The sequence below is a fragment of the Urocitellus parryii genome, chromosome 11 (assembly GCF_045843805.1).
Source record: "Urocitellus parryii isolate mUroPar1 chromosome 11, mUroPar1.hap1, whole genome shotgun sequence".
NCBI lineage: Eukaryota > Metazoa > Chordata > Mammalia > Rodentia > Sciuridae > Urocitellus > Urocitellus parryii.
This window is the reverse complement of record NC_135541.1, coordinates 108,794,162-108,864,561: the sequence shown is the minus strand read 5'-3', so window position 1 is coordinate 108,864,561 and position 70,400 is coordinate 108,794,162. Positions and strand designations below refer to the sequence as shown.

At 50.0% G+C, this 70,400-nt stretch overlaps 1 protein-coding gene across 3 annotated transcripts; it reads left to right on the top strand.

Moving 5' to 3' along the window:
- Positions 1-23,828: 23,828 nt before the first annotated feature.
- On the top strand, positions 23,829-60,632 carry Igsf3 (immunoglobulin superfamily member 3). 3 transcript variants are annotated; one of them, XM_077791352.1, is made up of 10 exons: positions 23,829-23,856; positions 26,360-26,770; positions 31,662-32,051; positions 33,481-33,537; positions 35,938-36,339; positions 39,485-39,889; positions 50,187-50,597; positions 53,288-53,695; positions 58,035-58,526; positions 60,382-60,632. In XM_077791352.1, exons 1-10 carry the CDS (start codon positions 23,844-23,846, stop codon positions 60,630-60,632), a joined length of 3,240 nt encoding a protein of 1,079 aa, XP_077647478.1. In that variant the 5' UTR covers positions 23,829-23,843. The 3 variants fall into 3 exon arrangements, with proteins under 3 accessions (XP_077647478.1, XP_077647477.1, XP_026263074.2); XM_077791351.1 differs by having other exon boundaries at positions 33,478-33,537; XM_026407289.2 differs by lacking the exon at positions 33,481-33,537.
- Positions 60,633-70,400: the final 9,768 nt, after the last annotated feature.

The following is a 70,400-nucleotide window of genomic DNA, read 5'->3' as shown; positions in this document are numbered from 1 at the left end:
TGAAATGTTAGGATTTGGCAGATCTTGGAAACACAGGTATTTATCTTTTCTGTATGTTTTAAATACTTTTCTTATTTAAAAATTAGCTTACAAAATGGGTGATGGTCCTTTCCCTTCTGATGAGCTCGACATGGTCCCTGTTGCCTCTCGATGTCGCCGTCTTGACTGATGCTCAGAAACTTGACGTTTCTGGTTATCTAATCCTGAAAAAAAAAAAAAGATATTTACTTTATCATCTAGTGACAGGAGCTCATGGATCCCCCAGACTTAATGGATTCCTAGAGGCTCATGACTCTAGGTGATTTCCAGACACATATATTAATGGCTAGAAAAAGCAAAGTAGCAAAGCCCTAATGATTTGACTTGACAAGTTTAAAGGGCAACATGGCACTATCTTCTTTTTTCCCTTTTGGAGGAGGGGAGAACAGTGGAAAGGGAGAAGGCAGAGTGGGGATCGAGCTTTCTTTGCCTCTGGGTGGACCGTTCTAAGATGCAGCCTCCCTTCTGTCATCTGCAGTTGGTTCACACCTGTCACCACACCTGTGGTTTGCACAAAGTAGGGAGGATGGATGCAGAGGAGACTGGACTGGGCCGTGCAAAGGAACTGCAGGATTTAGAGGAGATGAGTAGCTGAATAGATGGCACAGGATGAAGGGCCCCCAAGACACATACCCTTTATGTCCCCACCTCTGGTGCTCCTCACCTGTTCACCGTCCCCTTTCCAGTAGACCCACACCAGCCCCCTCAGTGGGTGCCCCGTTGCCCTTTAGCAATGGGGTTTTGCATGTGCCCTGATCTCTCTGGTGGAATGGAAGGGGTGCCTTCCCCTTACCTGTCCCGGGCTGCCTGCCAGACTCTGGCTCACTTCCCAGACTCTGGTCAAGGTGATGTCCCGGTGAGCGCCCCCCACTGCCACCGGACTCCCTGGGCTGACTCCACCCTCCCGCTGCGGATAAGATCGGCAGGTTATGTGCTTCCATCCTTAACTCCACGCTGGTCTTCCTACCTAGGACTTCCGGTGGAATGATTCAGAATGCAGACTTGGTGCACGACCAAGGGCAGAGAGCCACCTGCCGCCGAGGCTGAGAGTGGTGCCTGCTTCCGATGGTCCCTGGGGGGCTTGAGTGTTGTCACATGGGTAAAGGCCTTAGTGGAGGGCTTGGCCAGACTCAGCTGTCATCTGCTGCACCTGTTGCCGACTACCCCATTTCTTCCTTCCTCTCCCCTGTCCCGGCTTTTCCTATTCACTTTCTTCTTCCCTTGTTCTTCCCGTTTCTTGTTCTCTCACCAACACAGAGTGGATGGCTGTCCGTGTAAGGGTGTGAATGACAATGGTGGACTTGGGGGCAATGGCACCGACCTGTCACACCACAGGGATGTGTTTGGAAGGGACCCCGGGAGAGTGAGGCTGGAGAAGTGGGCTGGGTCCAGAAGACAGAAGCCTTGGGTGCTGAGGGGAGGAGTTTGGACCCCACGTGATTGGTGTTGGGGAGTCACCAGGCCATGGTTCACATGCTGACAGACTTTGTGGGGAGACTTCCTAGCAGTGGCTTGTTAATTTCCAAATATGCTAACGACCTTGAAGATTGAAGAGCAGAACTTTTGGTTAGGTTGGTGAGAGTGGCAGTGAGCAGGACAGCTGCGGGTGAGAAAGGAGCAGGCTCACTGGCTAGAGGAGGGGACATAAGGGAGGTGTCATCTTGGCTCTGAGATTTCTAGCCATCCAGATTGCAGGAAACCACAGGAAGAGTAAGGGCCGCATGGGTAACGTTGTTATTTTTAATTTTTTTTTTATATGTATGGGATAGCTTAGGATTTGGCCTCCATTGGCACATTTATCGAGTATACCTACAGTGGATGCCAGCGGGAGGGTCTGCAACGTGATATGCTTATAGGCAGAACAAGAGCAGAAGGGAAATAATGTGCCTGAGCTTTGCCTGCAGAGTTTTCTGGTGGTGTTGGGGTGTTGCAGGATTCTGTCCTTGACCTTTCTTGAGTTTTCCTAGTGCGTTTAAGGAAAGTAGAGTTTATACTCATCTAAGTCATTTAAAATCGTCTGTGATTTTATGATTTTTAAAACAAGAAGGGACAGCAAGTGTGTGGTTTGGCAACTAACTTGTTAGGATAGGACAGGGGTAAATGCAAAGTTCTGAATCCAGTGCATGAAGAGTAGGAGGAGAGGCTATGGCAGGAAGGTGGTTTTAGTTGGTAGACATCAACCATGTGATGTGGCTTCCAAACAAAGCTGTCCTTCTGTCCAGGAGGAGGGTGGTCCGCTTGCCCTGTCCTGGTTAGCTCAAACGAGGGGAGCAGTGTGCATTTCTGGTCAGTACACAGGGATGGAGACACACTAGAGCCCTTTGTAAGAAATGGGGACAGGAATTAATGCATAGAACACAAGCTCCCTGAGGGTGCAGATTGTTCCCATGCATCTATCTGAAGCTTTATGGCCAGCTTCAGTGTCCATTTCCTAGTGTGTGCTCAGCTGCTGTCCATTGAATAAATAAATAAGATTGGGCTTGTCCTGTATCCAAGATTGCTGAGCCCAGTTTCAGTTCCAAGTCAAGGAGGACTTTCTAATCGAGCTTCGTCACATGGGCTGCCCTCTGCAGAGATGTGCACCTGCATGCAAGGTGTCCACAGGTCCAGGGGGGCGACGTGGTTTGTTGAGTGAGCCCCCAAGATTCCATGGTTCTCCAGATGATCAGGACTTTTTGGTTGGGGAGAGGAAGGGAGAGTGGGTACCAATCTGTGATCAGTGAGGGCAGCCAGGAGCGAGTAGATTTGTAGATGAATCGGCTGGCAAACTTACAAGCACACCCCCTGCCACCAAACAATGCTTTTTGTAATTTCTAGATAAAATGCCCTAATTTGAAACAGCATCGAATGGAATTTAAGTTAATGGTGTGAATTGCAGTCCCATCTGCTCGGCTCCATGGCCCAGTAGATCTGTGGAGCCATTTGTCACAATTTGTTTTAAAGCCTGGAAGAAAAATACTCCTGGATGCTGTCCAGAGCCTCTCGTGGAGATGCTGTCTTTGGAATGTGGAAGGAGTGGGCGGTGAGAAAGCTGGGGCTGGACAGAGGCGGGCATGTGCTGTGAGGCAGAAGATGGCTCCAGTCTGCCCTCCAGGGTGTGCCAGTGACTTTGGGTGAGTTCTGCAGCCATTTAGGGCTTGGGGCCCAGTGTCTAGAGAGAGGGTAGACACCCCACAGTCTCTCCAGGGTGGGGGTGGGCCAGGTGACTATTCATTCTTTCATTCATTCAAAAAATTAACTTTTTTTAAATTTTGGGGGTGCCAAAGCTTGAACCCAGAGATGCTTAACTGCTGAGCTACATCCCCAGCCCTTTTTTAGTTTTTATTTTGAGAAAGGATCTCACTAAGTTGATTAGGGTCTTGCTAAGTTGCTGAGGCTGGCCTCAAACCCGGGAGCCTGCTGTCTCAGCCTCCCAAGTTGCTGGGATTATAGGCGTGAGCCACATTGCCTGGCTCAGCTAACTTTTTTGAGCTCCTGTTATGTGCCACCCTTCATCCTAGGACCTGGGGATTTAGCAATGCTAATATTTTTTCCCAGGTTTAAGATCAAGAGTACTAAGAGCATCGCTGTCCATTTCATTGTTATTGGAGGGCAGCATTTCTTCAGGCTTAAGGACCATATATGCATGAAAACTGTCCTGAACTCAGGACAAGTTGTCACTAGCCTTCCTCTTGACATGCTTGGGGCCTCAGCAGGGTAAGAGGGCCATCTTGCAGGGCCAGGAAGCAAGCCATGAGGGTGAGGGCAGCTGAGCAGATGTGTACAAAGCACCTTTGGTCACCAGGGGAAGGGTGAAGCTGGTGGAGGATTCTTCCCAGGAAAGCTGATTGTGGAGTGGGACTCTCAGGGGGAAAGGAGGCTTGATGGATGAGGGCCTGGGGTGATGCGAGGCACCTGTGGAAGGAGCGTTAGGTTTTGGAGTGGAGGTACACTGGGAATGGGGCTGCAGGAGAATGTCCAGTTGTTTCAGCCCTAGGCATCTGTGGGGCGCCTCCTGTGTGAAGCAGAGGCACACACGCAGATGGGTTAAGACGAGGCTCTGGCTGAAGGTGCCCTGAGTCTCAGGAGGCAGGCAGGTCTGGAGATGAGTTTCAGGGGGGTGCAGGCACAGAAGGAGAGCATGACCACCTGCCCAAGGCAGTTAGGAAGGGTTCCTATCAGAGATGCTAGGTGTGGCGTGGAGCAGGGGCCTTTCCAGCCACAGGGCTTTGGAAGGCCCTTGTGAGTTTGCCTTCCTGTGGTGCACGGAGGCCAGAGACTCCAGAACCAGCTGTTCATTTGATTCTTGGGATGATGACAGCTATATTTCAATGCCTCCCCAAAGGAGGTGGTCACTGTAATGGAGGATGAGAATTTTTTTTTTTTTTTTTTTTTTTTTTTGTGCTTGAGCTGCCTTAAGTCTTTTCTGGAACATTGTGGGTGTGAAATAAAAAAAAAATAAAATAATCCTTGCAGTTGTGTGTGGGGAGTTGGGAAGGGTGGTGCATTGGGAGCTGCGGGGAGGCGATGATGCAGCCCTGGGTGCAGAGGCCTGGCGATGTGTGCAGGCTGGGCCGGTAGGAGGGTGTTTGGTATTGGGGGTCACCCCTTAGGTAATCTTCCGGTTTCCCCTCCAGGGCCAGATTCCCGAGAGCCGCCAGCTGGGGCTAACAGGTGTTGGGAATAAGCAGAAGATGAAGGGTAACTCTGTGAGTGAGGGTCAAATTAGGAAAGGAGGGAAGGGGAACAGACTCCCGTATTCCAGGAAGAGAAAGCCCAAGGCCCCCCACAGCAGGATCGTTGGGAGGGACAGGCAGTCTGGACAGACTCAGGGAATTTATGTAAATGGATATCTGGAATTGGTGGCTCACGGGCTTGGTCAAGCTTAGAGCCTTCAAACCAGTTAAGAGGACAGCGTTTCTTTAGGCTGAAGGACCCCATGCATGAAAACTGGCCTGAACTGGGCAACACACAGGGATGGACACACACTAGACACCCTTTGTCAGAAAGGATTCTGTCCTTGACCTTTTTTTGAGTTTTCCTAGTGAGTTTAAGGAAAGTAGAGTTCCTCCCCATCTAAGTGGCCGGGTATAGTGGCACACATCTGTGATCCTAGCCCCTGGGGAGGCTGAGGCAGGAGGATTGTAAGTTTAAAGTCAGCCTCAGCAATTTAGTGAGGCCCTCAGCAACTTAGAGAGACTCTGTCTCAAAGTTAAAAATATCAATGAAAAGGGCTGAGGATGGGTCTCAGGGGATAAGTACCCCTGGGTTCAATCCCTGGTACCGCTCCCCCCACCGAAAGGGATGAAGTAAAGTGAGTCAGTAAAGTTCTGCTGTTTAGAGGCACGTGTTCCAGTCGTCTATAGCTGTGTGTCCAACCGTCCTAACTCTTAGTAGGTTAAAACAGAAGCCATTAACCTCTTTCGTGCATCCCGTGAGTCGGGACTTCAGGAGGGACTTGGCTGGTGGCTCTGGCTCAGTGAGCAGCAGTCCGATGGTGGCCGGAGCGCAGGGAGCCGGAATATGGAGGGTGGGCATCTCGTTCTGTTCTCGGGGTCTGTCCTGAAGGCTGGCTTGGGCTTCCTCTTTGTGTGTGGCCTCAGAGCCGCGAAAGGGCTTGCAGGGTGACTCGGGGCTCCCAGGGAGTGTCCCAGAGAGATGGCCGTGGGGTTTTGATGTCCCAGGAGGGTCAGAGTCACTTGTCAAGCAGAGCAGGCTGGGAGGGGCCGTCGCCGCCAGCTTTTGGAAATCCACTTGTGCAGGTGGGACAGTGGCCGATGAGCTGCCTCTGTGGGTGACTGTGGGTGGGGGAGGGCAGTGGGCCACCCAAGCACCAGGCACGAGCCTGGAGAGCAGGCAGCAAATGACTGAGGATCGGTGCGCAGGGAGGGAGGAGGGAAACCAGGAGGTGCGCCGGGCGCCTCGCCAGCCTTGCCGTGGGTGCTCGCGGGCAGATGTGAGCGAGTGAGGACGGGAATGGGCTGGGTTTGGCCAGGACCATGTGTTCTTGTTTTCTAGCTGTCTTCACTCACTCGAACCCCCCGCCCCCGTTTCGTTCCCTGAGCTTTTTAGACAACATTTTATTAGGAAATTTAAAATTATCTTCGTCTTTTTTGCTGTCTCCGATCTTCCTTCAGCTCTTATTTTTGTTCTTGCGTTTTTGAGTAGGCAGGGCTCGCGCGTGTGTTCAGTGAGAAGGGAGAGCCGTGGAGACAGTGTGCATAAGTCTGTTCCTCACCCTGTCCCCCAGAGCCCACCACTGTTCTGGTTCGAGTGTGTCCTTCAGAATCTCTTCTCCACCAACTTTGCCTGGTTGGAGGGGACGGCATGTAGCAGGGCCGGTGTCCTGCTCCCTGGCCTCTGGTTTCAGCCTCTGTAGAGCCCTTCCAGGGCCCTGAGGAGGAGGCCTGCCCACTCAGCGCTGCCTCAGCCTGGACTCGGCTCCAGCCTTTTCTGAACCCATCATTTTCAGTTCTGCTTCTGAATCACGTCAGAGTCATTCATGTTGGTTCTTCATTTTGTTTTCTGTGGTTTCTGAGTGTTTCTTTTTAAACCTAAGATCATGATTCTGATTTTTGTATGTGCGTGTGTGTGTGTGTGTGTGTGTGTGTGTGTAAGTGTGTACGTGTGCATGTCTTTCTCTTGAATAGGGTATAATATAGAATTGCGGGGTCTAGATGTTCTTGATATTAGTATCACAGAATGACTCAGTGATGTAGCTGAAAGGGGCTTGTAAGAATTACCTTTTTCCCCTATCTTTTTACAAAAATTTAAAGAGTTTTTTTTTTTTTTTCCATATAGGGAATTTAGTCCTGGAGAAGAAATTAGGGCTATCTCACTTCTCCCCACCACAAATGCAAAACACTGGGAAAAAAAACCCAAACTTTCCCGAACTTTCTGGGGTGGATGGTGACCTGCAGTAACCTCCTAACACCTTTGGCTCCCTGAAGCAGGAGCTGAGAAGCACTTGACCCAGCAGTGATGGGATTTGAACCCACATCCCAAGTGCAAGGAGTGTGGGGCGGTAGTGCCATGCCCACGCCTGGGGCTGGCTCTCCAAGAGACCGATGCAGCCGAACTCCCAGTCCTCCCAGCTGCAGCCCCGTAGAAGCCGGAGGCTGTGTCTCTGCAGTGCGCAGCCTCATCGATCCATAGCGTTTGAGGCTATTTTTCTCTGTGAGTGTCCACAAAATTCATTACTTTACAAGGAGCCTGGGAGGGGAATAGCTGTGGTGGAGAAACTCTGCTCAGATCCCAGGGTCTCTTACTTCTGGGATTTTGCCTGAGCAAGTAAATCAAATGCTCAGTAAATACACTCACGTCGTCGCCCCCTAACCATGGGATTTGGAACTTTCCCGAAGCCGCATTCTGTCTCTTGCCTTATCTGTTCCTCATTGCAGCCTTTTGTTGTCCTGGAGCTGGCCAGCGTCTGTCCTGCTCACACTGGGGCCGGGCGCTGTGGGCTGCACACGTGTGGCCCGTTCATCCTGCCAGGCAAGGTCGGCTCTGGGTTCATAAGCACCATCTCTTTTTTCCTCCCTAGAATATGAATCCCTTTAATGTCCTTCCTGTGTTTGGGGAGATAGCAATACACAGCTGGAAAAGGATTGCGGGGAAGAGTTAAAACCGAGTCCTTCAGCACCCGCGTGCCCGTTTGCTGTCTGGCAGGGTTGCTTTCTTACCCGCCTCTGAGGGCGCCTCATTCCGTATGCTGGGCCATCATCCTGCAGTTATCTCAGAGGTGGTGTCTGAGTTGCAGTGTCGATCCTAGAGAACACGTCACCATGTGATGGCAGTCCGCCGCGGAGCCGTGCTGGCACCCCCTACCCCACACAGATTGGTATCTCACCTGGCTGGACGGAAAAAGGCCACTGATAAGTCTGGTTGTCAGCACTCAGTAGACGGGTGGACCTCTGGAATGGTCAGCCTTCTCCGGGTTCGATGACCATGTAGGTATTTTAAACGTGAAGCTCTAGCAAAGTGACAGCCTTCCCTGCTCTGCCACCAGAGCCCTCATGAATGGGATCATTTTCTTCTTCTTTTTTTTTTTTTTTTTTTTGGTGTGTGTGACGGTGGGGATTGAACTCAGGGCCTTGTGGATGCTAAGCACGTGCTTCACCCCCAGCCCAGGGGGATTATTTTCTAATAGGACATCTTGTTTGTCCTTCTTTTTTTTTTTCTCAGTAAGCTCAGCAGAGTCTCCCCGAGCCCTTCCTTGGTTGAGCTGTGTAAGTTTTTGTAGCATCTTGTTTTCCAGGAATGGGCTCTGCCCTCAGTGACTTTTGCTCCGTCTGAACCTTTGTGGTGAGCACAGCTCATTTGGGAGTTAACGGGGTCCGCAGCCGATGGAGACTTTGAGGAGGACCGGCTGCCAGGTCTTTTAAAGTGGCCCTCAATTAACCATCTTCTGGCATCTCGCTCCCATCGATCGATGGGTTATCACGGCCCGTGGAGGCAAATCCTGTCTGGATGCTTGCCATCTGTCAGCCATGGGGAGGTTGGTCTCTGCTCCCTTGGTCCTGCTGAGGGCAGGCTACAGGAGATGGGTTTTTAGGGGACATGACAGGGTGGTTTAGAGAGTCGGCTGGGCCTGGAGAGTAGGTTCTCTGTCCTGTGGGGACCCCACCTCCTCTCCCCAGCAGTTGTCCAAGGCCTGGGATTGGCTCTGGACTGCCCGCTGGGTGCCCCCTGTTCTCGTCTCTTGATCGCATTTCCTTGGCATGGGACCTGCCAGACTTCCCCCTCTGCCCATGTTATTTACTCTATTTGGGGGGGGGGTCCTCAGTGACTTTCACGTATGTCACTTCAGAAGTTTTCTGCTAGGACTCCTTTTGCCATCTCTCCTACTAGAACCGTCTCCCCGAGACACCATTCAGAATGTTTGCTTTCTTCTTTACGCTCTTCAGGGACTGTCCCCTGCCCAGGGGTGGAAGCCCAAGCTCTTCAGCATGGCACCTGAGCCTGGCCCTGGCCTGGCCACTTTCTGCTGCGTTGTCTTGGTCATCCCTTACCCCTCTGCGCCACCACCCACTGTCCTGAAGCTCCTGCACTTCTCTGGACCTCCAGCTCCCCGGGTCACTCTTCATGTCCTCAAGCTGCTCTGTGTTGACACCCTGCATTACACCTGAACCTCCATCCAGAAAGACCCACTCCTCCTGTTGAACACCTGGCCCAGGAGACCTCTCTTCTGTGGGTCTGACCCGTCCCCCATAGTTAGAAGGGACCCTTGGCTCCATTCTCCATGTCCTTCACAGCACCATTAATATGTCTGTCTCCCCCTCCTCCACTGTGAGGATGTGGGTCTTGTCACCTGGCCCTTTGACACTGTGACCATCAAAGAAAAGGCACCATAAATATTTGTGAATGAATACGTGAAAGGAGCCTGGAGTCAGAGATGGTGGGTGATGCTTGTTCTGCATCTCTCTCTGACAGTTTCTTGGGACCCTCAGTTTGCGCGAATCTGTGAAGAGGAGACAACGCACCTTTCTCACAAGATGGTGATAAAGTTCAAATGAGAAGACACCACCGGGTTTGGTGGCGCAAGCCTGTAATCCCAGTGACTCGGGAGACAGGAGGATGGCGAGTTCAAAGCCAGCCTCAGCATCTTAGCGAGGGTCTAAGCAACTTAATGAGACCCTGTCTGAAAATAAAATATAGAAAGAACTGGAGTGTGGCTCAGTGGTTAAGCACCCCTGGGTTCAATTGCTGGTACACAAGAGAGGGTGGGGGAGGGAGAGAGAAGACACCTGTGGAAGAGCTAGGATTGTGCAGACTTGGGCAGTGCCTGCGATAACAGGTACAGAGTCCTTTCTCCTTTCATGTCTAATTCAGGATAATACGTTTCCTTGTGTCTTTTGTCTTCTTTCGAAGACAGCTTCTTAAACATTGCCCCCAAATAAGAGGGTGTACCCGGGGAGCTTCTTACAGAATCTGAACGAGGTTGGCCACCAGGGGCAGAGGCTTTGAACCCTTGCTGCATTGTCAGGCCCTGCAGCAAAGGTTCAAAGCCCAAATCCTGAAATCTCAGTTCCTGCAGGGCCTGACGCTGGATGGGGATTTAGAAACAGCCCTGCACCGCGTGTCTCGTCCTTGGCCCCGTGTAAGTCAGCGTAAGCCTGGATGTTGATGCCTACACTTGTGCTTTCTCAGGATCCTCACACCATCTGTCATTCAGGTGCCTTCACTGTGCCCCAGAAAGATGGTTTTCATCAGGCCTGCGGTATTTGTTAATGCTGCATCGAGGCATCCGATTGGAAGAGGCAAGGGGAGAGTCGCAGTGGAAGGCTCAGAAGGGATCAACGTGGAATTGAAAGTTAAATAATTCAGAAAATAAGGAGTTTTTCGGGAAGTCACTAAACAGCTTAAAAAACTTAAGTAGATGGGGTCCAACCTGTTCGACCAGGCCCTAGGCAGTCAGCGTCTACATAGAGGGCAACTACAGAACCCTCAACCCCTCGCTCGCTGGCCTGCCGGGTTCACCTGCCAGCCTGGCCCTGGCCAGTTTTGCCATCACTTCCGCTCAACCCCTTCCCTATCTCTCATGGGCTCCCTCTCCCACCTGAGTCCCTTGGCCACCACTCCTGTCCTATTACACAGCCCGGGAGTCATCTGCACCAAAATTCTGATCTCTGACTCCTTTTGGGGGTTGTTAAGGCAGACGATCTGGGGAAGGACTGAGGATCGTTTGCCCTAATCATGAAGGCAGTCCATTCAGGGTGCAGGGTACTTAGAAAACTCAAAACAGAGGGGGAAGTCCCTTGAACCTCCACCAGCTTTTAACATCTTATTTATCCTTAAAAAAAAGGAAGTATCCCCCCCCCCCAAAACAAAAACCACAAATCTGTGGGCGGGTTATTTTTCTTTGCAAAATATTTTCAAACCCTTTATAGCCTTTTCCCCCTTATACTTGATAACATGCTACCAGCACTTTTAGGTGTTGATGAATATTAGCCTCTGTGATTCTTATGGTGTTATTGGTGCATTATAATTATACCTAATAATGGGATTCACTGTGACATATTCATACGTGCACATAATCTGATCCGTTTAATTCCCCAGGCCCTCCCTTTTCCTCCCCCTTATTCCCTTCCTCTATCAGTCTCCTTTTTAAATTTTTTTTTAAATTCATCCATTAGTTGTTTACCAAAGTGGAATATTTGTGCGTGGACCTGGCGTGATTGGTCAGTTTTATTCCCCAGCGCCTTCCTTAGCCTCCCCCTCCTCTGTCCCTCTTGGTCATTTTGTTCTTTTCTGTTGGTCTCTGTTTTCATGAAATCCCTTTCTTATTCCCCTTTCCCCCCCTCTCTCATTTCCACATGCGAGAGTCTTTCTCTGTGATATTTAGTGGCTACATAATACTCACTGCCTGGGGAAGTGCTGTAATTTACTTAATCCGTTCTTGCTCCATGGACCTCTTTCTGCTTTTGTGAACTCCCCCATGGTGTGGTGCTCCTTCTTGCCTGCACTTCTCCTGTGGGGGCTGCTGCAGGTTCATCCTGACCCCCAGGGTTCTGCTTCCTGTGTTTGTGATGCTGACTCACCTGTGCCCTGGTCAGGACCCACTACCTGTCCATTGTCATGCTTAAAGCACGGAACCTTGAATTAGAAAAGGTGCAACCCCATGGCTGCCCACAGGCCAGGGCAAAGGGCAAGAGCCCAGAGCACCAACAATGAAAGTCAAGGTCAAGGAGGAAGGAGTGGCCATGGGTCGCTGTCATAAGGGACAGGTACTGGGGGAAACCCCCAGAAGCAGTGTCAGTGCTCCCAGTTGAGTGTAGACAATGCTCTGTGAAGGTGCTCTCTGTATTTCCAAGGTCCCTGGCTGCCCACACTCACTGCAGGGGGAGGTGCTCTTATGCTGAGTGATGGAGTATAGACGCTCAAATGGGCCCAGCTGGCTACACCTGGCTAGGGTGAAATGCATATCATTAAAGGCCCTCAAATCTACAGTTTTGGAAAGCTGGTTAATAAAAAAAGTTCCTTGGCCATTGCAATTGCTGTCTGGGGAATTTGCACCTAGAGCCGTGTGAGTCCGGCATGGGCAATAAACATGTGTGGGCTGAATGTTTGGAGCCCAGGTCTGTGGCCAGGAGAATAAAGGGGATCCCTGGAGAGCAGAGGGACAAGGGGACTGTCCTGAGGAGCATGGCTGGAGTGACAAGGCTTTCCAGTTCTGGTCTTCTGAGACTTCACGGTGCCCTGAGCTATACCCTTGGGCTGCTTTGAAGTCCCATGTGCTTTTTGAACCCTCTTTGCCCTCTCTGCCTCCTCTACTCTGTGATTATCCAGTTGACATCCAAGAGGACATGCTGTGGGCTCATTGCTAGTGATTCTGCCATAAAGCGTCACCAGAGTTCTTCCAGGAGACCAAGGGGTGTCACTGAGAAGGCTCTGGCCGGCCGGTGGGGTCCCACTTGGTTTGGGGAGAAACACATATCATCAATGGCCCTCAGATCTACAATTGAGCATTGGTGGTGTGTACAGGGGTGCTTTCAGGGGTGGGTGCTGGAGGGCTGCTCCTGGAGCAGGCCCCTCTGAAGACCCCCAACTCAAGTCTACAGGTTCCTTGTCGGCTCAGCAGCCCTGTTTTCCATGTCCATGGGGTGGTGGGAGACGGAAGGAAGGGACATTGTGTTGAGGGATGTGCTGTGCTGACTCCTCGTGGCTTCAGGGAGCCATGGGCACATCTTCATATCCAGGTCTGTGCCCCACGCCACTTGAGAAGGTCCTCACGGCCCTCTGCCTTGTTTACCCCTTGCCCACGAATGCTGTCCCTGTCTGTCGTCACTGAGGTGCGTGACATCCTGATGCTGCTGAAAGAAACTCTACCGTGTTTTCAGAAAGGGCAGGCTTAGCAGTCCTCTTCCTGGGGCCCCAGGAGCGTCCAGGGATGCAGGGGTGGAGGGAGGGAGCACACAGAGATGCAGCTTGACAGGCGCAGAGGAGGAGTTACGCCAGGCCTCATGCCAGCAGGGCGGCAGCGGGGGCCAGTCTGGAGAAACTTAGGGCATCCTAGGTCCAGAGATGAAGCCTACAGCAGCTGTGAAGGGGAGCGAGCCACGGTCCCTGCTGTGAGGGGGCGTGAGCCAGTCCCTTCCTGGAACTCACTGTGAGCCTGAGGTTCTGCAGGCCACTGGGCTTGGCAGAGCAGGCCGGGCCCCAAGGCTGCCCTCCTCAAAGGAGGAGCCCGTTTCCGCTATCTTCGAAACCAGATGGAGAGGAAAAGTGGTCAGGGTAATTACAGGGAGACCATTTACAGGCAAGTAATCGGATCCCGTCTCTTAAGTTTTTTGTTTTTTTTTTTCTCCTCCAGAAAATAGAAGGCAGATACTGGCACTCGTCGTCGACTAGCAGGGCTTGGATTGGGTGCTGGTTGAGTCCAGGTAGAGACGAGGAAAAGGCCTACCCGGTGGCCATGGGCCTGTCCTGCTGCCTCTCTTTCCAGAGGCTTCTTCCATGCCACCCTTAGGAAGGCCAGGAGGCGGGATGCAGAAGATGAATAGAAGCGGAGGGCAGGACTCTGGGCAGGGTCCCCACCTTCTCTGGAGAGGAGTTGGGAGTCATGGCAAGAGGTGAGTGATAGGAGAGAGGGGGCAGAGTTAGAAGAGCAGGAGGTATATGGTCGGTGGGGACATCCTGATGCCACATGTTTTATGGGATGGAAGAGTCAGGGGCTTCCAAGTGATGACCCTTGTACTAGGACTCACTCTAAGCATATGGTGCATGGAGATATTTTTGTATCTCTTCCCCATGGTTTAAATGATTACGGAGAGAAAGGCTGGGAAAATTTCCCAGGACAAGGAAAGGACAAGAGGTCGAAGGTGGGTGTGCAAAGAGAGAAGAGTTCATTGATATAGGGAAAAAAAACAAAACAGAGAGAGGGTGAGAGAGAAAAGAAAGAAATAACCTAAATATTCACCAATGTGGTATAATCCTATGATAGAATACTCTATAGCTATCCAAAAGGAAAGAACTTGAATTTTATTTGATTTAAAAAAAAAAATTGAGGAGGAAAACCAAGAAGTGTTAAAACAGTATAAGGGATGATGATATTCATGTAAAAATGCTGGATGATACTATATGTTATCAATGGCTAAAAGTTATTATTATTTTTTTTAAATTCTGGGTTCAGGAGTGTAGCTCAGTGGTAGATGGCTTGCTTAGCATATATGCAAGGCCCTGAGTTCTACCTCTAGCACCAGAACAATTTCGGAGAGCTGTATCCCTAGGTTAGAGTGGTGGTATTCGAAGAAAACGAAGAGGAAGCAAGATGACCAGTGGTGGTAGTCCAAAGAGATCGAAGGCTTGTTAGAGTCTAATAGCTAAACATTTCTAAGTAAATATTTCTAACCTAAGTAAATGTTAGATTATGTAAAAATTTTCCGGAGTCATAGCTTAGCAATCCACTCAAGAGGCAGCTTCTGCATTTAGTAATGAGACCATTAGGCAACGGCAGAGCAGCAGCCCCGGGCTCACTAGCTGAATGCCTTGATCTAGGACAATCTGGCAGCCTGGTGACTCAGCAGTGTGGATGTCAGGGAGATGGAAGTCGGTGGGGGTGAAGTGAATCATTGGTAGTCACACCCGAGAAGTGGCATCAATAATTTAACATTGATCAATCATTGTCTTTACACCAGCTCTATTTTAGGCACCACTGGAGATTCAGATAAAAGAAAGAAGAAAGAGATGAATGAAGAGTATTTTTGCCCTTTGGACATCACACTGGCCAGGCCCCATCTTGTGTCCCTTGACTGTTCATTTGGTCTCCTGCTCCCATTCTTGCCGTCTCTCCACCATCCTCCAGCTCCACCAGAGACTCAGAGACCCGAACCTGAGCTGTCTCTGTGTGGACCTCTGGTAGCCTCTTTCGCAGCATCCCTGGCCCCAAAGGAGCTGCTTCACTTGATTGATGTGCCTCTCAGTGCCCTCTTCCTCCTGTGCTGATGCGCCCTCCAATCGCCTGGCAGACCCAGGCCAACCTCTGCTAATCCGGGGACGTTCTCCATGTTCACACATGGCCTGGGCTTCCCTGGCCTCACAGATCCACTACTTTCATGAAGGCTTTCGGACCTACTTTCTCCCTCTCAGAGGCTCAGCCTTGCCCTTTGCACCTGCCTCACTGTTGGCATATCCTGTCGTACAATAATAGTTATGCCTATTTGCGGGGGAGGAGGATTATCACCCCCGATTAAAACTCTACCTCATTCATCTCTGCCTTCCACTTTCATTCTAGGTATCCATTGAAAAATAGGTTCTGAAAAAAATCTCGATTGAAAATGTAGTGTATGGATCAGTTATTTTTGCTGTGTAACAAACCATTCCAAAACTCAGTAGCTTAAAACAATTATTTTGTTATGCTCCCAGAATCTGAGGGTCAGGGAGTTGGGTGGGGCCCAGGAGGTAAGACTGGAGCTTTAGCCGGGGAGATTGCAAGGCTGGGAGGTAGAGGGGTGTATACATATGTGGCTGGCAGGCACTGTTGGCAGTTGCTTGGAAGCTCTGCTGGGGCTCTGGACCATGGCTTCTTGAGGAACCTCAAGACCACGTGACTAGCCAAGTGGAAGTTGTGTTGCTGTTCATGGGCCAGCCTTGGAAGTCACACAGTCACAAGCCTGCCCAGATCCAAAGAAAAGGGAATTAAGTTTCACTACTAATTACTACTATTACTACTACTTCTTCTTTTCTTCCTCCTCCTCCTCCTCCTCCTCCTCCTCTCTCCCCTGCCTTCCCCCACCCCCCCACCCCGTTCTGGGGATGTAGTTCTGGACCTCATGAATGCTAGGCAAGTACCATACCATCAAGCTATATCCCTGGCCCCAAACTCTACTTCTTGATGGGAGTGTGGATGGGGACATTGCAGAAGAGACCATGGGACAGGAGATACTTTTATTTTCATGTTTGGAAACTGCAACCTATCATAATGTTTGAGTGAATCAGTTCCACATCTAGAGTTAATCTCAATCTCTCTCTCTCTCTCTCTCTCTCTCTCTCTCTCTCTCTCTCTCTCTTGGGGGGGGGGACCTAGGATTGAACCCAAGGATGCTTAACCACTGAGCCACATCCCCAGCCCTTTTTCTTAGGTGGTGCTGGGGATTGAACCCAGGGCTTTGTGCATGCAAGGCAAGCACTCTACCAACTGAGCTGTATCCCCAGCCTTCCCAACCCTTTTTAATATTTTATTTAGAGACAGGGCCTAATTGAGTTGCTAAGTGTCTTGCTAATCTGCTGAGGCTGGCTTTGCACTCATGATCCTCCTGCCTCAGTATCCCCAAGTTGCTGGGATTACAGGCGTGCACCACTGTGCCTGGCTGGAGCTAGTATCTTATACTACAACTGCTGCTGTTAAAGTTGGTGGCTTAACATTTGTTGAGCATACATTATATTCCAGGAATTAAGTTTTAAATTAGCAAGGGCTATGAAGATTACACTCTTTTACAGATGGAGAAACTGAGTCTCCGGGAGGTTATGTAACAGTTCAAGATCTCACAGCTATTGCCTGTGATGTGGGAAGTCAGCAAGGCCGGGGTGGGAGGATTTAGGAATTGGCTCCATCCTTCACGTTTGCTGTTGAGTTGTATAGAACTGCACTTACGATGTGGGAGTTGGTGGCTATTTCAAGGGACATTGGATTTGAGATGGGACACTGTGTCGCCCAAGCTAGTCTTGAACTCCTGGGCTCAAGGGATCCTCTTGCCTCAGCCTCCCAAGTAGCTGGGACCACAGGGGTACACCATTGCACCCAGCTCAAGGGACAGCTTTGATGAGAGTAAGAACCCAGAGGCAGGTCCCTGCGCCTGAGGTCTTGTGAAGCTGAGCCTCCAGTTGTCTTGGTTTTGTGGCTCCCCCTGTGCCCTCTGAACTTTGACTATACTGTCCCTAGAGGTGGTGACATTAACCTGGCCCTGGCCTTCTTTGTTAATGTGCTTTTCATAATGCAGGTCTATTTATAGCCCTGTTTTATTCACTCCCCAACTTCTTGCCTCAGGTTCAGTATCTGTGCAGGGAAGTCACTGAGAGTGTCTGTCTCATGGGGTCTCTGTCAGGGTTAAAATTAGTTAATGCACAGTTGACACATGCACAGAACTTGGAATAGTGCCAGATACCTGGCGGGGACTCCGTAAGTCCTGGCTCTGGTTCTTGGTAAGGCCCAAGCTTTATGTTTGTCTGTTCCCTAATCTGGAATGGGGTCGAACAGAGGATCTTTTAGCTTATGTTACTTCTTGTCCTCCCTTAGCTGAGGCTAAAAAACAGGAATCCTCAGATGTTGACTCTGGTGTTCTGGCTGACGCTGCTTTCCAGAGCTCCTCTCTTTGAAGCCTTTTAGTTATGTGAAGCACTTATTGGCCTGGTCTCCACCTCTCCAGCATGCTGCACGTAGCTGTTCCCAATTTTAACTTGAGGTTACAAGGTTCCCCATTGTGTCCTCTAAGACCAGGTGGGCAAGAAGAGGCAGTTGGCGTTCTATCACTTATCACTGATGCTCTCAGAGCATGTTCAGTACGAGCCGTGGACTACGAGAACCATTAGTCATGTTCTGTGTCATGGAGAAAGTTATTTAACCTTGAAGACCGTTTCCTCCTCTGGTAAATGTGGCTGTAATGAAATCGACCTCGTTCAGTTGCCGTGAGGATTCAATGAGATGATGTATGCAGAACAGTAAGGACGGTGTCTGGCTCACTGAAGTGTGGATCATTATAGCCATCTATCTTCATCGTAAGAGTACCATGTACTTGCTTATTTAAAAAATGGAGCCAGGCGCAGTGGTGCATGCCTGTAATCCCAAGGATTTCAGAGGCTGAGACAGGAGGATCACAAGTTCAAAGCCAGCCTCAGCAATTTAAAGCCACCCTAAGCAACTAAGTGAGACCCTTTCTCAAAATAAAGGGAGGGGTGCTGGGGATGTAGCTCAGTGGCTAAGCACCCCTGGGTTTAATCCCAGTACCAAAATAAATAAATTAATTAAAAAACAGAGAAATAAATATTAAAAAAATGGGACTGAGTGTGGTGCATACCTGTCATCCCAGCTGCTCAGGAGGCTAATCACATGTTTGAGGCCAGCCTCAGCAGCTTAGTGAGACCTTGTCTCCAAATAAAAAATAAAAAGGGCTGGGGATGTAACTCAATGATAAAGCACGTCTAAGTTTAGTCCTTAGTACCAAACATAAATAAGCAGGAAAATTGGGGGAAAATAGAAAATAGGAGACATTGATATTCCTGCAAAGGGTGAGGGGGAAATCACTCATATTCACATCTCTGTCGTTCAGCCCAATATATTGTTTCGTGTGATCATTTTCTAAGTATAGAGGTTTTTTTTTTCAATTTATTGCAAATGTAATGTTAACCCAAAGTTAACAGTAATGTTCTTTTTAATACTTTTATGTTTATAAAAGTTTTTTTTTCCTGTTTTTAGATTGATATCTCATGAGGTGAGATTTTAAAATATTCATTTGCTGACTTACACAGTATTATTTGATCTGTTGGGTTCCCTGTGAGAGTGCTACATTATCTATTACATTGTTTCCATATTACAGACAAAGAAATATACTAGTGGGACTGAGTCACATGCAGAATTTGGGACAAGGGGGTGGTGGATGAACTTTGGTGATAAGGTAGGCCTCCACTGGAAGAGTTAGACGTGAGATGGCGAGGTGAGTCCTTCTGATGCTTTGACGTGCTCCGGCATGCACCTTGATCCTATAAATTGGATCCTGTGCTTAGAGATGTAGGTCCCTGAGCCAAGAACGGGTTCAAAAAAAAAAAAAAAAAAAAAAGCATGAGAAGCACCATGTCCTCTCCCTGCTGAATCAAAATGCCCCTAGCCAGGATCATCTAGGACTTAGCCACAAAGCAAAAGTTGGAGCATCCTTGGGTAAGCAATATCTTGAGAAACTATTTAAGTGATAGCATGTGTTTGCCAGGGACTGTCAAACTCCATCTGAAAAGAACATGGCCTTGTGCACTCATCATGATTCTTAATCTTTTTGGGGGGTTGTAAATCCCTTTGGGGGGGTCTTTCCAAATTTGTGGACCCTTTTTCCAAAAGAACTCACATGCACATGCATCATTGTTTTTCACTTGTTGTAACTAATGAAAATGCTAAAGGTATATTTTGGTGCAAGTTGAATTACCCCCAAAGGCTTAAAGCCACAGTGAACATTTATTATCTCAGTCTTCGTGACTCAGGAATTCAGTAGCCTCTGAACTGGGCAGTTCTGAGCAGTCTCCCTGGAGGTTCTCTTGGCCCACTATCATCTGAAGGCTTGCCTGGTGCTGGAGAACCCACTCCCAGGTTTCTCAGTCTCACGTTGGCTAGGTTGGTGCTGGCTGTTGGCAAAAGCTCTCATGTGGTCCTCCCCATCAGGTAGCTTTGATGCCTCACTACATGGCATTTGGTTCTTCTTCAGAGTATGTGCTCTGAGAGAGCAAGGAGAAACCACAGTGTCGTCTTATCACCCATGAAGTCATGAGCCATCCATTCATCGTTCATTTCCTGTTGGATACACGGGAAGCCCCATCCAGTGCATAGGGCAGGGTTTGGGGGTGGAGGGTGATAGAGCTTCAGTACCTCTCCAGCTGGACCACTTTCCCAGCACCTCAGGGTGCTCACTAACCTATACATGAGGGTCTAGGGTTTCATCACTTGGGCATGATTGGTTAAATCATTGGCTTGGTGACTGGACTCCATCCCCAGCCCCACTTCTATCCCTGAGGTCTGGCGGCGGTGGTGGCGGTGGTGGTGGTGATGGGGTGAGGGGGAGGGGAGGTGTTGAAATTTCCAACCCTGTAAGCATGACCAGCTCCTCTCTGGAAACTCTCTAAGGGCCCACCTGGCGTTGCTTCATTAGCATACACTCTTGTATGGCCCAAATCAGCTCGTCATGAATATGGAGAGATGCCTATGATTCCGCCAGTCCCAAAGGGTCAAGGAGTTGAGGGCCAGGAACTGGGGCCAAAGACCAAACACCCCCCACCACACACACCACCACCACCATTGCATACATTTTACTGCCATAGTGAATACAGAAAAATATTTAGGCAGCAATCATACATCATTTTTATTTTTTATTAAAAAAGTCTTCCTAGATATAAAAGTAGTTCATGCTCATTGCGGAGGATTGGGGGAGGAAGTAAAAAATAAAGAAGAAAAAAACCCTTTGCCACCCTCTAACCCAGTATTTTCTCTCTAGTCCTCTTTATATAGTTATGTGTAACACTTTGATCTTTCTTTGTGCTTTACAAAAGTGATATTTGCTTATTGCAAAGGAACCCAAAGAGTACAGAATGTCTGAGGTTTAAGTTATTTTTTCAAAAAGCCTGGGAGGAGCCTTCTATTGTCGACTGGAGATGGAAGGGGCCCCGGGGCTGGAGGATGTAGGGCAGGGCCAGGGACTAGGGTCTGTGTGAGGGCGGCAGGGACCACCGCAGGGACAGTAGCAGAAGGGCATTGTGAGGGTGCAGTGTGGAAGGGGGACTAAACTCTCCAGAAGAAGGGAGTTAATTTTTATTTCTATGCTAAGACCCACTTCCTAGGTACAGCCCTGTTTTCTGGGATCAAAGGCCCTTCATGGGGTGGGAGGGAAATTAAGGAGACATTTAATAAATGGGTTCAGCTGAGCATGTGTGGTTGTAGTACGATCCCAGATTTATTGGTCAGATGGTTTATATATCTTTTCCGGCCTGGACAAGTTGTTTTGACCCTGCTGCCCTGGCTCATTCAACGGCCACTTAACACTATTTACCTTGTGCGCGGCGGGTGTGTGTGATCCGCTTACCCTGGTACGGTCTGTGGGTAGAATGCACTCTGGCTAAACTCCTGGTTGCAACATCATGGGCCGGGTCTGGTGGGTCTCAGCTGCTTTCTTTGGACAGGGAAAGACAAGAGGAGAATGGAACTTTGTTGAATGAACTCACCATGCAATCTCTAGAAGGAAGAAACTTAAAACCACTGAGAGCCTCAACTTAGGATAGGTTCATGTGAGCATCTGGCTGGCACCATCTCAAGAGAGACGTTTTAAAGCAACCTTTCTTGACCCTGGGGGAGCTTTAAGATATCCTGATGCCCAGGCTGTGATCCAAATCCGTCACGTTGGACAGGTAGAGCTCGCCCTGTGCCCTGTGATTCCCTTGTGGATCCAGGGTTGAGGAGTAGTCCTTAGAGGAAGGTGCCACCTGCTGCCTTCTTTGCAGCATGTGGGGCCTGATTCTTGCTGCTGTGTCACGGAAGGCTGAAATGATGGAGACCCAAGTGTTATGATTGTCGTGATGTTGTTTTCAAAGTGTCAGCGTTTCAGAATGACTACAAACATTGGATTCAACTGTCACAATGTGTATGTGGGTGGGTGTGTATTTAAAATTGTCATTAAGAGAGTACATAGAACCAATGTTATGTGCCAGATTTTAACGTTCTGAAAATTACGGATGAGTTCTCTTCTCCACGGTTTTAAATATAGTCATGAATGCCATCAGCCAGACTGTATCACAGTCGCACAGCACTTTGCTCCTGTATCTCCCTCCTCTTGCTCCACCCCTCTTTTCCATTTTTTTTTCCTACTTCTCCTGGAGCCAAGACGGGGTTCTGTGTAAGACGTGGGGAGAAACAGTTCTGTGTAAATTAGATTAGAAGCCACAGACCTTTCCTTGTATAGCCTGCGGTTTTGAGGTCTCTCCTCTTGCAGATGTCAGCTTGCTTTGAGGCACATCCAGCTGGGCTGGCCTGAGAGCTGCCTTCCTCTAGGCTTTGAGCATCCCCCCAGTCCTCCCACCACTTTTGATAGGTTTATGCTGGGGCAGCTGCCCTTTCCATTTGGGGATAGAAGGGGAACTGCCATGGGAGTGATCCATAGCTAGGAGTGAAGGTAGGCACTGAAGTGTTCTTGAGCAGTCGTTGGCCAGAGCCTGTCATCTGTGGATCCAGAGCCACAGAATGTCCAGTCAATTTGGGTCCTAGTAGCAGCTCTTTATTGAGAACTCATTGTGTGCCAGGCACACAGTGCTAGGGACTTTATTGACATAGCCAGTTCTGATCCACAGCTACTTCTATGAATAGAACTTGTGTGCTTTTTCTACCAAACTGCTATGCCTGGCTACTGCTGAGTGGGGTACAAAAGGGAATGCCTCCTCCCACCTTTCGAGTAGCTCAGATGCAGTGTGCTGTGTTGGTGTATTAGTCGGTTTTCCATTACTATAACAAAAAGCCTGAGGCCGAGCACTGTGTTTTGAAAAAGGTTTATTTAGCTCACAGTTTTAAAGGCTGCAACTCGAAGAGTATTGGCCCCATGAGTTCTGCCTCTGTGATATTGCTCCATTACAACATGGTGGATGGCATCATGGCAAAAGCCTGTGCAAGAGGTCACATGGCAAGACAGGAGCCCAGAGACAAGGGAGAGGTTGATCTTGCTTTTTTTTATAAGGACCCACTCTTGTGGAACCAGTATTCCCCCTTCTTGGGCATTATCTCACACTAGGCCCTGTCTCTTAACGGTTCCACCACCCCTCACATCACCACACCGAGGACCAAGCTTCTAGCACATGGACCCTGGCAGGGTGGCTGAGGGACGGGACCACAGTGAAACCATATTCCAATCTAGAGCAGTTGGCATGTAGTGAGAAGTTCAGTTCACCATATTTTATCTGTGTCCCTGTGAAGGGATGCCATGTGACAGAGAATACGCAGAAGGCAGGCAGAAGTGACCTTGGAGAGCCATATCTCCGCCAGGAGGCCGGGGTCCCGGGCAAGTGGGAGCTGAGCGCGGCGGGGCGGCCTGTGGCTGTCCTGTTGCACGTTTCGCTGGGCACTGTCTGCTTCCCCCACTTGGCCAGTTGGTGGGAATCTGGGCGGCAGGGATCGTATCAGCGTGTGCTCAGCTCCAGCTGGCAGCAGCGTGTAGGAGCTCCGCTCTGCTCCCATTTATGGAGGGAAAGGAAGGAAGGAATGCTCCTTGGGATGGTGGCGGGGAGTAGTTACGTTTGAAAATGTAGAGCGTAGCCCCCCAGAAAGGGCCTCTCCCCGGCCAGCCTTCTAATTAAGGAAGAAACGTTCCATTTCAGCGAGATGGTGTGAGAAGGTTGCTTTCGTTTGTTTTCATCTGAATTTGTGCCAAGGGTTCAACTTTTCCGGCTCGTTCTGTTTAAAACTTTGTAAACAGCCATTAATAATTAGATCTAAAACTGCTGCCTAAATGACAGAGGGACTAAATGAAATTCACAAGGGTCAGCCGCCGAATAAGTAACAGGACCACGTCCTTGCACGATCAAATTCCCATATATGCAAATTAGAGACAGTGCTTTAACCACAGAGTGTTTTAATTAATATTTATAAATCACACAGAGCCTCTGAAAGGGCCAGTAAGCTATTTATATTATCATCGTGTCACACAAATGACAAACCCTCTGGAGATGGCGGCCTGTGTTTGGTCTGAAAAGTAATCGAGTGCGTTGTGTGTGTGTCTGCCTCTCCTGTAGGTGTGGTGTCAGCACAGCGGCAGGTCACAGTCCAGGAAGGACCCTTGTACCGAACAGAGGGCTCCCACATCACCATCTGGTGCAACGTGAGTGGCTACCAGGGACCCTCCGAGCAGAACTTCCAGTGGTCCATTTACCTGCCGTCCGCCCCAGAGCGGGAGGTGCAGATCGTCAGCACCGTGGACTCTTCTTTCCCCTACGCCATCTATACCCAGCGTGTCCGAGGTGGAAAGATCTACGTGGAGAGAGTCCAGGGGCACTCGGCTTTATTGCACATCACAGATCTCCAGGCCCGGGACGCTGGGGAGTATGAATGCCACACGCCCAACACCGACGAGCGCTACTTTGGGAGTTACAGTGCCAAGATGAACCTAGTGGGTAAGGAGATGCTGTTTCCATGTGGCCAGCGTTAGGCCTGAGTCCCCATGTCTCATACCGCGTGTTTGACTCTATCAGGACTCCCCGAATATTTTAGAGGTCGACAAGTGGCATATGTGAACAGAATTTCTGTGCTCGCTTGTAAATAATAGAATGCTGGTGCTAAAACTTAAAAGAGAGTTCTTGCAAAGATTATGCACTTCAGAGGCTGACCAGACCTCCAGCTGATGAAAGGGATTATGAAAAAATACAAGGCAAGGACTTTATAGGTGATGATGATATAGAAATGAGATAGAAGATAGAGGATATTACATCAGCCAGAAGGGAGGTAAAACCCCTCTAGGGACAAAAGAGAAGCTTCCCTTGCCCCCTCCAAAAGACAGATGAGTAGAATAGTTTTAGGAGGAGGTTTTCATGGGCATGAGGGTAAACTGGAGGAGAGTGACCACCCAGATAACCCAGGGAGGCCCAGATGCTTATGGGTCCTGCTTCACAGGGGAGAAGGAGATGGGGAATGAGGTAATTTTGAGGGGTCATAAGTGATTTTAGGTGAATGAACTGGCCAGTGTTCAGACAATAGTTGGTAAATTATTCTCCCTGGGAAGTGAGTGGGCCAAGACGACGGACAGTAGCTTGTGACAGAATCTGCCCAGGTGTGGGTGCATTCTTCCGTCTTCCTCCCTGTGGATGTGAGTTTAGTTAATGAAAACCCAGGGCAGGGACCAAAGGTAATTGCTTTCTTCTTTGGCAGGTCTTGATGCAGATAAGGGAATACCAGAGTATAACCTCTTGCAGCAGATGCTGCTTTCCCAGGGCCTTTCACTGAAAATAACCAGCATGGGAGGTGGCCCTATTTGGAGGGGGAGTTCCCTGGACTCTTTCAACTGTCAGAAAGGATGGCCCCTTTGGACAGGCTCTGAGATGCCCAGGTGCTGCTGAGTTAGGAAGAGAAAGCGGCTGCAGGTCCTTGCTCAGCCCTCTGGCTGCCCGAGTGAGGAGTTGTGAACCAGCCGTCTCCCTCCATGTGTGTTGAGTGACGGGGATGGCCCTGGCCACGGTTTTGCAAAGCTAGATTGAAAGGTTAACAAGATCAAGGCTGTTATTTCTCTGCTCGGGTCTTTAAATCTCTGTTTTTTTTTTTTTATTATCACAATGAAGCAGGAGTGTTGATGGTTCTTTGATTAACAGCAACGCGGAGTTTTGCTTGTTTTTTTTTCCTTCCCCAAATAACAGGAGGACTTTAAGACCCAGTTCTGAGATATACAGGGAGAAGATGCCACCCTGGTTGCGACTGGGGTGCCCTCATCAGAGAGAGGGGGGGTATTGAATCTCCAGTAAGATGTAAGGATCAGGGTCAAATTCCCACCAAGGGAACGCAGGGCAGTCTCCTCACTTGCCTGAGTCCTTCCACACTATGGCTTCCTTCCAGTGTGGACCATTTGGGCTGAAAAATTATATGTGTGAAAAGTAGGGCCGGGCGTGTCGGCGCACACCTGTAATCCCAGGGGCTTGGGAAGCTCAGGCAGGAGGATCGATAGTTCAAAGCCAGCCCCAGCAAAATCGAGGCGCTAAGCAACTCGGTGAGACCCTGTCTCTTTATAAAATACTTGATAGGGCTGGGGATGGGGCTCAGTGGTTAAGTGTCCCAGAAATTGGGTTGGTGAGGATTTTCTCTGCAAAAATCAAAACAAAACCAAAGCTTTCCAAGGACAATGCGTTGTTGATTAAGTTGTGGAATAGAGAGGACAGTGAGTTGAGGAATAGGGAAAATGAGGCCAGCCTTTGCAATTACGCCAGGCCCTAGGCAATTTAGCAAGACCCTGTCTCAAAGTAAAAAGAGCAAGGGATGTGGCTCAGTGGTAAAACACTGCCAGGTTCAATCCCCAGTACTACTGAGTGGTTGGATAAAGGAAGGATATCAAAGCAATATGGAAATCAACAAGAAGTCTTAGCAGTCTTATCAGCTAGGTGTGGTGGTACACACCTGTAATCCCAGTGATTCAGGAGGCTGAGGCAGGAGGATTGCAAGTTCAAAGCCAGCCTCAGCAATTTCGTGAGGCCCTAAGCAACTTAGTAAGACTCCCTTTCAAAATAAAGTAAATAAAAGGGGGGATGCAGCTCAGTGGTTGAGTGCCCCTGGGTTCAATTCCTAGTAACTCCCCCCGCCAAAAAAAAAGCCTTATTAGACTTAAAAGAAAACTATTTTGACACATTATGTTTAGGAGAGTTAATTTATTACAGTTAATTAAACTGTTAAAGGTAAGTGTGATGTCCCCCTGCCCCCTGAGTGTGTTTCACAGTGAAACAGAAAACTCTTCCTGTGTATCGCCTTTCAGGGTTGTCTGTGGCCTTGGGACAACTGTCAGAGGCCGACTCTGTTGGGAACAGAGGAACAGTTGTGCCTGTGTACACAGAGCAGGGACCTTGCTTCCAGTGAGTCCCAGACGCTGTGGCTCGGTGTTGGCTCACTGTTGGCTCACTGTTGGGACGTTTTGTGTTGCAGTGATCCCAGACTCCCTGCAGACCACTGCCGTGCCCCAGACCCTGCACAAAGTGGAGCAGGATCCGCTGGAGCTCAGCTGCGAGGTGGCCACAGAGACGGTGCAACACAGCCACCTGTCTGTGACCTGGCTCCGGCAGAAGGGTGGCGAGAAGCCGGTGGAGGTCATTTCCCTGAGCCGGGACTTCATACTGCACTCCAGCAGCGAATACGCCCAGAGGCAGAGCCTGGGGGAGGTGCGGCTGGACAAGCTGGGGAGGACCACCTTCCGCCTCACCATCTTCCACCTGCAGCCTTCTGACCAGGGCGAGTTCTACTGCGAGGCCGCCGAGTGGATCCAGGATCCCGATGGGTCATGGTATGCCATGACCCGGAAGCGCTCCGAGGGAGCCGTGGTCAACGTCCAGCCCACTGGTCAGTTTCTCTGAGCCTCTTGTCCCTATTTGTCACCTGGTAGCGAGCGAGGGTGGTCAGACACTGGGAGGGTGCGGGGACATCTTTGCTTCTCATGTGAAGTTAGAGATGATCTTGCCTGCAGCCGGAAGACACAGGGACATAGGTCTCCTGAGACCTGGTTTTCCAGCAAGTCCCAGACAGGTACTGCCCAGGCTGAATCCTGCCTGTTGTCCTGGTTTCTTTACCTACACGCTATTGTACATTTTTTTAAAAAAAAATATGGAATTCATTTTAAAAAATTGAGAAATCTCACAGAAAGTGATTCTACCTCATGACTCTGGCTCCCATTCCTGTTGAGCCACGTTCGATGCCCCTTCTTCAGGTACCGATTCATAGAAGACCCTGTGATCATGAGCCTTTCATTGGAGAATCATGAACTATAGAAATGTTGGCCTGACGTTATGACTTTTTATATGAATCTTTCTTTAGTGGTGGTGTTTTACCATTCCCAAACGGCTCTGTCATTTGTTGTCACGATCCCTCAACAGTTCTGTCCGGTGATTAGGTAGGAGCATTTCCAGTCCATAGGTGAGGATGTGGAGTACAGATCACTTTAGGGAGGGACCCCAGGAAGAGGCCACGGGTGTGTTGATGAGGCCCAAGAGCACCGTGTCCCACCAGAGATGCGTTCTCAAGGAAGACCTGGGTAGGGCCCCTCAGGAAGTTGGGTGATGGGTTGAAGACTGTGGCAAAGTGATGGTGGCCTGGTGAGCTGTACTGATCTCCGGCTTCTCTTGGTGTCTACCACTCTAGGCTCCTGAGCCTGCTAAGCTCCAGGTCAGAGCCAACAGCTATTGCTATGCCTGTTCGGGGCTGGGAGCCAGGATCTCATATGGGCCACCAGCCCCTGGCTTTGGTTGGAGGATGATCGTTAAGTATCCTGAGAGTGACAGTGGCCTGTGAGCCTTTCCTGTTGTTGACCCTCACCGCTGGTGAGGACTTTGGTGGTCCTGGTGAGGGAGTGGAGATTTGGGTTATAGATGGGCTTCTCTCATCAAGACCTTCTCTTGACCTCTTTTCCCATTTGTTAGAGTCAGTTGTCTTGGTCCTGTGTGGTTCCTCTGACATTCAAGAGCAGTGCTTCAGACTCACCAAATTGGACCCTTTATGGGCTTCATCCCAGAATCTCGAACCAGGGGACCCTTGGGAGGGACCTGGGAAGCTGGGTTTCTGGTGCACTTCTCAGGTGATTCTTTGATTGTCTACAGTTTGTCAAGTACAGCTCTAGAGGGAATAGGGCAGAAGGGCTTCTCTGTACATTTATTTAGTGGGTTTGAAGACTTTTACCAAGGGGTTGGGTTCCTAGGCATGGAGCAGTTGATCCGCTCTGTAGGACCCAGGGCTTTTCGCCTCTTCTGGATCTTCTGAAGTTAAGAAGTCTACCAAAGGGGCTTTATTTCCTGTTTTGAATCTTAATGCTTTGAAATTAGGTTGCATCAGTTAATCTTCTTTATTTTAATCTTACCAATTTGGAATTAGGACTTTTAAAATTTGCCCTGCAAATGTATCTGAACTAAGCCAGCAAGGGGAAAATTAACAACACCAAAAGTCGATGACTTTGTGTTCCTGTTCAGGCTCAGTGGTTGCATGACTAACTTTGTCCTTTGCTTTGTTCACTTTAGTAAACATCAGTCAGTCTCTACAGCCCTGAAGTTGTGGTGCCAGGCCATAGGGGATGCAGAGATGAATAATACTTAGTCTCTGTACTTAGAGTACTTGCAGACCTGGGAACCAGTGGCCAAGGAGAAGGTGCTGAGTGCTCAATAGCATTTGCAGAATGCTCTGGAAACACAGTAAATGCAAAGATTTTTGCTGCTGTGATTTTTCCCTGGATGGAATATTGGTTAAGAAAAATCCAGTAAATTTGGTGACTTGATCTGTCTCAAAGCTTGAGGAGAAGACGGAAAGAGGAAGAATCTGAAGGCAAAGAATGATTTTTTTGGCAAGTGGAGAAAAGCCATGCATGACTAGATGTTGAGTCGTAGGTATGGGTGGTGGGAGAAGAAAGGAAAGGTAACCCAGGGCCCTAAATGCTGTGGTGTGGAACTTGGACTTGACTCTATGGACCAGGAGTTTCCAAGCCTGGTTCTTTCTTCTGGGAACTTTCAAGGGGAAGACACCAAGGAACCCCTGGGAGGTGCCTGAGAAGGTCTACCTAGTGTATGCACGTGTCCGTATGCATGTGTGTGCATCCTGGGGCTCCGGGGGAGGTGTGGGAGGGCCTGAGTCTTCTCCTGTTGCTTCAACCATGTTGGGCAGCCAAAAGATTTTATATGAAGAAAGGAGTTCCCCTTCCACTGCCTCCTCCTGATAAAATTTGAAAAGGGCTGGATAGAGATTAGTGACCGATTAGGGGACTGGAAGGAAGAACTCACGGGGCCCACCTGGAGGCTGCTCAGACAGGTTGGGTCTGAAGTCAAGAGACCTAGTAGGAAAGAGCTGTTACAGCTAGAGCAGCGGCAGTGGCCTGGAAGGGATGCCGTGACCAGAGGCAGAAGGATGGAGGACTTGATGGAGGGAGGAAGCCAGCCGGAGGGAGCCCTGCGGCTGGGCCTGGGGCTCCTGTGGTTCTGGGCACCGTGGGGAGGTAGGAGGAGGAAGCCAGGGTGACGAGACCTGCAGAGTCCTGCCTGAAAGTCGGTTGGGGTGATGCTGGCAGTTCTTTAGTCAAGGAGTCCATCCCTCAAACTCTCGGAGAGATGCTCAAAATGGAGAAGGAGGCCTGTGAGCGAGGAGGGCCCGGGGAAAGCCCATGTGGCCCCAGGAGGGAGAGGCTCAGGAGACCTGTAGAGGGGGTCCCTGGGGGGTCAAGGCTCGTTCCAGTGAGAGAGAAGACCAGAGTGTTCCGGCAAGCAGGAGGAGAAGCCGAGGGCCAGACGCCAAGGAACCCTAGGGACTCGGGGGGCTCCAGAGGCTGAAGCACACTTGAGAAGAGGCTTTGCTTAGGGTGGGGTGGGATGGGGTGAGCCACGGGGGCCATTGGCTAGGTCAGTTACTTGTGGGAGAAGGGCCAGAAGCCAAATTTCAGTGACCCGGACTCGAAAAAGCCTAAATTCATTACTGTCCATGTACTTGACCGGACATAACCGAAATCAGATTGCTCTTCCGAAAGGGGGCGGTGTTATGTATCTTCAACCCCTGAGCCAGGCGGGCATTCCCCTGGGATGCAAAGTCTTTGGCTGGCAAAAGAAGAAAGCCGGTTGCAGCCAGCCTGACCCAGGGCAAATGGAAATTTCTGAGGTCTAGGGACATGACCAGTGTGTCATGTCCACACTGGCGTGTATGTGGAAGGAGTGCTTTTTTTAGCATTGATGTTGGGTTATGAATCACTGTACTTGGGTTGACCAGAGGGCTAATAACAGAGCACATAGCATGGACGCAGTCCCACGTGGGTGTGCTCATGCGGGCAGACGGTGACAGAGTAGCCACGTCTTTTAATACTGGTTTCTTGGGAAGGGGACGCATCGGCAGGCACCGACATATTGGAGGTGAGCCCTGGAGTTGTGGAGTAGTTTTCTCTGTCAGGAGGTTTGAGTAAAGGCAGGAAGGAGTTAAGTCACTGCAGAGAAGGGATGTGCGGGGCAAGACACTGTCCCACACGGTGGGGGAGTGGGGATGGGGAACGGGCGGTTGCAGAGCTGAGCTGAACACTGAAGTATTTGGGTCACGATTCCTGTGTTTTCTCAGGGAAATGGGATTCTCTTCGGCTGAAAGAGTGGGTGGGATCAGGGACGAGTGAGGCAAGGGTCCTAAAGGTAGATGGTGGTTAAGACTGAACGCCATAGAGGGAGGGCAGTTCATGTCGAGACTATAAAGTCTACAGGGAATTCAAACAGCGGTGCGATGGGATTTCCCTTTGATGTTCTCTTTTGGAGGAAGGAGGGGAATTTGGGAGGTGGTCCCAGCCAGGGCTCTGTGACTCCATGTGACTCCATGTCCCAGGACAGAAGTCTCCTCCATCCCTCAACTCCTACGTCTTTCCCCTTACTTCTGTGTGGGTGCCTCTGAGATTGGATAGCAGCCTCGTGAGTTCACAACTCACTGTGCACCATCATATAGAATGTGGTCCCCATGACGAGCCCTTCTCGCATCTCTCCCCCGTGCCTGGTTGGACACCCAGCTCTTTGGAGAGTGCTTGGGTTCCCTGGCTACTTGGAAGGTGGTCTGGCTGTCAGTGGAAATGGGCACAGCCCACATTTAATCTGGCAGGTGATAGGCCAGCGAGAAGATGTTAGTTTTCATTTTCCCTGTGCCGTGCTGATGGGGTTTGTCTTATCCACGTCTTAATTCCAGTATTCACATGGGGGTTGAGAGAGAATTTCAGTAGATTCATTTTTTGAGTATTTATTGGGATTGGGGTCAGCACCTAGGCCGCTATAATTTTTTTCTCACCGACGTGTGAGATAAATCCTACAATATCTGCTGAAAATACTTGCAGTGGCATTGCTTCTGTGGCTATTCAAGGCAAGACCTTTGCAATCTGCCATTTGAGTGATATAGGAGCTCCTCTTGGGTTCTGGGGAGTCTAATCTAGGGCAGTATAAGCTTTGAACAGAGCCTCATTGGTCTTAACGGAGATAACAAACTCCTTGGAGTGTCTGGGTCTAGGGGGGACTCTGTGATATTCATGAGTTTCTTTGGGCCTCAGGTAACCTGGGTCTGAATTGAATTTTCTCTCAAGTGCCGGGGCCCTAGTGCACCATCATATAGAATGTGATATCATATAGATAACCCTGTGGTTAGCATTAAGAAGGGCCAAGGGAGTAGGGTTTTCCCAATGCAGTTTATCTGCAACCCTCGTTCTCCTAGAACAGTTCAGTCTTTTTTATTGTTATTTGTTTGTTCTCAGACAAAGAGTTCACCGTTCGGCTGGAAACGGACAAGCGGCTGCACACGGTGGGTGAGCCCGTGGAGTTCCGGTGCATCCTGGAGGCCCAGAACATTCCCGACCGTTACTTTGCTGTCTCCTGGGCCTTCAACAGCTCCCTCATCGCCAGCATGGGGCCCAACGCCGTGCCCATCCTCAACAGTGAATTTGCCCACCGGGAAGCCAGGGGACAGCTTAAAGTGGCCAAAGAGAGTGACAGTGTCTTTGTGCTGAAGATCTACCACCTCCGCCAGGAAGACAGCGGGAAATACAACTGTCGTGTGACCGAGCGGGAGAAGACGGTCACTGGGGAATTCATTGACAAGGAGAGCAAGCGTCCCAAGAACATTCCCATCATAGTCCTCCCCCTCAGTAAGTAGAGAGAGCTCTATGTGCTGGTTCCCGTTGGCCCTTGGTTCCGTGCCTGGAGCCACTTAGCAGGAGAGAGAATGCAGCTGGGGTGGGGGAGTGCGGGGAGGGTGGACTGCAGGTGGACTGCAGCGTTAGAGCAGAGCAGGAGAGAGCCCCTCGGAGACCCTCTGCCGCCGCCTGCCCACCTGCCACGCCCAGCAGGCCCCCAGGTCCACAGGCATCGGGCGTGTGTCTCAGCTGGAGATGGGCACCAGCAGAGCCGAGCTGGAGCAGCCCAGTGTAAACACCAGCCGTGCCAGCTCTGCTTGGAGAAGGACCAGGAATCCTGGAGAGCTGATAGCTCCTGAGTGGGAATGGCGTCCCGGAAGAAGTGGGTTGAGGCCCGTCTTGAAATCTCACCGAAGGAGAGTTGGTCTTTTAGGGGAGGATTTTAAATGATGAAGTGCATTCTTAAGAAGGACTCGCTGTCTGGGTTCTTCTAAGTATAAAGGTGGGCATTTCCCACTTGTTTCCTCCCTGGGTTGGAAATTGCTCAAAGTCAGCGGGTGGCGGAGGTGTCATTGCCCGCGCAAAGGAAAGGAGCAGTCAGCGGACGGAGGGTCTCTCATGTCCCTCCTGGAGCAGGCCTCGGAAAGCTCAGCCTCCGTGAGGCTGCTGCAACAGGCCCTGCCTCCGTGTAAGCTGGCGTTGTCCGGGTGGGGTGCAGCCCTTGCTGGGGACCCCGGAGACCACCCAGTGTCCATAGAGTCAGGTGGTTCTTATTAATCTCCTGTCTCTCGTAGTTCTGTTTAGTAGAAAGATAATAAAAACTTAACAATGCTCTGATTGTAAACAAGAGGATAAAGTGTTAAAAACTAACCTTTAACCTGTCCTTAGCTGCTCAAACTGTTCTTTCAGTCTTCTAATGATTTCCTTTACACTTTTATTTACACCTTTACATATTTAAGATATTTCTCTTCAAGTGGAAAGTCAAAAATAGACTTGGGATTTGCGATTTTTTTTTTTCTTCTTCTCAACAGGGTTATTTTCTTTCATGCTTGTTGTGTTTTTAAAAACCACACAGGTACATACACACACACACACACACACAGACACACACCTAATTACCTTGAAATTCTTCTGTTTCTTTGACCTTTTCCCCTGTAATGCCTAGCATGGTGCTTTGCATAGAGTAGGTGCTTGCTGAATATTTGTATGGTTGAAACTGTGGAATTGAATGCCCACTCTTCTTTACCATTTTCCTGTCTGTCTGTGCTTGCCTTAACCACGGACTCTCTAAAATCTACGACTAATTCCTCCCTTATTAAGGACCCAGCGAAGGGCAGCCACACTGTTTACTTCCTGTATCTTTTGTACTGAAAGATTTCCCCCCACCCTTTCCAAGAACCTGTTTGATGATCTGTGGCCTGCTATATTGCTTTTCCAGCAGATAACTGGGTAGTTAAAGTCCCCCAGCACCACCAGATCCTGCCCCAAGGCCACTTGGGTAAGTCTACCAAAGAACAACAACAATCACATCGGTAATGGTGATGATACCTTGGATTTGAATGGCGCTTTTCCTCCCAAGAGTCCAACGTGATTCTGCTTAAATTATCTCCCTCTTTGCTCCCACCTCTTAAATCCCTGTGGAGGCCGATATTCTATCCATCCTGTGATACAAAGCAGTCAGAGCAGCACACAGAGAAGGGACTGAGCCCATTGTCCACTCAGGGGTTAAGCTTGCATTGCGTGAGAGACATTCGCTTCTAACTCCAGATCCACCGCTCTGCGCTTGGCCTGTGCTACACCGTCAGCCTCCTGTTTTGAAGTTTTCATTTTTGAACCTGCACTCAGATCCTCATTAGTTCCGTCCTAGTTTTCACCTAATCCAGAGAGTTTTAACTTGTCGGTTGCCTTTTTATAGGCCTTGGAGTCCTTGTAAACAGTCAGAACGGGCATCACGGCAACAGGTCTGTGCTCACCTTTGCCTCGCCTGCCAGAGTGGCTTTCCTCCACCAAACCGTGTGGTTTTCCAGCCTTGCTCCACACAATAGCCAGAACTTGAACCAGAGTCCACTGGGGTGACCTTAGGGTTAAGAGTGACATCCTGCAAACCATTCTTCTGCATGAGACAAACAAAAGGATGTTCTCTCTCGATGCTGAAGATGACCTTTCATCCCTTACTTTGTAATCAACAACAGTGGGGATGAGCTTTGAACCTAAAAGGGAATATTGTTATCATTAATGATGATGAAAAATAAGTACCTCTTCTCCCTCTCAGCATCTTGACCCCAAGAAGTAGGCACGATTAGCATCTTCACTGTGTACATGAGAAATCAAGAGTTTGAGTGGGTTACGAAACAACACCGGGCTTACAGAGTCAGGAAGTCGTGAGCTTAGCCAGATCCATGCTTTTAACCACCAGTGCTGTGGCTCTGCAGGAGCCTCCTCATCTCCAGGAATTGTCTCTGCAAGACCCTCGAGGGAAGTTGCCCTCCTGGGAAATTGCTATCCTCCCCACCTGTCCAGCACCCCTCACCACACCCCCCTCCCATGTAAAACAAGCAAATCCAGAATAGGTAGCAAGCACAAGCACTGTAACAGAAGCACAATGCTGAGCCTCAGCGCTCATCTTTGTCTTTTTCTGCCTATGGGAGACATAAAGAGGAGAAAAGATTGATTCAAATGCATTGTTATGGGTACGTGTGTGTTTCCCTCGGTAATTGGGTGCGCTTCTTAATCGGGGATTTGATTGAATTGATTGTTTTAAAATCACTGTGCATGTTTTGTGTGAGTGGTCTCCAGAAAACTGGAGCCAAATTAGTTATGGCGCTGCACTTTGTGTTCCTTAATACTTATAGGCCTTTTGAACTCACTGTAGATAATCGTATAAAATAGCCGTATGCACCATTCACATAGATGAAAATGTACATGCTATTTACGAAAACAAGGAGTTTTTGCAAAGGAGTAAAATTAATCATGATCACGGTGGGCACTTTTGAAAAGCTGCTCTGTTAGGTGATCTATAGGCCTTGTCTCATTTACTTTTTACTATTTAAAAATTCTACAATTACAGGTAGCATTCTACCTGTCTTACCAAAGAAGCGATGGAGGCAGGTAGAGTTTAAGTTATTCAGCTGAGTGAGATCGGCTGGCTAAGTGAGTCGCTAGACTGAGGTGGGAAGGGAATGGGATTGTCTTCCCAACTTTGATTGGCCGAGTCTTTCGAGGTAGGGAGCAGAGGAACCCCAGGGCTGAATGAGGACAGGGAAGAGAACAGTAGATGACAAGCCCCTGGCTTTGGTTTATTCCTCTGTGTTGATGAAAGTATGAAAGCTCACCCCGTGCACTCTGTTAAACTAGACCATCTGTGCTCCGTTATTATCCACCCTCAAGCACATGCCATCTTCCAGATACTTCCTGACATTTTTTTTTCCACTTCCTAATATTATCCTGAAGGACTCAAACGGCACATTGTGGATATTTAACTTTGATTTGACTGCTGTAGCACAGGTTGGTGGGAAGACCGAAGTGCAGCACGATTTGGGACTTCCTCATCTTGCTAAATATACAAGTTAAAAGTCCTAAACTCCAGCTGAAGAGGTTACCCCCATACATTGTTTTATGCCTTAAAGGTCATGTCATTGTACTGTAATTCGGTCTCAGGTCCCAGAACCTCATTATCCCAGTTCTCTGTATGTAGCAAAGAGCATCCTGGGTCATCAGATCTAGAGTCACAGGAGCAGTACCCAGAAAGAGCCAGGTTATGTAGCAGCGAGTGTCACAGTATTTTTATTCTCCGTCAACAAGCATGATTGCCTTTGCCCCTCTCCTCCGGTGGCATCTTGTGGGGAGGGCACCGTGGAGACCATAAAGCCCCCAGCGTGGCCCTCTCTCCTCTCCACAGAGAGCAGCATCTCCGTGGAGGTGGCCAGCAACGCCAGCATCGTCCTTGAGGGCGAGGACCTGCACTTCTCCTGCAGTGTCCGCACAGCCGGCAAGCTGCAGGGCCGCTTCTCTGTCATCTGGCAGCTCGTGGACAGGCAGAACCGCCGCAGCAACATCATGTGGCTGGACCGCGATGGCACCGTGCAGCCAGGCTCGTCCTACTGGGAGCGCAGCAGCTTTGGGGGCATCCAGATGGAGCAGGTGCAGCCCAACTCCTTCAGCCTGGGCATCTTCAACAGCAGGAAGGAGGACGAGGGCCAGTATGAGTGCCACGTGACCGAATGGGTGCGGGCGGTGGACGGCGAGTGGCAGATCGTGGGGGAGCGCCGAGCCAGCACTCTGGTCTCCATCACTGCTCTCGGTAAGCGAGTCCCGGGTGGTTATGGAGGCTGCTCTGCTGTTCAGCACTTCACCTCGACTTTTATCGGTCTGGAGTTCTCGTAGGGAGGCAATGGCACTTCAAGAGTCCTTGATTGAAGGGAGTCTTCGGGGTGGTAGTAACGAAGGTTGAGAGGACCAGCAATGGGTGGGAGAGCTCCTGGGGCCCACAGTTGCTGGGAGCAGTTACCCATCCTGGGACCGGGTGGTGGGGAGGGGTGTTATCAGTATTCTAGCCAGGTTAGTGTCACCACCCAAGAGGAACATGGCCACTGCCTAAACTGGCCTTGCAGAGGAGAGGAGCCCTCAAAGTGGTACAGCTGGGTAGAAAACCCCACGTCGCCATTTATTTGGCATTTACTCTGTGTATGGCTGAGTCTAGGCATTTGAGCTTCATTGTCCCCCTGAATCCTCACCTAGCCAAAGGGGGACATGTTCATTTTACAAGGAAATGGAGAGGAGGACAAGCTCGTTTGCCCAAGCTGGTGGCTTTTCGATGACCAACCCACAGTCTGAACTCAGGAAACAAACATTTCTGTCTTAATATTTTTCAAGGTCTGTGTTTTTTTGTTTTTGTTTTTTGTATCTGTTCCTCTCTAAGGCCCCTACTTAAGAAAGCCATTTCCTCATTGCACGAAAAGATATCTTGAGATTTGCTAAAACCAAAGAATATTAGATTTGCTTCTCAGGGGGTGGTTAAAGAGCACTTCTGTCAACTTTTATCTGTCAAAGCCAATCAGCATATTGAATTTTAAAAGACCAGCCTGCTCCTTTGCCGGGAAGATAACGTGGCGTGGCACATCTTCTGTTTACCAGGAAGCTGGCCTCCGTGAATCCTCAGCAAAACTTTACGTGCCATTTCTGGGGACCATGTCACTGTGTTCCCACAGGGAGGGCTGGTGGCACTGTTGGAACACCCAGTAAAGAGCAGCCCCAATGGATTAGCCTGATACCAAGTCCTCCACTTTCTCATCCCTCTGAGATTAGGATTACATTTGTTTTTATAAGCTTAATTCCAAAGGTAGACCTGCTGTCTGTAATAACCAAGCAGCTAGGATTTCTGCCTCCCAGAACTCCTCTAGTGACCGAGTTTCCTAGTCATTGCTGCCCTATGCTCAGCACTAGATTGGACCTTTGGAGACAGAACTTTGGGTAAAGCTCCAGGCATCCGCACTGATGTTTCTCCCCATCCACGGTCCTGTGAGGTTTTAGATGTCTGAGGAGTGGTTGGAGTTAGGACTGTTTCTCTAGAGGTCATTTCACGGTATCAGGTCATGCCCAGAGTGATTTCAAACTCACCACGTGTCTGGCCAGTCCCACAGCCAGGTCATACTGAGCAGCCTACCCTGGGCTCCGGTGCCTCAAAATGCCTCTGGCTAAAGCCACATCAGTGCAGACCAAAGAGGTGGATTAGAAAAGTGCAGGAGGGGTCCCCTGGACTAAGGTTGTCTCTTTAGTCTAAAATAAACAATGACCCACACACAGATTTTCACATTGGTACAACTAGGGTGTGGATCTGCTCAGCCGGGAGGTGGCAGCCACAAGGTTGTGGATGAGGTTGTAAGCGGGGCATCTTCCCCTCGCCTGCGGGCCTCAAGACTGCTCAGGTAGGGCGGCTTGGATACTGTGGCACTGTGACCATGGTGTGCCAAGCAGAGCTTGTCCCCCAAGGCCCTGTTCTACATCACTCTTGTGATAACATGCAACACACAGGTTATAGCCATTTAGTGTTTAAGGATGGGCCTCTGAGACTGAAATCTTTCTTTTAAGAATATATAGTAGGAAATCCAAATTGAAGATCCAGAGTTCTCAGCAAACTTTGCCTCGTTATTCACTGACGATCACCCATAGAAAGCCCAAAGGTTCATTCTGTATGTCCACTTTCACCTATGGATTTTAAAGTACTTGATTTGCTATCTGTTTTGTTTCCTGAACAAAACACATATTTAACAAAATAGGTACCCTGTGTCAGAAACTATCCAAGTATTTTACAAATACTTCTTTGTTTAACTTTCACAAACCCATTTTACGTATGAGGAAACAGAGGCAGAGAGAAGCTAAGTAACTTGTGTAATGTCACACAGCAGGGAGGTAGGTCTCACAGTCAGAAGGCTGGCTCCAGAGTCTGTGCGTTTAACTACTGTGTTACGCCTCCCATGGGTACAGCAACCTCAAAAGGCCCCCGGAATCAGTACAGTCAGGTCTGCAGCCTGATGGTGCTATTTACTAGCATTTTCACTTTGGGCAGTTTAATTTCATTGTGCCCTGCAAACAGGGACAGTAAGCCTACCTGTCCTGCAAGGTTGATTCAGTGAAATGTGTGAGCAAAGCACTGGGCACTATGCCTGGCATGTAGATGGTGCTCGATACCTACCGGAGGCTCTTAGATCCATGATTTCAATGGTACTCTAATAGGAACTAGTATTTCCAGACTGAAGGGACTCTGAAGATCCTGATTGAGGTGTGACCATTAGGGATTAGTCACGCTCCCTCATTCTGTAGGGAGTGTCCAAACTCACCAGCTTACTGAGATTGCAAACCCTGAATTCAGGACCATTGTCACCACCTGCTGAAGATCATTCCCTCCTGCTGGGCATCTCTTACTGCCTCCCTGCTCCTGGACTTTGTGGGGGAAGTGGAGCAGGAGCTGGGGGCCTCTGTCTGCCTCCCTTCCAGGCCACCCATGCACTAGGGGGCTAGGGAAAGATGTCCAGGTGGGTGGGTGGGTGTGCACTTCTTGCCAGCAATGAAGAAAATTGGCTTTGGAGCTTTTTTGATCCTATTTTTGCACACAATTCTGGGATTTCAAGGAATGGCCCTGGCTACATGGAATCAGCACCCCCCCGCCCCCCAGCAAATGATAGCATCCAACTCTAGAGGGAGGTCTAATGCAAATCCATGTGACAGTCTCCGGAAAGGGTCGGGGTTCTAGACCTCTTTCTGTGAGTTCTTGTAAATTGTCAGTTTGTGCCTCCGTAGGACATAGAGTTCTATAAACCCTCACGTGAAAAGAATGTTCCAAAGAGAGCTGGTGAGCCTCGTCTTTGCCAGGCGCGCCACTGCTGAGGTCACACTGCCCCAGGAAAGCCAGGGGCCTCCTCTGGCTGACTCTCTGCTCTCTTCTCCAGAAACGGGCTTTGCGGTCACAGCCATCTCCCGGACGCCAGGGGTGACCTACAGCGACTCCTTTGACTTGCAGTGCATCATCAAACCCCACTACCCTGCCCGGGTCCCCGTGTCAGTGACGTGGCGGTTCCAGCCCGTGGGCACTGTTGAGTTCCATGACCTGGTGACCTTCACGCGGGATGGAGGGGTCCAGTGGGGGGACAGGTCCTCCAGCTTCCGAACCCGGACCGCCATCGAGAAGGCCGAGTCCAGCAACAACGTCCGCCTGAGCATCAGCCGGGCCAGTGACACAGAGGCGGGCAAGTACCAGTGCGTGGCTGAACTGTGGAGGAGGAACTACAACAACACGTGGACGCGGCTGGCGGAGAGGACCTCCAACCTGCTGGAGATCCGCGTGCTGCAGCCAGGTGGGTGCTGCCGGCCCAGGGCGTCCCTGTTATAGGACCTGTGGGATGTGCACTTGCACCATGTGTGAGACTTTTGTTCTTGGAAAACACATTGTTACTTTTTGATTTGTTCTTTTTAGATATTCATGGCAGTGGGGGGTATTTTGACATACAGACTTGGGACTATCCCTTCCCGTTCTCGTGGTTATGCATGATGTGGAGTTACACTGTCGTCTGTTCACACATGAACATAGGAAAGCGAACAACGTGAGATTTGAGGACCTGAGCTTGCATGACACAGGAGACCCGTGAGGAGGGACAGTACGTGTGGGTTGAGCCCTGCCATAGCTTCAGTTTCCCAACTCAGAGAAATTTCAAGTCAATAAGAAGTGTTGCAAGAATTGTGCAAGGAACCCTAATCTTCTCTTTCCTTGATGGCCAGTTCATGATGTCCCACCACACTTGTGTTGTCCCTCTTAGTATATTTTGGTTGTTTCTGAACCACTTGAGGGTAAGTAGTAGACATCAGGACACGTCCCCCTGAATACTCTGGCATGTAACTCTAAGAACAAGACGTCGTCCTACCCAACCCCAACACCACTGCCACACTGTGGTTATTGAGCCTTAGAGAGTGGTTCCTTACTTACCTTTCTCCAGTTGTCCCAATATTGCCCTCAGTGAGCTTGTATCAGATTTAGTTGTCCTGTCTCTTTAGACTCTTAATCTAGACCAATTCCCCTTCTTTTGTGTGGTGTGTAGGTGTGTGTGTGTGTGTGTGTGTGTGTGTGTGTGTAGATACTGACCTTTGTGGAGTCTGCAGGCCAGTTGTTTTCTGGAAATCTCCATCTCTTTACTCAACCTTATCTCCTATAGTCTTTGCAACAATTGTGTAAATGAGATATCATTGTCCTCTGTTTGTAAACAAGGAATTCAGAGGGGAAAGGAAAGGGGATGGGCTTTTTTTTGAGCATCTGCTTCATGCTAGGTGCTAGTGATCAGTTACTTTCTGAGAACTTCACAACCTTGGGAAGGATGCATTAGCCTAAGGTCTCCTAGCTGGTCAGTGGTGGAGGTGGGATTGAACTCCTGTGGTCTTTTGTCTGTAATGTTTCCTTAACCCAGGTCCTCTCGGTGAGTTCCTTATCCCGTGGAGTGTGAGACTCTCAAAGTAGAGATAAGTAGAGTTTGGGGGTTTCTGCCATCTCCCACCTCGGGGCCTTCCGTGAACATGGGGTGGTAGCTCAGTATGTCCTGCTCTGTGGGCTTTCCCCGTCCTCCTGGTGGCCTGCCAGGTTAGAGGCTGGTGGAGGGGGAGCCCAGGCTGCAGGCTCCTGCATGCCTCCCGTTGTCCAGCCCGTACGCAGGGTAGAACAGGCACCCACACACTGAAAGGTGAGAGTGGACCTTGGCAAAGACTTTTTTTGTGACTTTCTGCCCCAACCATTTTGCAAAGATGATTTAAATGCCTTGGATTTTTATTTTTTTCTGCCCACTAAGAGCTGCGATTAGTGCCCTACCTGATCTGCTGGCTGACTTTGGATAGCCACAGGGTTGTTTTCAGCCGTGCGAGGTTAAATAATGGTGATGTCTGCGTTTTTCCTTCCCCGTCTTCTGTCGCCATAACAGAGGCCTGTTCTGGACCGGTCTTGTAACAAGCGAGTTGTCTAGATGATGAGATGTTCCCGGGTCAATTAGAGCCTGAGGCCGGGCTGAGAAGGGCCGGGGAGAAGATGTTCTTAAGTGGCGTCGCAGGTTAATGGCAGGTTAAGCGGGACACGTTTGATGTGCGCCCTTGTTGAGGAAGCTCTGCGGCCCCCACTTGCCCGCCCTATGGAAGAGAACATTGGGATCATAATTGTGCCTTTTGTTGTCTCCCCTGTCACTCAAGGTCTGTGTTCTGAGCAGCAGTGGCTGTCACATCGTCCTGTAGCGGTGGAAGGGAGAGCTGAGGCTCCCAAGACCTTGCCTGTCATGACCTCTCTAAGCCCCTGATATTTGCTCCTTTCTGTTGCGACTGGGACTCTTAAGTCTGAGTGCCTCAGGGATAAATATAGCGCTGGGTCATGGAAGGCTCTCATTATTTGGATTCTGATTAATTCACAGTAGCGCTAAAAATAGAAAGGGGGCAGAAATGAATGAAGGTCCACCTGGGCGCCAGGCTCTGTGCTAAATACTTACACTTTCTTTTTAAACTCATCCCACAGGCTGATCGTGTGGATGTCTGGGTCCCCATTTTGCTAGAGAGGAAACCCAGGGGCTCGGAGCCCTGATGGAGCCACCAGCTCCTGAAATGGCAGAACCGAGAGGCTTGAACTGAGATGGGAGCCCGGGTCCCTCTGACTTGTGCACATTTGCATTTTCCATCCTAACCGTTCCATCGCCTCCTAACAGAAAAGTAGCTGGAGATGCAGAGGCCCAGCCTCTGCTCCCAGGACGTGCCCTGAGCCTTGTATCTGTCAGGGTGGCTTCTGTTCGTGTTTTCACTGTGCGGTGGGGACCTGCAGTGGTTGGCCCAGGGGACTTTTGAGCATCCCTGGGCTCATAATGCTGCGAGCCCTCTGCTTTTCTAAAGGTGCGCCGTGTAGTTCACTTTCCTGACCCTCTGGAGGCTGGGAAGAGCAAAGGCAGGAGCTCGAGGCCCCTCTTGACTCCCAGCGTGGCTGAGGCACCAGGGAGAGTGCGTGCTCTTAAGTGTTGCTGTCTCTCCTTATCAAATATTTATACAGTTAGCACTTAATATTTTCCAAAGAGCTTCACGTCCATTTCTCCTCTTTTTCCTAAATATGCTGGTTGGGACTGGTGTTTTTATGTTTTGGGGACATAAAAGTGGAAAAGGACGTGAAGGCTGACTGTGTGCCAGAGACAGTACTGAACGCTTGGTGTGTATTATCTCACTGAGTCTTCACAGCAAGCGTGAAGATCCTGTATGATAAACGAAGTAGCAGAGGCTCAGAGAGATTCTAACTTGCCCAAGTCAGATAAGCAGTGGGTGGGGAGGCTAGGGTTTGAATGTGGGTGTGTCTTATTAAGAGCACTCAGGGTGGGAGGAGTGGGACCCCTCCTGAAGCCTTATAATCACATGTTACGTCTTCTGCATTCAGCTGGTGGCACTCTTTATAGAAGACGCTTCCCCTCTCCTATAGGGGTCGCTCGTGCAGAAGAGTCTTGTCACTGGTGAGGCTAGCGGTCACAACAGCAGTGGCACCAACGGCAGCTGGTGACTTTCACCATTTCTTGTGTGGCCATCACCATCCCAAGTGCTTTGCATGCAGCATCTTACTTAATTCTTTCTTACTCTGTGCACGGCCGCCGGGGATACTGCCTTACCCATTTTACAGAAGAGGACGGTGCAATAGGGGTTAAATAAATAACCCAGTGATTCATAATAACGGGCAGAGCCAGGATTTCAATCTGGACAGGCAGTCTGGAATCCCAAGTGCTTCATTTTATTGTTTTATGGACTTTCTAGACAAAGTACCATATATTTATTTAATTATTTTAGGAATCCTTTGGCACCACGTACTGTGTGTGTATGTGTGTGTGTGTGTGTGTGTGTGTGTGTGTGTGCACGTGCCTGAGAGCACACATGCTGGGGAGGGAACCCAGGGCTGTGTGAGTGCTAGGCGTGCCCTCCACCACTGAGCTACACCCTAGCACCATGTATTTCTATTTACCATTTCCTCTCTCTGGTTTACCATCTTGATTCCCCCCCCCCTTAAATTTGTTTTGTAGAAGTTGGGGTCACACAGCACTCAGAGAGCTTCCTCAGGAAACAGGTTGCTAATGGCAGAGACGTTTCATCTGTGCCCCTGCAAGCTCCCTTGTTTCTTCTAGCTTCTGCCACAAGGTGGCTCTAAGGCTTGGCCATATCGGAGCCCCCGAACAGTGCCAGCCTCCCTTCCCTCCACCGCCCCTGCATACCTTGCTCCCCAAAACATGAATTCTTGGCCCTGCTCTGACATCTTCTATAGAAATGTCTCCTGTCCTTTGCCCCCCACCTTTAAAAGAATACTCTGTCGAATACTTTTATTCTGAGAGAATCAGTAGAAACCCAGGGGCTGGTGAGTGACTCAGGTTGGTCCATTTGTCATTGGCTTTGCTGCTATGATGTCATTGCCCCCGGCAAGCCTCTGTGTGGCCTGTGCCCCGCTGGTCCCTGCCAGGGCCACCTGCTGATCCTGACCACATCGCCGGTATTTGCCGGTATTTGATTCTTCAGAACCTGGGGTGGGTCGACTTGCTGTGGCTCTTTTACCGCCTGCCCCTTGGCATTGCTGATCCCTGGACACATCCTCAGCGAAGTCTTCAGGGAGCGAAGGCCTCCCTCTCTCTTTTTGTTGCTGATTAAGCTCTGGCTTACTTGCCTTGATCTGCACAGTGTGACCCCCACGGGGCATTTAGGCAAGACTTTTAGCCAGGTTGGCATACTCTATTCTTAATTCTCAATCAGTTCTTTTCTCTTTTAATTGTGAAGCATCACCTTGCTTCCTTCTGATTTTCCTTCGTTCCAAAAAACACCCTCCAATTACACATGGCTAAATACAGAAGCAATAAGGGAAATGTCAGCCCTCATTTTTCCAAATGTTTACGACCGTACCTTGGCCTGGCTATTAAACATTGCACATTAAAATCGACAAAGCAATAAACAGGCTTCCAGGAGGACAGCCTCCGGTGGTAGAAAGCCGACTTGTCGGTGGGTATACTCTGCTGGGATTTTACTGATGGGTAGTCGGGATGAATATTTAATACCCTCTGGATGTTGCCAAATCCTTTTCCTTCTGTTTCTTATTGCTGACCTGGCAGAGGAGGTTAGCTGAGGGCCTTTTCTTTGACTTCCAGGAGTCCAGGCCACTTGAACACTGGCTCTCATTATCACAGTGCAGTAGGGACTGGCTGCCCCGTCCCTCCCCAGAGTGGCCCCTGCTTTCTTTCAGGGAAGCCTGGGGTTCTCCTTCCGTTCCCTGTGGCTTGTGCCTGGCGTCTGCATAGAGAGAGACTGGCCCTCTCCCTGTGCCTCACAGTTTGTTATCATATTGACACCAGGTCCGCTTGCTACTGGTGTCAACCAGATCACTGGTCCCCTCTGCAGACAGGTAAGGCAAGGAAGGGTGTGTCTGGATTTCTCCTAATGAACTCTCTCTCCGTCCTTGCTACTTTCCCTTTATTCAGCTCTGCCTCTTACCTCGCCAAGCATCGGTGCAGCTTCCCTGCTGGGTGCCAAGGCTGCAAAGACCCATGAGCTGCTGCCCTTCAGGAGTACAGTAAGGAGTGCAGTAAGGCCCATGGGTGTGGTGGCAGAGCCAGCGCAGGGAACACTGGAGCCTAGAGGTTGCATGTGTAATAGTTAAAAGCAAATGCGAACCAGGTGGCCTGGGCTGGAGTTGCAGTTCGGCCACATAACTGGCTGTGTGACCTTGGGCAAATGTCTTTGTAAGAGGATGATAATATGTATTTCATAGGACTGGAAAATACGTTCTGTTTGTAACATGCTGAGGATACTGCTGAGCACAAAGTAAGAGGGGACTCTATGAAAGTATGTTAAATAAATAAGAATACACTGAACTGAGGGATTAGGACTCTAGATCTTATGCAGATCATATCCTCCTTTTCAACAACAATTTGTGATATTCTCTTTACTGCCCTGGAATGAAACTCATAGACAATATAAAGTTCCTAATCACATAACCTTTAGAAATTGTTATATTACCCTAATAGTGGGATAAAGGAGAATTTTTTTTTAATGTGTTTCACTATGTAACTGCTTAGGGACAGTGACACTAGGAGACACACTAACCCTCACTGCTACAGCTGGCAGAGGCTCTGTGAATGTCGCCCTGAAATGCAGAGCGACAGTCACTACCACAGATCTGCTCCCCAGGCAGCACTGCCCACTGGGACCGACTTTCTGAATCCCCAACCAATTCTGAAGGAAACAGGAAAAAAAAAAAAAAAACTCTCATTTATTGAAACCGTGAAAAACAAAACAAAAAAAAAATTGTGCTTATGATAAAATCAAAGTTAGGTTCTAGGCTTAGGGACACACTTTTCACCCCCGTGTCCTTTGAAAGTCATATAGGACACAAGGCAGAGCTTTATCGTGTAGTTTTCCCCAAACATCTGTGATTGGCTTCTGACCATCCAGTATTTCCAGATCAATTTGACAACCAAAGACAGGCCTCCAGATTTTCATGATGTCTGGGGGCTTGGCCCACCCTGTTGAGAACTGCCTGGCTGTGGGTGGTGAGTGGAGGCAGGCTCCTTGCTGGGGAGGGACTGTTCCCGCTTGCCACTTAGGAAGACCTCCCTGGCTGTAGCTAAGACTGGGGGACCACAGGTTGCTGGGCCCCATCCTGAGTTTCTTTCTGACCCAGTGGGTTCTAACAAGTTCCAGATAATCCGCGCTAATCTGTGTTGATCTGTGCCACAGATGCAGGGATCTTGGCCTGGGAGCCACAGGTAGTCAGGATCGAGTGCCAGCTCTGGGTCCCTGACAGCCTGGCTGCAGCTCACCCTTCTGACCGACTCACCGTGCCTGAGCACTTGCCCTTCCCTGATAATAGTGCACAGAGGGGTTAATCTTCTTCTCAGGTGCCATTTCACTTTCCTTCTCCACTTGTTGAACACCTGCTCATCCGTTTCTCAGAACCAAAGTAGCTGAGGTCACAACTTTTTGAAAGGCTCTGTCCCTCCCATCACAGTCAACATTCATAATCCTTCTTTAAAAGATGAATCCCATTTCCATTCAATCATCCGTTTGTTAATTTGTTTAGCAATGACTGAGTCATGTAGTCCTTGCCCTTTAGACCGAGAGAAGAGAAGACCTTTAAAAAATTACCTTCAGAGCAAGGCATCGTGGAACTGAAGCGGAGTGGGGTTTATGGGAATCCTTTATTTTGGTGGAATGAGTGAATTGCATGTGGGGAGAGCACTCACAAAACAGAAGTGGGTGGCGAAGCTGGCCAGAAGGCAGCTGTTGTTTCTTGCTGCCCGTTTCTCCTCTCTCCTGTCTGTCCCCTTGATACCACCCATCCTGGCTCATCACACATGTCTCCATGCTCTGATCCCAAGCCTGGGAAGGAAATGTCCAGCTTCAGAAAGCAAGGGCCATTCCTGCCAATGATGGGAGCTGTTCAACTCCTGGAATGAGCTGGAGTGTTCTCTCGTGGATGGGGCATGGCTGCAAGCTACCCTGGCCCTTCTTCCTGCCTCTTGTTGGGTTCTTTTTTTTTCTTCCTACTTAATCACTATCGGGGATTAATTAAGTTTCAGTCCTGGGCATCTCTCACCTCTGCATTTATTGCTTCGCGAAAGCCATACACGGACACAGCCAAGTCCGGGGTTTCTCAGGCTTTCACACCTGTCTGAGTCACTGGGGCATCTTGTTAAAAATGCAGATTCTGACTTAGCGGGCAAAAGAGTCTGCCTTTGTGACAAGCTCCTACTTGATTTCATGCTGCTGCTCTGTGGCAGCACTTTCAGAGGCACAGGTGCCACTGAGGTTGGACAGTTTCCATCCAGTGGTGGAGCTTTGCACTTGACACCAGGCACAGAAACCAAAGGGAATGAGCATACCTAAAAAATCACTGTTTTTATACACCAGGACTTATGCTCAACTCTTTCTGTGGACTTATTGCTTTGAATCTGTACAGTGCTCCTAAGGAGCCAGACTGCTGTTATTGCTCTTGTTTTGCAGAAGGAAACACCTCCAGGCCTTCGGGGGGCTGGGCTCTCCAAACCGTGGAGGGAGGCGAGGCACAGACGCTCACTGCCCAGGGCAGTGCTGTGACAGGGCACAGGAGTGTTTGCTAATTAGCTGTGGAGCCTCCAGTCTCCCCTGGGCCTCTGGAAAGATCCTCCCTGCCCTTGAGAAGTGGGAGGAAATTCCGAAGTGGAGGCTAAGAGCTGCCCCCTTGCCCACCTGTCAGGCACGCGCCCAATTTCAAAAGTGCCTCTCTTTTTCAAGCCTCTCAACACTTCACAATATTTTGACATGGGAAGGGGAAAAAAAAAATGGAAATGCTTTGAAACACGTCTCTTCCTTGGATTCTCGATCTCAGGCCATGTGACCGAATTGAAGTTTAGTCGTAGGATTCCAGTGTAACATATGCAGTTACTATGGCAATGAAGGTTTCCTTAGTAACAGTTGCAAAAAATAATCTGGCCCCAATTAATAATACATTTTTAAAGCTCTTTCTGCTCTACCCTGAAGAACCCACCTTTTTTTTTTTTGGCCAAGAACCAGATAATTCAGGTGGTGTCATTTGCACGGATAGAGGTATCATTGGCGTGCGGTGAATTGGGTTGGAAAGGAAAGAAAAGGGAGCCGGTTGCATCAAGCACTATGGGAATCCCCTCTGAAAAGTCAACTGGTGAGCCAGTGCGAGTCCAGTGTCCAAGGCTGGGGAGCTTGGTGGTAAACCCTTCCCCGAATTCCTAGCACGCCCTTAGGGGACTTAGGAAGAAGGGAGAAGGCCGAGGACTGGACTTGTTAGCAAAAATGATGAAATGGGGCCATGGGTCGAGGGATTTCTCTCAAGTTGCTGTGTTCTGGGTGTGAATCCCACCTCTTTGCATAAAGAGAAAGTCTGACGTAGCACCAGGAGGCGTGTCCTCAGAGATGCTGTTGTAGTAATGGTGCTGGGGTTGGGGTACTGCCGCACCTTGGCTTGTTAAAACTTTCCACCCATTCAGGACCTTTCCTGTGTGGTTCCAGGGGACCAAGTGGCCATCTGAGGCCTTTGATTCCTTTACACAAGGCACTCAATCCTTGCCACTGTCTTTGCATACTTAGAGCTGACTGGAGCTGGCAGAGGGCCCCAGGGTCCCGCCCGCTCAGTCCCGTGTCTGGTTGTGCTTGCTGCTCCTGCAGCCGGACTCTGGCCTGAGGAAACAAGAGCCTGCCCAGCAAAGTACTGGAGACGGGCCAGGGCAGATCTGCCCTGCTCCTTCCCTCCCGGCTAAGCAGCCCAGTTGGAGGAAGCCCTCTCTACTTTCCCTGTGTGGGGTCTGTACCTTGCCCCGGGTTTTTCTCTCAGCTGGCAAGTGGCCAAAACTCAAAGCGTAAAGAAGTGTAAAGAGAGGAGTGGGGTAGAAGGCGGCTCTTACTCCCGGTTCCCTAAGACAAACTTGGGATTGTTTCTTCTCAGTAGGGAGGAGGAAGGTGGGTAGGAGGAATCAGAGCCAAGTGTAATCACGATGGAGTGGGTGAGAGCTCACATTACTTTCATAAGATATATTTGGTTAGACGTTGGCTTCGTGCCACCGAAAAGGTGAACATGGTTGATCATTAGCAGCTGGGGTGGCACTCTGGAGTCTGGCCTTCCTGCTGTTTTTGGAACAGGGGAAGGGGACACCGGAGTCGGCTCCGCTCTCCCTTGCTGCCGTCATCTTCCCAGCCTTCTCCCCTCCCCCCGCCCCACGGAGGTCCCTGCAGCACATTGGCATCGTGTGCTGCCTTGTTCTCTCGCCCACCTGAGTGGGCCAACACTCTGAGCGCTCTCTGAAGGCTGGGCACTGTGCTAGGCCCTGGGCTGTGGCCATGAGGACATCCACTAGCAGAACTCTATGGGGCTGGGACTCTGTCTTGTCCTTCAGGGCGTCCCCAGGACTTGGCCTGTGGGAAACGGTGGGTGCTCAGGAACATCGGCTGGTTGAGTGAAAAAAGACTTGGTCGGTCCCCTCAGGTGCCCACAGTCTAGGATCAAAGAAAGACGAAAGGAAAAACAGCCTGGGGTCTTTATAGAGGGCTGAGCAAGGGCACCTGACCAGGTGGAGGGACAGGAAGGAGGAAGGAGGGCCAGAAGATGAGTGGAGAAGGGTCAGGGTGGGGAGGTGGCGGAGGAGCTAGGCAGAGAGGACAGAGGCCAGAGCTCAGGGGGAAACTGCACGGGACCATGGAGGGTGTTTGGGGCTAAGTTGTGGACATGAGTCAGGACAGCTGGACAGAGGCCAGGTCTCAAAGAGGCTCTGCGCTGGGAAAAGGAATGGTTTTCTTTAGAACCCCTAGGCAACTGGGAGCCGTTAAACTTCATCACGAGAGGCCGGATGGGGTCAGGTTTGTGTTTTAGCTACAGGGTCCTGGAGGGCAGGGGAGACAGCGGGGACCGGGGGAGGTGGTGGATGTCTAGTTCAGGGGTGTGGCAAGGAGAAGTGGATGGAGGGGTGTCCTCATACTGAGCCACGTCTTGGAGGGAGCCTGTTTGTGTCTGCTAGGAGCAGTGCTGGACAGAGGCAGGCCCTGAGCCTGAGGGTTAGAGTGGGCCATGTTTCCAGGAGGGGGGTGTGGCGATTTTCCTGAACTGCTCCCTCTCCTTCACAGTGACAAAGCTGCAGGTGAGCAAATCCAAGAGAACCCTCACCCTGGTGGAGAACAGGCCCATTCAGCTGAACTGCTCCGTCAAGTCTCAGACCAGCCAGAACTCGCACTTCGCCGTGCTCTGGTACGTCCACAAGCCCTCGGACGCCGACGGCAAGCTCATCCTCAAGACCACCCACAGCTCCGCCTTCGAGTACGGCACCTATGCCGAGGAGGAGGGCCTGCGAGCCCGGCTGCAGTTCGAGAGGCATGTGTCTGGGGGCCTGTTCAGCCTCACTGTCCAGAGAGCGGAGGTCAGCGACAGCGGCAGCTACTATTGCCACGTCGAGGAGTGGCTGCTGAGCCCCAACTACGCCTGGTACAAGCTGGCCGAGGAGGTGTCGGGACGCACAGAAGTCACCGTGAAGCAGCCAGGTGAGGGCGGACGGTGTGACCTTCCTGGGCCAGTGGGTTTCCAGCACAGGCTGCCCGGGGCCAGCCAGGGCTCTACGGGGCCCTGGGGAGAAAAGTGGTCCAGAGTGGGCACTGCTACACAGACCATCATGCTGGTGCCCAGAGGTCCTTCTGCTCTGCTCAGTGGGTCCTGAATCCTCAGCTCTTCTCCTGCAGGTGCCATCTTCACCGGGAGTGCTGAGGGGTGGCTGAGTCCGGTCCATAGAATAAGGCTGCAGTTTCTAGGGCAGACTGCATTTGCCTTGGGCTAGCAATGGCTCCACCCGCCCACTTCCTGCCTTGAAGCGTTCCCTGGGCTCCCTCCCCTTCTTCCTGACCTCCCATCTCAGCCCAGGCAGGACCTTGCCGTCTCAGCCCTCCTTCCCCTCTCAGCCCCAGGCCCTTAGCCTGCCCCCTGCCACGCACCCAGGAGAGGGGGCTGCCTGCCTTGGCAAGCCTGGGCTCCACTTTGGGGCAGCCTCGATCTGTCCCTGGAACAACCCAAGGTAAGCCAGGGTCGTCTCCTTCTGCAGGAAGGCTGCACCTTGCCGTCTCCCTTCTCTTGGTTAAGGAGCCCCTTCAACTCTCTGCAGGGCCTTTGCTGAGGCCGTTCCTCAGCACCTCCTCCATGAAGTCTACTCTGATTTCTCCTGTATTGCTAAGAGTGCCTTAACACATGGTATAATAATCACCCGCATTTCTTCTGTACTAGAATATACATATGAAGGAAGGGTTCTTGTTATATCTTTAGCCACCAGCATGGCATCCTTCGTGAATACTGGTTCAGTCAGGAACAAATGGTTGATTTAATCCTTGAACACCACAGAGCTTTGTTCCACCCTTCCTCTGCAAGGTGTTGCTGGCTTATTTTAAGTTAAAGAGCACCCTAGAAGTCTTTCCCATTCCCTTTATAGTACATTTCAGCACCTGGCATTCCACTCGCTTGCTTATTCTCAGGTAAGTAATTATGAAGCACTTACTCATGTTTGTGCTCATGTTCACTCATTCCAGCTACTATGTATTACTTATTCATTATTTACATATCCACATACACACATATATATTTGTTGGAGCTCCCTGAATGAGCCCAGGGACTTGGTTTTCTTCACCTGGCTTGACTCCCAGGAGACCTCGGTGCATATTGTGGAGTGGAAGCCAGGGGGCCCAGATGCCCTGGTCCCCATGTGGCTCAGCCAGTGCTGAGTACAGTGGTGGCCGTGGTGCATCCTCTGCTAGCCTTGTGCTGATGCGCTACCAGGAAGCCCTGCTCTGCGGCGGCTCCAGTGACCTGCATCCCAACCGCAGACGGTCCTTGGGCCGCCAATGCGCTCTGGGTCCCTTTCTCTGTACTTTCTCAGCTGGGAGAATGTCACCCCTGTCCCCTGCCCTTCCACTCCAGCCACCATGTCCTTTCCCTTTCCTCATTTATTCTGAAACCAAGAGACCCTCAGTGCCTCCTAAATTTGTCAAGGGAATACCCCCAGCTGAGGCTGCCGTCAAGCTAAGCAGGGCAGTGCCAAAGGACAGCATGGATCCCTGTCCACACGTTTAGTGACAGCTCTGTCACAGGGAGTTTCAAATCTGTAAGCAGAAAACTCACAGGACACACACTGAAGCAGCTTCCCCCCTTATATCAATTGAGATTTGGGGTTCATTTCTATTTCTTTTTTTTTTTTTCCTCTTTAGAAAGTATATACTTACAGAGCTTTTGGGAAATACAAAGTAAACAAACAAAATCCCACCATGAAAAAAATAATAACCTTGCAACCCAAAAGATAACCAGAGGTGGCTTCTTCTTACGTGTATGTTTTGGGAAGCTGGCTATTTCAAGTGTATGTTCGGTTTTTTAAACTTTTAAATTAAAACAGCGATCCTGAGCACTGTAAAACATTCAGGCAGGTCATACTGAAGTGTGACGTACCGAGTCCCAGGGTGAGGCCCCCTTCCCGTCCCCTCCTGTCACCCGGGGGATGCTCCCCAGGTGCCTCTGTGTGTTTACAGTGCTGTAGCTTTTAGATGCCTCTGGTCCAGGGAGGCTCATTAGGGCCCTTTATGAAATTACAGGCCTGCTATCAGTGTGTGCCACTGTTAATGACACTCTTTCACTGGAGGAGCCTCTCGTTAGTGAGCTTTCAAACCGTCGGGTCCCATCACGATCAATCTTTTCTTTACTGATGTCAGATCCGTTCTCTTCCCACCTTGAGAGGGAGGCGATGATGAGGGAGCACGTGAGCTTATTATACTGGGGGTCCTCTGCAGTCTTTTATGATTGACACCCAGCCTTGTCCAGCCATCATCTGGTCAGTTTCCGAGGTTGACTCTTGTGCAAGAGGGGTTCTCCCCGTGCCCTTGCCTTCCCCTTCCCGGCTACCCCATCAGGCAGCCGCACCCCTTGTGATCTGTCGTCCTGTGGATGTGTCGTCTCCTGCACCTTGTGTTGCCCTCCCGCAAGCCTCTGAACCCTCGAGGGTGATGTACTGGGGGCAGTTGCTTCTAGAACACTGGGGGACTGGAAACTCAGGTCCTCTGTTCACATGATCCAGAAGCTCAGTGTTTAGAGAACGGTGTCTGCCCAGCGAGCCTGAGCTGCTGTCCTGTACTTGGAGGGCACCCGTTCACCTCTCCTGGGAGAGGGTGCCTGTGTGGTGACATCTCTTTCCTCTCTGATCCAGACAGCCGCCTGAGGCTCAGCCAAGCCCACGGGAATCTGTCAGTTCTGGAGACCAGGCAGGTGCAGCTGGAGTGCGTCGTCCTGAACCGCACCAGCGTGGCCTCGCAGCTGGTGGTGGAGTGGTTTGTGTGGAAGCCCAATCACCCGGAGCGGGAGACCGTGGCCCGCCTGAGCCGAGAGGCCACCTTCCACTACGGAGAGCAGGCAGCCAAAAACAACCTGCAGGGGCGGCTGCACCTGGAGAGCCCCTCCCCTGGCGTGTACCGACTCTTCATCCAGAACGTGGCGGTGCAGGACAGCGGGACCTACAGCTGCCGCGTGGAGGAGTGGCTGCCCAGCCCCAGCGGCCTGTGGTACAAGAGGGCCGAGGACACTGCCGGACAGACTGCAGTTACGGTCATGAGACCAGGTGAGGGTGATGTCCCTTTGAAGTGTCCCCTTTAGGTACGATATTTCATACGATGAATAAGATTATTATCAAATTACATTCAGTTAAGTATAGGCACGTTTACATTATACGTCTGTTTTCAAGATTGTCTCAGGGTTCTTTTTCCTTGTGAGTGGAGAATTGCACATCGGCATTTGGCCTAAGGTGATTTGATTTCTTAATGAGAATGAGATGGCAATTCCTTATTGCAGGGTATGGAATAAAAAAAAACGTGCATTCAGATCTGGACAAGTGGTTGAGATCACGAAAGAATTTTGAAACGACAACCGGGTGGTTCAAAAAGTTAAGCTGGTCGATTTTCAGTGGAAAGGAATCGATTCTTTAAATAGAAATCTCTAACCACCTGCAGCCTCCACTCTCGCATCCTAATAATTCTGTTGGTTCTAATGACTAGTCCGTGTGACCTTTGGCTTCTCCTGTCTGTTGCTGTTTCTGAAACACCTAAATACTTATAATTACTGGGTGTGATAATTGTCACACACTTAAGCACACAATCAAAGCTGAGTTGTGCAGATTCCCTGTGTATTTTTCAACATTGCACCGTCATTCATCCACATCAGGGCAAAAAGTCAGCGGTTCCCAGGAGGAAATGGAGCAGAAGTGAACTCACCTCCGTCAGTGTGAGCAGCTTGTATCCTCTGGGCACTCTGCTGTTCACATTTGTGGTTTGGCCCCGTTGGAAGTCTTGGTCAGGTTTTCCTGTTCGACGGAGCTGCTCCTTCCCTTGGTGGCACATAGGAGCCTCCCGAGTCCGCTGTGCCCATTCATCATAGAACATGCTTCAGGGAGGCGAAGTGCCCTTGTTACAGGACAGGGACATTTTCTCACTTGCCTGTGTCTTCCCGAAGTTGGAGGGGAAGTCGCCTCTACTTGAGTTCCATTTCCTTGGAGTTGTTTTGTTTTTTTTCTACGTAGTTTTCTGCATTTGTCCTCATCTAGAGACTAGTCTCTCCTGACGGGAAGACTGTAGAATGTGGCAGCAGAACGCCCTTCTCCCCCAGCTCCCACCCATTTTACAGATCGCCATCCTCACGCCCCTGCGTGGACAGGAGGAGACAGGCATTCCTGGAGTAGGAGCTGCACCCTGCCACAATCAGGAAGCATTCAGTCCTCCCCCAACCCTGCCCTGTAGATTTTACTGACCTGGCAGAAAGGAATTGCAGCCCAGCCAGGAAGAGCAGAAGAGGTGCCCACCTGCTTTCCTCCACCGCATTGTGTGCTACCAGCACAGCCCTGATGACCCCGTGACCTGTGACCCTGTGACCCTGCAAATGGCCTCCTTCCCCCTGGCTGTCCCTGATTGTGTAAGTCATGCTAATTGCAAAACACACTGAAAACAGAACGATGTAGAAAAGTCACTTGTCACCTCACTACCTGGAATACCTCCTGTTAATAATTTGGTGTATTTTTGGTTTTGGGGGGAGTTGGTTGGTGGGTTTTGGTCTTGTGTCTTCCTATCCTCACTGACTCTGGCTCTGAAGGACATCAAGATCTCACTGTCCTTAAGAAGTGTTTTTTCCTACCCTCTCAACGTTCTTGGGTGAGCGTGTCCTAGAAAGCATTTCCTAGCCACGGGTTTTGCTGCTGTGCAGCGTTCATCATGAGGATGTTCTCCAAAGGCTTGTTTTGAGCTGTATGTTGAGCATCTGGAAGGCTCAAAATAAATAGCTCTCTGAGAGCTGTGCTCACAGTGGTTTTGGGGGGGACTAGAGCCTGCCATCCTCCATGCATGGGATCTATGAGGTGGTCTATGATCTCTGATGGATCTCTGATGGCTCCTGCCCTCAGCGAGGTGGTTGTTGAGAAGGTCAGATGCTGTGCTTGACGTGCAGAACCAGGGAGGAGGGAAAAACCACGTTCATCACACACACAGGCCAGAGGTGGAGGTCCAGGTGACAGCCAGGGAGCAGTGGGCTTGAGATGGAGGGGACGGGCTGAGATGAATCGCTCTCTTGGGTCTTATCCTGGGGAACGTGTGGAAGTCAGCATGAGGGGGGAAGGGTTGGCCTGATTTAGAAGGGACAGACACAGGGATCCAAACTGGTAAAGAAGCATGTTAAGGGGCGGGGGGGGGTGGGTTGTGGAAAGGTCAAAGTTAACTTCATTCCAGAAACTTGTGTGGAGTCACGAACGCACGCAAGGTATTCCAAAGGATCACGCAGAAGAGAAGGGAGCAGAGGGAGGGTCAGTGGGGAAGAGGACCCCAGGAAACGAAATGCCTGATGGTCTCTCTCCACCTGGCCACCTGACCGTTCTGGGCTCTATCACACGTCACCACTCCTTTGACACCACACAGTTGCCCGGAGCTTTGGAATGCCGTGTCGGATGCCAGAGGTTAAGAAGCTCCAGGGCACCCTTGGTCTGGGGGCGGGGGTAGCTTTCTAATGGCTCCGAGATGACATTTTTGCCGTCCTCTCTGAAAAGAAGCTGCTGAGTCGTGTGAGTGGAGTCACCAGTGGACTGATGTTCTCCATCCTGACGGTGTCTGTTCTCGACCACATTCTCCTCCTAAGATCGGGGCTGATGCGCGGTGCCCACCACCTGTAGCCGTTCACGAAACCTTTGTGGGCTCACGGTGCACACTGAGATCCCAGGTGGGCCCGGAAGATGTGGAGGGGCCTGGCAGAGCCCCACCGAAGCAGTCAGCAGCCCAGCTTCGTGTTCACCTGCAAGTGACATTGAGCCGATTCACCCACAGCCCAGGACAGTCTCTGGGAAGCACTCCTTTTGGTCTCTATCCAAGTACAACCTGATGTGGTGTGTCGACGTCTGCCGACGTGACGTCAGCTTTTTTCATGAACGTTTCATACACCGAGCCAAAGGGAGGCCTTTTAGAAGCTGGGAAATGAATCAGAACCTACCGCAGCTAGTCAAAGGAAAAAGGAAAAAGTCGACAAAACTCCCAGATGAGAGACTGACCAGTGGTGTCCCAGGCACGGTTCACCAGCCTGGGCACCTCCGTGGTGATTCTGTGTCTCCCCCTGACCTGGGAGGGCATTCCCCATGCACGTCCTTCCTCTGTGAGCCGGTGCCCAGGAGGAGGGGCCTTTGCAGGCCGGAGGTCTGGTGTTGGGCTTCAGTCCTTGGGCAGGATGTTTATCTCCTTGGGGTCACTGTGGCTTTATCAGTAAGCTCCATGCACAGTTTAAATTCAAGAGTTTCTAAGTGGATATATTAGTCTCCTAGAGTTTCTTTTGCATAAAACAAAAGAAATCTATTCTCTCACAGTTGTAGAGGCAGGGTCGTCCTCATCGCCACGCTCCCTGGTTTCTAGGAGAGAAGATGTCCTTGCCCCTTCTGGCTTCTGGTGGCCCCGGGCATTCCTGGGTCATAGCGTGGATGTGTGTCCCTCCAGTCTGTTCCTCCATGGTCATTCAGCCTTCGTCTCTGTGTCCTCTCCTGTTCTGACTAGGACACCAGTTGGGGGTCTTGCTCTGCTACATTGTCATAACACAGTACCATAGACTGGGTGGCTTAGACCACAGAAACGTGTGTCTCGCGGCTCTGGAGGCTGGAGTCTGAGGTTGAGGTGCAGCCTGCTCGTGTTCTGGTGAGGGCTCCCCTTCCTGGCTGGCAGATGATAGATGGCTGCCCTCTTGCTGTGTGCTCATGGGGCCCCCCATGACGATAACCTGGAAAGAGATCTCTTTCTCTTACTGCAAGATCTCTTTCTGTGATAAGGCCACCCATCTCATTAGAGCGCTACCCTTATGGCCTCTTTTAACCGTGATTATCTCCCCAAAGCCCTATCTCCAGATAGTCACGTTGAGGGTTAGAACTTCAACAGATGAATCTGGCAGGGAAGGGGATCACCGTTGAGTCCATAAGACCAGTCCCCTAGTCCAGCATGCCCTTACCTGGCTAATTACATCTGCAAAGACTCTCTTTTCAAGTAAGGTCACATGCCGAGATTCTAAGTGGACATGGATTCTGAGGGGACATTGTTCAATCACTACAAGGGGTTGCAGTGAAAATAAGTGGCCCTTCCTCTCTGGATTCCCACAGACAGCCACTGACCAGCTTCTTAATTCTGCAAATATAAACAGAGGTGTATGTCAGAAGGGGATATTTTTCTGCATATGGTGATGTATAGAGTACACAGAATCCTGTACTCCAGCCGTTTCCCTCGACTCTCTTTCCACATCTCTGTACATAGCTCTGCCAATCTGTCCTTCTAATGGGTGCACAGTACTCCGGGTGGGTATTTCCACAGTATAATGTGGTTAGCAGTGGACATTCAATTTGTTTCCAGCAAATAAATCAGCCTCTTCTTCCTTCTTTGTCCCCTGTCCCTCCACAGATGCCGCCCTGCAGGTGGACACAGTGGTCCCCAACGCCACGGTGTCCGAGAAGGCGGCTTTTCAGCTGGACTGTAGCATCGTGTCTCGCTCGAGCCAGGACTCCCGCTTTGCTGTGGCCTGGTATTCCCTGAGGACTAAAGCTGAAGGGAAAAGGGGCAGCCCTGGTCTGGAAGAACTAGAAGAGAAAACAGAGGAGGAGGAGGAAGAGGAGGAGGAAGGGGAAGAGGAGGACGAACCCACAGAACGCACTGTGCTGCTGCGGGTGGGCCCCGATGCTGTCTTTGGCCCAGAGGGCAGCCCTTGGGAGGGCCGGCTTCGCTTCCAGAGGCTCTCGCCCCTGCTTTACCGGCTCACGGTGCTGCAGGCCAGCCCCCACGACACGGGCAACTACTCCTGTCACGTGGAGGAGTGGCTGCCCAGCCCTCAGAAGGAGTGGTACCGGCTGACGGAGGAGGAGTCCGCCCCCATTGGCATTCGCGTGCTCGACACCAGTGAGTTTACTGAGGAAGGATGGGGGCTGTTGGTTCCAACTGTCCTGGAGATGCATACAGAGCTTGATTATGGGTTAATAAGCAGCTTTCCTACCTGTCGTGGGTGGGTATCAGGGTTGGAGATATGGCAGGATTGGACACGTAATTGTCATGTCATTGTCCCTGCAGTTGACCCTCAATTGCCCGTGCAAAAAAAAAAAACAGTGGGGGGATCAGAATTAAAGTGATAATATGCCATCTCATCTTTATAATAAACTTAATGCTCCACCAGAGTCTATTCTAGGAAGATTTCATTGTGCATGTATATTGCTAAGATATTTACTTTGTTTCACTCTGGAATACTGAACCCAGTCTCTCTTGAGTGAAACAGCAAGTGTTTCAGACTCATTAAGAGAAAGGGAAAGAAGGAAGCCTGACTTCCTCACTGTCAATCATACTTTTTCTGGGTCACTTTTATTTCAGAGGATGACTTGGAGGTTTAGGTGGATTTTTGCGTGGTTAGTAGGAAAGGAAAGCCTCCTAAGGCAGGAATGTTACAGGAGAGTCAGGAGAAGCAAAGCTGCAGCCTGTTGCTGCAGAATGTTCCAGAACGAAATTTTCCTCATGCAGAGGGACTTTCACCCTCAACAAAGATTTCAGAAAGTTCTTGAGGGCCTGAGTTATTTGTTCTAACAAGGCACCCTTTTGATTGGCCTTCTGTCAAAACGTGGAACGTATCAGACTGAAAATAGTGTTTGCTATTGTAGAATCAGCCTATCCTGCAGAAATAAAAAAATTGGCTCGGATTTTCAACTTCTTTTCAATCAAAACATTTTACCCCATAATCTTGATTTGAGGTTTTGAGTTTTGTCAGCTCTTTCTTTGCCTCAGTCACCTCCTGTAAGCGCTGCATCAAATAGAACCCTATGAAATTGAGGGTTTTTTTTGTAGGTCAAAAGTGGTTGACGATCAGCAGTTTCATATACTTTGGAAATCCAATAAGTGTAAATATTTGTTAATGTTTCTTAATCATCCTGATGAGCAGCAGCTGTGCAATGGAAGGAGAAACCGAAAAAGACCTAAATCGGGCTTCGCCTGCCGAATGGTCCACCGAATCACCCAGTGTCCAGACGAAAAGAGAAGATGTTTAGGCTACTTGTCATCTTCCCTTTGTGGACATCTATGGTTATGAGGCTTCCTAGAGCAAAGGATCCGGTACCCTGCTTTTACAGAGAAAGACGTAGATTTTTCTGAGGCCACCCCCCTCCGAGGTCCAATGCAATCCCTCCTCTGGGGCGCGGGTGTGCCTGGGCTCTCGCTGTTCCACGTCCAGCTGTAACTGCGTCTGTGCAGCCAGACACACTGGGCATTGTGAACGGTCCATAATGGCATTTTAATTGTTGACGTTAATCAAGCAGGCATCCTCTCTGGTACAACTCTTCTCAGAAGCGGGCCGGAAAGGATCCTGTTAAATTCCCTAAGAAGGAAGTTTAGCAGGACTGAGTGCAAGGGGGACATTTAAAATAGAACCCCCCAGGAGTCAGCTTCTTTACCGACCTAGACGCCGTTGTTTGCAATCGATAAGCTCCATTTTATTATACGGCCTTCCAAGCCGAGGTAATGGATCTCAATGGAAAGTGGAAGCCCTGCGTTATCTGAAATTGCAGCTGTGGATTGGAAGAGGCGTGGTTATGAGGAAAAGGATACAAGGGCTCTCTCCTTTGGGAGCAGACCCATGGGGTAGCCGGGGAAAGGCAGGCGGGGGTGGGAGCTGCCCGGTAGCTTATGCTGGGTTGGGTAAGGTCCTCGGGAGCCAAGGGTGGACACTCTGGGCTCTCAGTGCTCACTGTCCATCTCCCTCTCGTGTCCTTTTCAGGTTCCACCCTCCAGTCACTCATCTGCTCCAACGACGCGCTCTTCTACTTCGTCTTCTTCTACCCTTTCCCCATCTTTGGCATCCTGGTCATCACCATCCTGCTGGTACGCTTCAAAAGCCGGAACTCCAGCAAGAACTCGGAGGGGAAGAACGGGGTGCCTCTGTTGTGGATCAAAGAGCCACACCTCAACTACTCCCCCACCTGCCTGGAGCCCCCTGTGCTGAGCATCCACCCAGGAGCCATAGACTAAGGGGGATCCGCAGGGGACATCGGCCACAGAGGGGCTGAGGCCCGCCCTTCCTGCCTCTTGCTCTGTGATTGGACAGTCGACAGCACCCAAACATGGGGGTGCCGGAGCAGAAAGCTGTCATCCTTGGAACGTGTTCAGAGCTCCGGGTCAGTCACCGAGCCGGACTGCCCCAGGCGGTGGTCTTGGTTGGTTAGCTATTTGCACCCAAATGTCGTGATCCTGCCATTATAGGTTTCTAGTTTTCGGTTTTGGTAATGTAGTGAGTAGCTCCAGGTGCCACATCTACTCACCGATTTATCTAGTATTCCCAGATAGAGTTACTCGGGGAGCGGGGGGTTCTGATTCTTTGTACTGTACTATTTTTAAACCACTTTGGTTTATCCCTTTTGGATTCCATAAGGTTGTGGACGAATTTCTCTTATATACAACCCATGGCAAGAGGAAAGGACCACTTTGTAGTAACAAGGAATCTCTTCCAAGACTTTTTGTTTTTTTTTTGCACATTTGAAAATGCCACCCGTGGATCAAAATACAACCCAAACATTTTTTTACTTTCTTAACGAGACTTGAAAAATATGGGTAGCGTGGGCCCAATTTGTATCTTATCTTTTCCCTCATCTGGAGTTGTTGGAACCACTTTGTAGTCAAGATGAAAGCATTGAATTTTGCTTCAAAGAACTGCATATGTGCAAGAGAAATCCTGCACAACCCCATTAGGAGTAGATGGTGCCTGGCCAGCCTAATCTGTCAGGGAGGCAAAAAGGCTTCATCCTATCCTTGCCAAAAAAAAAAGAAAAAAAATAAGAACACCGTCTTGGAGAATGGAAGTTCCAAACAGCACATGCTTTCTGAGCTGCAGTGGGGCAGGGCGCTGCTTTTGGCAGCTACTGACTCTCCCCTTGATCAAAGCCAGTGACTAGAGAGAAGGAAGGAAAAAACAGCTGGCTGTTGGCTTGATCCATTCTGCATGGGCAGCTCCAGCTGATAATGGTGACAGGTGGCTTTTGTTTGCAGGTACTTTGCCAAACTTGAGGGAAAGTTGGAAGCAGGACCACCCTGAGGTCAGCCCAGAGGCTGAAGCAGCGGCCATCTGTACCCCATGGAGGGCCCTGGGCCAGCAAGCACAGTGAGGGAGGATGGGAGGGGGCTTCCAGGGCCTGATGCTGAAGGGCCTTGAGGAATATCTGCCTCCCTGGAGGTTTTTCTTGTTCTTCCAATGAGATTTTCCTTAGAGATATTCAAGTCTTCCTCATTCACCATTTCTGTCTCCCCATGTCACTGCTGGAAGACTGCCAGCCTTGGGGACGGACGTCCAGACATGGCCCTTGGTAACCCTTTCCATTCACCTGGTCTCAGCAGACAATAAGCACATGTGTTGTTTTGCCCTCCCCCCTCCCGTTTTTGGATATATTTTTTTTTTTTGGTGGTTTTAGGTTATTTGGTTGGTATGGTGATTTTTTTTATTTTAATGCTCCCAAGGGCTAGTGTCACCGTATGCTGGGCCAGTTGCCAAGGTCCCCTGGAGCATCATCAGTTGCAGATACTTCCCTGTGCTCACTCTGTGAAGATGTCTGTATACCCTGCTTCCCCATTATTTTTTGCTGGCCAAGTGTGCCATGTCCTTTTCCCTAGGAACTTGTACCTGGAATTACAAAGGGAGCCCCATTTGGAAGAAGGCACCTGGGATTCCAGAACTCAGTCTAACAAAAGAGATTCCTGTGAAGCCCAGTCCTGAGAATGTACCGACTCCAGGGAAGGCTGTGAGATTCCCCAGGCCACTCGGGCACGGATCCGTGCCCGGGGTCTGCAGGTGGCCCAGGCAGGGTGGGCCGTTAAGTGGACGCTGGCTGAGAGCAAGATGACTGCTCCACCATTTTCTGAGAAAGGCAGACCTGTCTTTTTTCTGCCCGAAGCTCCAGCTCTGTCCTCTGAGACAGGGTGTAGGCACTGCCACCTTAATCCCACGGATGCCTACTATGCTGATTCCCACTTATTATGCTGCATCAACATGTTAGAGGTACCGAATTGGCTCAGTCATGAAGAAAGAATGTCTTTTGCCCCGTTTCTTCATTTCAGGGGGTGTGGGCTTTCTGTGGAAACTGCTGACTCCTGATGTTTAGGCTGAGTCAACAAGGGGAGATGACTGACTTTTCCTTTGTCTGAAGGGAAAGATGCCAGAGGGCTGGCCAGGACTAAGATTTCAGTTTGAATTGGTTCATAGCAGTAGAAAAGTAGGTGCTGCACGTAATTAAATATGTGAAGCCAATGCAGGAAAATCGAAATGAAAAAAGAAACCGAAGCCAGTATTTTAATAATTGCTTTTTCTGTGTATTTTCTACTGGGCTAGGGGATTCCATCAAAGGTTGAGCTTTTTGAGCTTTGTATGAAAAAAAAGAAAAAAAAACCAAAAACCCCAGGACCTTCTTTCTTTGGCCATTTCTATGGAAATGTGGTATCAGATGAATGGTAATGGTGCCCTCTAGTGGCTGCAAGACTTCATTGCACATTGTCCACTGGAGCTCAAGTCTTCTGAGTTCAAGAGAGGAAACGTGCTGGACTCTCTCCACTTACCTACGTCTACAATGTTGCATTTATGAAAAACTACACTGTGCTAGGCGCATCCCAGGACATGGATATAACCACACCCTCTTTCACCAGGGTGTTTCTGTAGCAAGTTTTCATATTCTTTTCAAACAATGGTTTCTCTGCGTTCATTGTTGAAGAAAATGAAAAAAAAAAAAAAAAAAAGAGAGATGGGGTAAGGAAACTACCCATGCATGATGTAGAGGGCTGTTGATTTTGTTTTGTTTTGTTTTGTTTTGTTTTTTTTTAAAAGGAAAACTATTTGTAAGATGTTGCACTAAAACATTTTATATACACTTCAGAGACCTGTAGTAAATTATGTTGACCATACGGCTGTTTACATTTTCTGGAGTTGGCTGTCTCCTTCCTCTCTCCCTTAACCAACCACTTTTTCCCGTGGAACTGTGATGGGGGGACCCAGAGTTCTGCCCTTGGCATTGGCCTGCTAGGCTCAAGGTCCGTGAATTGCAGTCTTTGTGATCGTGCTACATCCCAACCTAAATGATGCTTTTGTACAGACAATTAAAAAAAAAAAAAGTCTCTCCCAGAAATTCGCTCAAAACACCCATTGTCATCTGCTGAAATGTATCATAAATATGCACGTCTGCCTTGACCATCAGTGCATGGTGCCCCTAGAGCTGTGAACACATGGCACAGCTGGACCCTGCCAGGCAGGGGCAGAATGTAGAACTTATGGGATTTTTTTTTCCTTTAATCTTGGTGGGGAAGGTAGGGTGAGAGGGAGCTGATGAGAAGGAGGGGAAAAAGGTGGGACCACCCTCCTGGACCACCAGGGCCTCTGCAGCAGCAAGACCACACCCACCTCCTCAAAGTGTCTAGCGTACCGTGGCCAGGGAATTGTCAGCAAGAATTTTCCAGGTGCAGGGAAGGGCAGGAGCTGGATGTTCCCTATTGAGCAAGACCACACAGCACACCAGTGTCTTTTCCCCACACAAACTTAAATGCTGCTCGGAGCTCACCACCTGTGCAAATTGAGAAGCGGGTCGGGATGATTAAGACCAAGGTGTGATTTGTGGTTCGTTGGAGCTCACCATGATTCATTAAAATTCATAGAACAGGCAGAGGGTAAAGAGCAGCTTCTCTCGTCTTTTTCTAAGTCCATACTTGGCAAGGCTTTGCTGGATCCTTTGCCCTGCTCCCCAGCCCTGTCTGCTGGGTCCTTATCAACTTGCAAAGCTGGCGTGGCCACAGGCTGAGAATGGGACTGTTCATTCCTGGGGTACCAGGGATGGCCTCCTTATAAGTCTTGGGTGTTATTTTTGCCTGATCCCTGCCCCATGCTCTCTTTATGTAGGAATTGAATAGGAGAAGGGGAAATAGAATATTATGGAACAAAAGAACACCTTTATGCCCTTTCTGAAAATCCACCAAGCATTTCTATAAACGAAGTCAACGTAGGCCTCCCAGTAAGTGTATGATGAAGTGGCAGGTGAGGGGCAGCATCTTGCTCTCTCTGTTCTGGGATTCCTATGTTTTGTAGGAGTGATTCCCAGAGTTTGGAAGGAACTAGATCCGGAGCATCAGAGTGGTGTGTGCGGAAGAGCCGTCTCCACCTCCTGAGCAGGCTTGTCCCTTTCTTCTTGCCCACGATCCTTGACAAGATGATAAAACCGGACCTCACAACACCAGGCACAGGATGCTTCCAAAGATCTAGAAACTCTTGTGATGCCAAACTTTCAGTGTGTAAAGGGGCTGTCTTTCTGGACCGTGATTTGTGAAGTCTGCTGGGCCAGGCGTACAAGCACTTCCAAAATGCCTGGAGACGCATAATGACAGCTGGCACTGCTTGTGGGTCAGAGTCTAACCCAGAGAGGCCTGTGAGTCATGCCTGGCCCAAGGCCCGGAGACCAGGCCTGGGGTACTCCCCAGCACAAGTGACTGGGCAGTAAAGTGACTTGACTTTGAAGGGTTGACAGCTCTTTGTGGTGAGTCCAATATCCCCTTTATCACAGACCAAGCCTGTGGGAAGGGCAGGAGGAGAGGCTTTGGACTTGACCTGTGTTGGAGTCCCAGTTCTGCCTCTGCGTTTCATTAGACATGTTATTTGCCTTTACCCAGTCACAAGTTCCTCAAGTACTGAAATGAAACAGTGGCGATGTTAAAGCAATCCATGTAATGCACGGTGTAATGCAGGGCCTGGCGCATAATGAGTGTTCAACCGATGTGTGCTGTTCTCTCATTTCCCAGCGCAAAAACTTTCAATAGCTCCCCAGTTCCTGAGGGACGGACCCACTTTTCCTACTTTCCAAGTTGGCCCGAGTTCCTCACAGTCCAGAGCAGAGGAGAAACTTGACTCCTCACTTTTGGTGCTGTATCCCGACAAGCCTGGTGTGGTGGCACACACCTGTCATCCCCAGCAGCTTGGGAGGCTGAGGCAGGAGGATTACAAGTTCAAAGCCAGCCTCAGCAGTTTAGCAAGACCTAAACAACTCAGCGAGATCCTGGGTCAAAATATTTGAAAAGGGCTGGGGGTGTGGCTAAGTGGTGAAGTGCCCCTGGGCTCAATCCCCAGAACAACAACAACAACAAAAAAGAATCTGAAGACAGCCAGGCACAGTGGTGTACACCTGTAATCCCAGCAGTCTGGGAAGCTGAAACAGGAGGATCACAAGTTCAAAGCCAGCCTCAGCAACCTGGTGAGGTCCTGGGCAACTTAGTGAGATAGGGTTTGCTCTTTCTTAGGGTGCCTGAGTCCTGTTGGGAGGAATAGAATCCTGCTCACATGATAATAAGAGTTCTCTGAACTTGGCTGTCTCAGTAGCACATATCTGTAATTTCAGCAATTCAGGAAGCTGAGGCGAGAGGGTCGCAAGTTCAAAGCCAGTCTCAGCAATTTAGAGAGGCCCCGTCTCTTAACAAAATACATAAAGGATGTGGAATGTGGCTCAGTGGTTAGGTGCCCCTGGGTTCAATCTGTGGTTCCCCCCACTAAAAAAAAGAGTTCTCTTAACTCCCTCAGCGAGGCAGAGCCAACCCTGTTGCTTGTCTCCAAGGACAAGAACAGGGAAGGAAGCTGATGTGAGACTGGCTTAACACAGTTTTTCTTGCCATTGCCCTTCAGCTCCTTCTGTCCCTGTCAGTTTAGGGGAAGGGCAAGCCAGTCACCAGGAGGCCAGTAGAGGGGGAGGTCTAAGTGCCTACTGCAGCTTGGGATGGGTGGATTTGGGGAGGCCAAGTCCTAAGGGAAACTGCGATCTGTCTCAGTCTGAGGGAATGGCCAGGGTTGAGATGGAGGAAGAGAGGAGACCAAAGAGGGAAAAGAAGGGAAAAATCAGGACTGATAATCCCAGCCGCTAGTGTAGGGGGGCACCCAGTAACCCACAGGTAACCCTACAGTTGTCCCAAATGTCCCCTCCTTTTTAATTTAAGGAAAGACCAGTTCAAAGAGGTTGTCTCCAGGGTCCTTTTGCAGAGTAAGTGGCAGGAAAAGCTAGCACCAAGCTACTCCTTCTGCTAGAAAATGCTAGAGGGATGCAGGGCTTGGTACCTTGCTGTCACCCCAGGGTACCAGTGAGTGGGGCCCAGCTTTCTGGGAGCGACAGCCCCACCCCAGCCATCCCGCTTGAGTTGCCACCACCACGTCTCCACTGCTAAAGAGGAGCGCTGAAGATGTGGAAGGAGCCGTTAATCCATGTGGGTAAAATGCTTGTGGATAGAGTGGCATCAGGAAGGACCAAGCAAGAGAAAAGGAAGGAGTCGCGTGGTGCCACGTGTGCAGGGAAGAAGAGGAACATGCATGGTGCTGGGCCAAGAGGGGATCAGACTGAGGAGTCCTGGTGACAGATCACCACCACCACCAAGGCTGCATTTAGGCCCTGGTGTCCAGGCTGGCTGGAAGCCCTGGGCCACAGGCCATGTATCCTGGGGTCCTCAGCGTGGTTTGTGGTTGCTGGGGGTTAGTGAGTGGAGGCCTTCCCTGGGGTCCCTGGACAGCACTGGTCTGGGGGACTCTGGCCAGGTGGGCAGGCTGCCTGAAGTCAGTCTTTTAGGTGGAATCCAGGCTTCTAGGAGAACCTCCGCCTGTGAGATCTTTTCACAGAAGGTTGCTTTGCCACTGAGGGGCCCTCATGCAGTCAGGAAGAAACTTTGTTCTTGGGTATCTGGGTTGGCATCAGTGGCTGCTCTTTTGCAAGCTGCCCTTTGCAGATGACAACCCCCCACCCTTTGCCCAAACTACCATTTAGGTGGTTAAGACGTTAACTGCTAAAGAATCTTTCTTTAGATTTGCAGAACTCCACATCTGGTCGATCTTCAGATTACATCAGAATATGTGACAGCTCTTAATTAGTTCTGTGCATCAACCAACACAAAGTATGTAAATTGCTGGGAGCTTTAGTTTGCAGAAAAGTCATAGGTCTGTCTAAAGAACTATAGGAGCAAGTCCCACGAGGTCTAAGTTCCAGCTAGAGGTAGGGAGCAGGGGAAATATAAAAAAAAGGAGACATAAGCCCCAGGTGACCAAGACTGGCTTAACACAGTTTTTCCTGCCATTGCCCCTCAGCTCCTTCTGTCCCTACCTATAAAACCCTTTTAAGCTTCTGAGTTTCCTAAGACAGAGCTTTGAGCACAATAGCCCCTCCGTCTGCTTAGGGCCATCCCTTGAATCAAACTGATCTCCCTACAAGTCTCTCAAGCATACTGGCTTTTGAGTGGCGAGCAGCTGGACCTGGGTCAAGTCACAGGTCCTGTTCAGGAGGAAAGGAACTGGGCTCCTGTGCTGTCTGGGTTTTTTCCCTCCCTGGGGATCCTTCTCAGGCCATTGCTGGGTTCATCTCCCCACCAGGAGTTCCTCCAGGAGGGTGTGACTTTTCACAAGTGACCAAGTTACTTCTCCTGCCTTCTGAGGTAGCCTCTCCAAGGACTTAGGTGGACCTTTCGTCTGCTTCCCCAGCCCGTGAACCCACCCAGGCCCAGCCCCACCTGCCCCACGTACCCCCCTCCTGTCCTCTGGACAGCCACCCAGGGCTTTTCTGAACTACGGCATAGAGACACCAGAGTGTCTGGGTGAGCCATGGCCTCAGCTCAGGATTCCTAAGGAGTGTGGCTGTTGCTCTTTTCTCCCCCCACCCCCTAAACATGGAAGAACCAGTGTCTAGAACTTTCCATACCTTCCATTGTCACAACAGCCCTTTGGAATAGGTATCTTTGTCTCAGTCTTTATGCAACTCACCCCCATCCACTTTATCTTTCAGGCAAGTCACCACCAAGCTGAGGAGCCTAACAGTAACCCCCTTGTTGGTCGCTCACCTCTGCTTGAGGGTTCCCCCCGGCATGTTTATGACCATCAGGTCCATTTTCTGTCTCCATCCATTTGTTGGATGTGCATTCCATGCCGGTGGGGTACATAGGTTCTCAGAGGATAGCCCAGGGGGTGGGGGACTGAGATTCACTCAAAAGGACTTACAACATGAGGTCAAGAACAATGTGTCCTGGGAGTGCAGAGGGAAGAAAGTGGCTGCTCTTGTGAAATTGGGTACGTTGGTGAAGCAACAGCCTTTGAGGACGAGTGGTATGTGGACATGGGACCATATGGAAAAAGATTTTGGTTTTAGTCAGAACAACTTAGAGGACAAAAAAAAAAATTATTTAGAGGTTCATGGTTTCAGAGGTCTCAGTCTATAGATGGGCCCACTCTGCTGCTCTGGGTCAGAGGTGAGGCACCATCATGGGGAAAGGGCCTAGCAGAGGGGAGCTGCTCAGCTCGTGGCCGGGTCAGGAAGGAGAGAGGGAGAGGAAGAGGCAGGGACTGCAGGAAGGACAGTCTTTCCAGGTCACAGCCCAGTGACCCACTTCTTCCAGCCGTGCCCCACCTGCCTACAGTCACCACCCTGTCCTTCTTTTAAATTAGGATGGACTGGTTAGGTTCCGGCTCCCAGTGTAATGATTTTTGCCTCTGAATATTCCTGGATGAACAGTAGCTTTGGGGACACGTCATATCCAAAGCGTCCCAGATTCCCAGAGAGGAGACCATGTAAGAAAGCCAGGTGTGCACAGCGAACTTGAGAGTCATTCTGTGTACCCATGAGAGCTTGGTGCCCCATAGGGAGCCCAGAATGTTCCCTCGAAGCATTTGGATTTTCTTGTGCATGTAAAGGAGGGCTATTTATGGAGCTGATGGGACTCAGACACCTGCCTGGGAAGAATACTCAGGCAGTCAGGAAAGGTAGGACTGCAGGCAGGAGAAATTGGAGGCAGGGAGGTCAGGACCCAAAGAACAGTGGTGATGTCATATGGAAAAGGAGGAAGAGGAAATGCAAAATCTGAACAGGCAGGAAACTTCTCCTCCAGGTGAGCTGGTCTCATTCCCTGGTACCTTGGTCAACACTGCCTCTACCTGTGTGCTCTCTTTCACTGCAGACCCACTTTACCCACCCACCCCAGTTTACCCACCAACCCCCAACTCCTCCAGAAGATCCTTTGAATAGCCCCTTCATGGTGGGCCCTCCCACTTAATTCATGTATGTATTCTGAGGTCATTTCATTATGCAGCCTGTATTTGTAATCTGCTCAGCACAGGCCTTAAAATAAGGACAAACCTGAGTGATATGGCCTTGTCAGGGGTGATCCCCTGGGCGGGGACCAAACCTGCCCCCCTAAGGAGCTTCCAAACACCAAGGTTGATGGAACCAACACTGGAACCAGTCTCTGGCTTTGAACCCTGTCTTCCCCATCACCTGGTATGAACTTGAATAAGTCAGCTAACTGTGGTGTACCTCAGTAGCTTCACCTTTGAAGTGTGCACTGCTCATGTGAGAGAGAAGACAGTAATGTGGACAGATACTTATTGAGTTTCAATTATGTGTCAGGCACTGCATGAGGAACTGGGGACTGCCCAGCACAGACTCTGTGAAGCTCACAACATGGCAAGGAAGAGAGACAATAAGTAAATCCACAAGTAAATACACAGTTATTGGATGATGGTAAATATAATGCAGAAATTGATAAAGCAAAGGAAAAAGGAGACCAAGTGGTTAATGTTTCTTTTTAGTTTTTAGAATTTTTGGAGCATTTCAAATCATAACAGTGCAATAAACATGTGTACACTTTTCTCCTTGAATCACATCACATTTCTTAACATTTATTGTTTTTCTTTTTATGTGCATGCACACTTTCTTTTAAAACCACCTGAGAGTTGCAGACCTCATGACCCCTTACCCCCAAATA

Excerpts from the sequence above, each read along its gene's own strand:
- Igsf3 (XM_077791351.1), top strand. Across the intron at positions 32,052-33,477 it reads CATCATAGTCCTCCCCCTCA|CAGATAACTGGGTAGTTAAA; the intron begins GTAAGTAGAGAG and ends TTGCTTTTCCAG. Across the intron at positions 53,696-58,034 it reads AGTTACGGTCATGAGACCAG|ATGCCGCCCTGCAGGTGGAC; the intron begins GTGAGGGTGATG and ends GTCCCTCCACAG.